General features: G+C 35.6%; 6 protein-coding genes across 6 annotated transcripts; 3 read left to right on the forward strand and 3 right to left on the reverse strand.

Annotated features, from left to right (window-relative positions):
• Positions 1-1,517: 1,517 nt before the first annotated feature.
• Positions 1,518-6,266, forward strand: LOC146135296 (charged multivesicular body protein 2a-like). Its single transcript, XM_083395230.1, has 4 exons — positions 1,518-1,783; positions 2,301-2,456; positions 3,341-3,495; positions 3,912-6,266. Exons 1-4 carry the CDS (start codon positions 1,520-1,522, stop codon positions 4,111-4,113), a joined length of 777 nt encoding a protein of 258 aa, XP_083251356.1. The 5' UTR covers positions 1,518-1,519; the 3' UTR covers positions 4,114-6,266.
• Positions 4,969-6,267, reverse strand: LOC146135297 (tRNA (adenine(37)-N6)-methyltransferase-like). The gene is made up of 2 exons (XM_083395229.1): positions 5,661-6,267; positions 4,969-5,600 (listed from the first exon to the last, which is right to left on the reverse strand). The coding sequence occupies exons 1-2, from the start codon at positions 6,195-6,197 to the stop codon at positions 5,226-5,228; spliced, it is 912 nt and encodes a 303-aa protein (XP_083251355.1). The 5' UTR covers positions 6,198-6,267; the 3' UTR covers positions 4,969-5,225.
• Positions 6,268-9,345: 3,078 nt separating this feature from the next.
• On the forward strand, positions 9,346-18,881 carry LOC146135298 (sodium-coupled monocarboxylate transporter 1-like). Its single transcript, XM_083395736.1, has 11 exons — positions 9,346-9,553; positions 10,140-10,279; positions 10,593-10,710; positions 11,442-11,664; positions 13,273-13,413; positions 14,838-15,056; positions 15,637-15,739; positions 17,118-17,279; positions 17,757-17,925; positions 18,170-18,307; positions 18,586-18,881. The coding sequence occupies exons 1-11, from the start codon at positions 9,346-9,348 to the stop codon at positions 18,879-18,881; spliced, it is 1,917 nt and encodes a 638-aa protein (XP_083251862.1).
• A 6,377-nt stretch (positions 18,882-25,258) lies between these two features.
• Positions 25,259-34,413, reverse strand: LOC146135299 (uncharacterized). Its single transcript, XM_083395375.1, has 10 exons — positions 33,371-34,413; positions 32,705-32,814; positions 31,553-31,654; positions 30,520-30,664; positions 29,696-29,778; positions 28,753-28,922; positions 28,270-28,356; positions 27,427-27,626; positions 26,772-26,923; positions 25,259-25,476 (listed from the first exon to the last, which is right to left on the reverse strand). Exons 1-10 carry the CDS (start codon positions 33,456-33,458, stop codon positions 25,336-25,338), a joined length of 1,278 nt encoding a protein of 425 aa, XP_083251501.1. The 5' UTR covers positions 33,459-34,413; the 3' UTR covers positions 25,259-25,335.
• Positions 34,414-39,375: 4,962 nt separating this feature from the next.
• On the forward strand, positions 39,376-45,268 carry LOC146135300 (clotting factor B-like). Its single transcript, XM_083395737.1, has 8 exons — positions 39,376-39,508; positions 39,955-40,016; positions 40,463-40,617; positions 41,578-41,694; positions 42,145-42,368; positions 42,433-42,611; positions 43,023-43,176; positions 43,336-45,268. The coding sequence occupies exons 1-8, from the start codon at positions 39,376-39,378 to the stop codon at positions 43,356-43,358; spliced, it is 1,047 nt and encodes a 348-aa protein (XP_083251863.1). The 3' UTR covers positions 43,359-45,268.
• Positions 45,269-55,777: 10,509 nt separating this feature from the next.
• Positions 55,778-57,187, reverse strand: LOC146135301 (uncharacterized). The gene is made up of 2 exons (XM_083395738.1): positions 56,734-57,187; positions 55,778-56,270 (listed from the first exon to the last, which is right to left on the reverse strand). The coding sequence occupies exons 1-2, from the start codon at positions 57,185-57,187 to the stop codon at positions 56,107-56,109; spliced, it is 618 nt and encodes a 205-aa protein (XP_083251864.1). The 3' UTR covers positions 55,778-56,106.
• Between the last annotated feature and the right edge of the window lie 14,545 nt (positions 57,188-71,732).

Consider the following 71,732-nt stretch of genomic DNA (forward strand, 5'->3'; position numbering starts at 1 on the left):
TCGAAACGTCCAAAATGATACCTACTTCTGTATGGGCTTTGAGAGGAGTCATAGTAATTTACTTTTGGGGGTTAGGTAACGTTTTGTATAGGACTGAATCTGACCTTTTAGGTCATATTCCGACGGGTTTAGTACTTATTTCGATTTAGAAGGTAGGCCTAGTCTACTGCGATTACTATATTAGGCATTAATCCTATTTTGGTCTTATTCCGAACAATGCTTTATTCCGACGTTGACGTTGTTTTTATTTCGATCTTATGGCTGAAGTTCAAAAACAGTGTTTTTGCATTGTAAGCAGACGATGTTTTACTCCAAAGACGTCAGTAGGGTTTTTGGAATTGCTCTCAATTTCCTTGTTCTGCCCCTGTCCATAGACTGTTTTAATTTGTTTTAAAAGGTCGACTGAATAGATTACAAAGTTCTGAAGTACTGCAGTGGGTGAACCCTAGGTTAAGAACCAGTACACTAACTTAATTGCTTTCAAAGGGGTTGTTTTAACCACACCTCTGTATTCACTTCACTTGTGATTCATCGTCCTTTTGTCACATGAGAGTCAAGCCAGTGACGTCACGTCACGTGAAACCTGCTGGAGCGTCACGGTCTTTGGTATGACGTCATGAGTATATTTGAAGGAATGAAAACAAACTTTACTCAGGGCGTTTGTGCTTGTTGTAGTTCGCTAATATACCCATTTTTTACTAACATAAATCAGGAACGGTTGTATTTCTTCGAGAAAATGGTATTTATTTGGTGATATTGATTTTACTTAAACATTTGATAGACAGTTGTTTGGTAGATTGTAAGATATTTGATTAGTTCTCTATTTGTTGGCGGCATTTTAAGAACACTTACCTGGATTTATTTCCTGCGTTCAAATATTTCCCGAATAGTTTAACGTGGTTTTTAAGAAAAAATTGATTATGATAATTTATGAAATGTTGTTTCCCACCATTTTTTGTATATTTTCATTTGCCAGTGTTCATAACCTAAATATGTGTTGTGTTCTGCAGTTATTTGGTAAAGGACAATTTATATATATGCCCTCTTGACGGTGGTCTACAATCCTACCACTTTTTTATAGTATCAAAACGAGTTGCCAACATTGACATTGCAAGAAATAAATCTGGAAAAATAAATATAATAATAATACTTAACCAAACCCAAATGCTAACTCGCACCTGAAACAAAATAATGTTAGAAATATAAATCAAGTGTTGTGTCAAGCTGTAATTAAATTATTCGTGAATAATTCTTTTAAGCCAAATTATTAGCTTCAATTTAAACAGTGCTTTTTTTACCATGGGGAGCAAGTCGAGGTACAACCATAGTAACGTTGCGTGTTGCATTCTGTTCACAAAGTAGCCTGTGGTGAGGTTTAGACTTACAACCTCGGTCATAACAGGTCTGTCACTTTACCAACTAAGCTACATAGGCTCGGAGGGGAGCAAGTCGAGAATCAACCATATTACCGTTCCTTGCTCCACCTGTTAGTGCCAACATTTTTTATATACATATTTAAATGTACGTAGTAATTTTTTTAATTTGGTTGTGTATCTCGTATTTTCAGAAATTGTATTTAGATTTACAATATATAAGCCAAAGGTCAGATTTAACTATGGAATGGCTGTTTGGCAAAAAGAAGACCCCCCAGCAAATGTTAAGAGAAAATCAGAGAATGTTAAATAAAACAATGCGCGAACTGGACCGGGAAAGAATCAAAATGGAACAACAGGAAAAAAAAGTAGTTGCCGATATTAAAAAAATGGCCAAGGATGGACAAATGGTAAATGTTTCTGCAGCTAACAACATATTTTTCTTTTTATGGAATATTTTTTATAGCAAACTATCAATAATTATTATCAAAATTTTACTGATTCTTGTTTGTTTTACCACGTTAATTTTGCTAGTACATGAGTAAAAATCTGTATTAACACTTTTCTATATCCTACAGTAAATATTACTTTATACATGTATGTATGATGCAATTTCTAGTGTGTATAGCATAAGTTTTTGACAAATTGTTTGGCTTTTTTTAATATAAAGAGTAGCCATAGCTCATACAAAATTTGTTATGGCTTTTTTGCTTCATACTAAGTGTTATGTGCCTATTTGCTTGGTCCGGTAATATATTTTGGCAACGCTTTACCATTTTGCATTTACTGTCTGCCGTTTACCAAGCCAAAAATCCAGAGCGTCATACCAATTGGAGGTCAAAATTTATATTTTTCCGAAACTTGTCTTTGAACTGCAGATAGCTTCACTCAAGTATTCCAGTTTTTCACAATGACCTCTTTTTTCAGGATGCTGTAAAAATTATGGCCAAAGACCTGGTTCGCACAAAGCGTTATGTCAAGAAATTTATCGTAATGAAAGCCAATATCCAGGCTGTGTCACTGAAAATAACAACACTTAAGAGTCAAGATGCGATGATGAATGCCATGAAGGGTGTTACAAAGGTTAGTGTCATGGTCTGAATTTTGTGCTTTTAAATAAAATATATACCAGTAAAATTACCTCTGCTATCAACTATTGCTGAAATGTTTGAAAGGCAGAAAATTATGTCGATTTTATTTCATGTTATGGCTGTTTTCAAAGCATTTCTGTTTAAAAATCTAAATAGTAAAATATGCTTTCTTTGAAAGGTGTGGCTAAAACATTGTGTACATTTTACAGTATATTATAGTTTTATTTCATGCAATTAAATAAAATATGTTATCTCTTGGTAAAAACATAAAAAACTGGTTATCGTTATAAATCAAAAAAGTGAAATAGCTCTGGAGTAAGTGGAAAAACGAGACCGAATGCTGAAAAGATAACACTTTTATTAAAGGTCAAGTCATTTGACTCAATGACTTAAGTCCAACTCAAGTATTTTTACCAAAACGACTTTTTAAAAGTGAAGTCATTAAAAAAAATAGTGATCTTTTAAAGTCAACTTAGTTGAAGTTTTATCTTTATATTGCAGTTTTTATCATGTCCCCTTTTTTAGGTACTAGATTTCCACTAAAAAATTACTAACACTTTAAAACTCTAATTTTCTATATGTTTTAGTTGCTGGGTACGAGATAGCTTTCTGCTTTGAATCATTATGGTTGCACAATTTATGTCAATAATAATACATTTTTTATTAAACATTATATGGTTTATAATTTACTGTTCCATAAGAAAACAATTTGAAATGGAGACTTTTCTTGAATACTAACTGCAAACTTTACATAAAAAAGGCATCCATTTTTAGAATTAACCATTGAAGTCGGTCATCTGCACAATGTTGTTGAACAGTTTCATTGAACCAAGCAATAACATGTGCATTACTATTTTTTCATGGTTGTTTTTTCAGGCAATGAAGACCATGAACAAACAGATGAAGCTCCCCCAGATGCAGAAGATCATGCAGGACTTTGAGCGGCAGACCGAGATGCTGGACATGAAGTCCGAGATGATGGAAGATGCAATTGACGATGCAATGGAGGGGGAAGACGATGAAGAAGAAAGGTGAAAAGATGCCCAATGGGCTAAATTAGATGATAACTCCCAAATGAGTAGCCAATGTGTTAAATGCGTTTTGGTTATGGTTTACAAATTTTTAGCTTAAACTATTAAACAAAGGCCCAGGAGCGTGGACCCAAATGTATGAACCACTTTCACTTGTCTAAACCATCTATATAAAACTTATATTATTTGATAAAGATTCTGAATGACAAATAAACATGATATAAATTGTTGTACTGTAACTAAAATTCATATATTTGTTAATCAGCTGCCGTTATCACTTAAAAGCAAAACTTGATGCAACATTTGCTTAATTGGATTGTATAAATTAATTAAATGTTAAAAATATTATTGCGCTCTAAGATGCAACTTTCTAAGAGTTTAGTTAATTTTTTAAATATGCATATTTTTATCCACAGTGATGCCATTGTGAGACAAGTGTTCGACGAACTTGGCCTACAGCTAACCGAAGAACTTGGGGGATTACCAAACCAATCAGGACCACTAGGGGGTGCAACCAAGGCCAAAAATACCCCCACAGCTTTGGGGGCCGATGGAGGAGTTTGCGACAGCGCCGATGCTGATTTGGAAGCCCGTCTCAACAACTTACGAAGAGACTGATTCTTTTCACTGTCGATTTTATTTTAATGCACTTTTAAAAAGTTTGGGTTTTACCCGACTTCCAGCGTAAAAAGTCACTCTCTTAAATAGAATTTTATAAAAGCTGGTATCATGGACCCCTTCTTCCAATGCCTGATTGTTTTCAGCTGGGATACACTAGCTTTATCTAAGCTAATCACATGGTAATGGTCTGCATATTCAATTTACCATAAAAATATGTATCTATTATAAAACCTTGGTTCAAATGTGCTTATAGTCATTTTAACTTGTATATGGAGGGAGGGACACATTGGCATTTTTTAAATAAATTAAGCTAATCGTGAGGCAATGCGTTCCATGTATGCCACAGTTTACTGTAATCATATATACAGCATAAAACTCTTGTTCAAATGCTATTATAGGCATTTAAACTTGTATATGGAGTTACTGTAGCTAAAGGACTTCAAAATGTAAAGTAAGCTTGTATCGGCAATCTGAGCATTTCAAGCTGATTAGCCCCTTAAAGTCCCCAGTATAGGCACTATGGATTTGTTTGATGCATTAGAATGGCCAACCTACTATGCACAATTCATAGATGGATTAAACATACATCATAATTATAATTAAGCTAGCTTTGAAGTGCCGTGGCTTTGCTGTCTCAACCTTTAATGAACTTTTGTTTTTTATGCACAAAACTTAAAAATATCTTTGCATGAGCCTATTGTAAATATTTATTTCAACATTCATGATGTTTGGCAAAGTTAACTAGCCTTCAAGAAATCTTTGTTGGTAACACATTTCTAAAGTAAAATTGTATAAAAGCTTTTGTCCCTTTTAGGTACTACATTTCCACTATAAAAGAATGACAAACACTTTTTTAAGTTGCTGGGTACAAAATGTTTTTCTGCTTTGAATCAATATGATCGCACAATTTATGTCAATAATAAAACATTTTTTATTAAACATAATATGGTTTAAATATGCTGTTGCCACAAGGTACAATTAAATTGGTAATACATTTTTGCCGGAAGAACAATTGTACCATTGACAATATGGTTTATTATTTACTGTTCCTCAAGAAAACAAATTGAAATAGAGATTTTTCCTAAATACTAACTTTACATAAAAAGGCATCATTTTTCAGCATTAACCATTGAAGTCGGTACAACTCTTATAACTTCTGCACAATGTGGTTTAACAGTTTCATCAAACCAAGCAGTAACATGTGCATTATCAACCGTGAAATAGTACAATCGATCCGAACATTTCTGTCGGCGATAACTTGAGCGGGGATCTGCTTGTAGAATGTCAGTTATAACTTTTTGTAGTTCTGTCGGTTTTACATGATCCAAATGCCAATCTTCTTCAGTTTTGTTTTCATCTGTGCAAAATAGGTCTATTTGTTTTAAAGCTCTTTCTGTGAACATAATTTGGAGTGATTTTATTGAAGGTTTGGTAACCCAACCTGCAACTGAAATACCAGAGCTGGCTGCAGTTTTTAAAATATCCTGAGCAGATATTTTGTTTTCTTCTTTGGAAACACAGTTTTTATTACTTGCGCTTTCAACATCAAAGGTTTCTTTTAATCTTGACTCACAGTTAAAAGTTGAACAAGTTTTTGGTATATCATAAGTAGGAATAAAGGGCTTAATGTCTAGCACAGGAGTTCCATTGACAATATCAAGACCAGAAAGTTGCACCGTATCACCACATACATTTTCCAACTTAGCCAAAGTCAAACCAATTGGGTTTGGTCTGTGCGGTGTTCTGGTTGCAAACAACCCAGTTTTTTCACCGTCCATTCTCGGCGGTTTTACTTTTGCTTTTACTCCCTTGTTTTGATTTAAATGGAAAATAAATATGATCCAAACGTGTGAGAATTGCGACAGACCCAACAAGCTGTGGTCGGGGTTCGTGAAAACCGACTTGGAGATTTTTAATTCTCCTTTGGAAGCACTGGCCACTGTTGGCTGCCTTGGAGTTCCATTTTTACTCATAAAACAAGAACTAATATGGCCAATTGGTTGAAAACTATGGTCTTTCATTTCCTCTTTGGTTTTATTTATTTCCATTTTTTTAAATTGTATTTCTTTTTTAATTAACATAAATCACCATTTAAGATCTTAATTAAACTAGCTTAAACACATGTTTTCTTCTACATATCCCATTGGCAACGTAAAGTACTGCAAAATATGTATACAATTAAACCAAATGTACCTATTTAAATAGTAAATTGACCTAAGCTAACCGTTTGTTAGTTTGAGATACATTTAACCTTATAAAAAGATGCTGCAAAGAAAGAAAAAAATAATATATAGGGAATATTCCTATAAAATAAACCTGCCTAAAAGTGTAAGAAACACTTAAACACTTTTATTTGGGTTAAGTACATAGATGGGTTTTAGGTCTGAACATTAAAATATTTCAAGTAAATAAGAACGTGGAAATTGCTCTTAAAATAAAAGTTCTATTTTTGTCTAATGACAGTTTTCTCGGTTCATGTTAGTTCTCATAAACAATTTGACAACGATTTAATATTTTTGATGGCATTGGTTGGTTAATATTTAGTCACTAAATCGTATTTTAGAAGAGTTTATATATATTTTTATTTACCTAAATCTATTACGGGAATTACCCCTATATAAGATCAAATAAAAATCGCATTGTTTTGATTTGAGATCCACATAGAATGCAAACATACATGGTATTTACATAGTTTGAATAAAAAAACAGCTGACAATACTGCCATGAATATAAAAGTATTATAGTGTGTTTATTTTCATTTTCGCTGGGCTGAAAGAAAGATTATTTTGTTGTTGAAACACGTATTGACTTCTGGATCCGCCGCTACACCCTCTTACTAGTGTTTTGTGTTTGTTAGAAATGTTGGCTCATAATTACTGTGCAGTGCGTGTAATTGTATCTTATATTTGGGCCAACATCCCCAAAACAAAAAAAAAAATTGCTAAATTTCATATCGAACACCGAAACCCTGGAAGTGAAAACTATTTTTTATTAATCCTTTCTCCTGTTAGTACGGTAGTACGGTACCAAGTAATAGGCTAAATGCAGAGTTTTTTAAACTGGGTGTATGTAAAGAATTTTTTTGGGGTCCATGAAGGAAAAATTGTATTCTTCGTGTATTATCTGAAAAATCAATAGAATGTTACAAAACAAATAGTTTTAAAAAAAGCTTTGGCGTCTTCTTCCTAAATGTATTTATAATAGGCCCAAAAAATTTCAGTTTCACGTTTTTGTGATGAAGAACAGCAGCTGTTTCTCAAGTCTATTTGGTTTATGTCGTCCATTCATGACGCCCTATCTAAAAAATCCATGCCGACTCTGGTCAGGGACACCGGAGCGATTTCAGGGCAACTGGGGCGACTTTTTTGGTAAGGGCAACATAGACCGCAGGCGAGCGTAGCGAGGCGAAATATTGGGTGGTCCGAGGGTACTCCCCCGGAACAATTTTTGCGGCCACGCCCTCTAGATTGACTTAAAATGGTACAAAAAATGTTTTAACAAATGTCAACCATGTCATTTTACGAATTTTTTTTGCTTTATGATTTCCGTCGCATAATATTTAACGTTGTGAAAGGAATATATCATTTTTCAGGAAAAGGGCACTTTCCCCCCTTCCTTGCCCCCCTTGGCAAGGTGAAGGAGGGGCGCTTGCCGCCACCCGCGCCCCCCCCTCTCCGGCGTCCCTGACTCTGGTCCACGAAAAGTCATATATTTTTAGGGATTCGCGTTAAAAAAAAAAAGGAACCTTTTCTTGAATAAAAATATCACAACTTTCATAGAATAATTAATTAACAGTAATTCACTATTTATAGGTATTTTCATATTAATTTTTTGGGGCCCTTTTGGACTTTAAACCGGATATATTTTCAAGGCTTTTCCAATCATAACTCCACACCCCTGTCCAACTATGACTGTGCACCGAAGACAATAAGCTTGGCTGCATTAGCCTATGCCAATATCCCATTTACCCAGATACAATGCCTATCGAGGCATGGTGTTTGATTAATAAGTCACATAACAAGCATCTTTCCAAACTTTACAGCAGAGTTTTGTGTACAAAGCAGTGGGCGGTAAAGCTAACGAGCTTGCGATTCGTTCAGCCGTTTAGGGCAGTGGTTTACTTATTTTAACTGTGTTTTTGCAATGTAGTTAAAAAAGTCATCTCAGGCATGCGACGCACCGTAAGATAGAAATTCCCTCATTTTTTATTGGTTAAAGTATTTATTTGTTTATTAGCAAACTTTTATCAGTTGGCAAACTGAGTGTGTAAACTATAAAGATCTCCTACACCTAAGACAATGATTTTTTACTAGAGACTGATGATGCCTTATTTTGTGCCGAAATATATTTCTCTTTAAATGACTAGAACTTATAAATGACTTTTGACCAAGACAGGAAAGTCTAAAGAATTAAATCAGTTGCTGCTTTTTTTTGTAATATGCTTGCAAAGGGCTATGTCATTAGAATATTAACACCTTAATGTGTTTGTTTCTAACAATTAAGTTTAGACACATAATGTAACAATCCTTGTGACGATCTTGGAAAATCAAAACGGCGCGCAGTTTAAGAATCTCTAACTTAGGCAAGCAGGTGTAAGTTAAACGCAATAAAAGTAAAAGTCAAATGTCGATATAGGCTAGATCAGTGCTATTCAACCTTTTTTGGTTTGGTAAACCCTTAAATGTGTTGTGACGAACTCATGCACCCTGTTTACTTAAAATGTAAACAGAGGTGAAAAGCGATATGAAAAATCATTAGGAATATTAATATCAGCATGTCCATTAAACCGAGCGGAGCTGCTAAAGTTTTACGCACTGTGGATGAAAGTTCGATAATGGCTGCAGATTGGTTGCGAGTAGGCCAACTATTGCATGTCATAAAGCAGCATTCATACAAACTTGAGAAGTCAAATATTAATGGTTCATTAAATGTTTGCGATGCACCCTTGTATACCTTTTCGTACTTGTGCACCCCATGCATATTTTGGTGCACCCTAGGGTGCACCGTGCACACCGGTTGAAGAGCACTGGGCTAGATAATACCAGCATTTTATTTTGTTATTTGTTTGTCTTTGTTTCAAGAGTTTCATCCGTTGTACAACAATTTTAGACTAAGACTTTTAAAAGTTAATTTGTTGTTCTTTATGTTTATCAGTGTTCAGTTTAAAGTGACACCAAAAGCTAGTGGTTTTTATAAGTTTCTTTCGCTCGAGTAAAGACTAAATCAAAAATGGAGGAAATCCAGCGATCTTTTGGCGTTTGGGACTACGTTGTGTTCGGAGGACTATTCTTTGTTTCCGCTGCCATTGGGATTTTTTTTGCTTTTAAATCTCGCAACAAATCTGCGAGCAGTGATGAGTATTTGATGGGTGGAAGGCAGATGCACGCCGTGCCAGTCGCTTTCTCTCTCACTGCTGGCTTCCTATCAGCTATCACAAGTACGCATGCTTAGTAAATAAGGCAATGTAGCATCCACCTTTATTTCAATAAAGCCTACCTTGTTTTATGTTTCGTTGTTACAAAGGGGCGCGAAATTTTTTTGTGATTTAAATGTTTGAAAGCACCTCGCTTTTTTACCTGTGTTGTATAATGACTTTGGTGAACGACTTGACTGAAGTTACTGGTTTAAAACACTTGATATGACTTTAGTCTTGACGTGACTTAAATCACTTAGAGTTTTAGACGAATGACTTGACTCGGACTTTAAGTCATTTGCGCAAAACAAACCAAGGTCCTTTAATAAATACTTGGGTTATTTATAGCAATTATTAAATGTAAAAAATGTTTTATTGACACTTGTTTTGGTTTTTATTGTTTAATAAGGGCTATACTGATTTGAATGGAAAGCACCATTTTTTTTAATATTTAACTTTTATTGAAAGCTGTGGCTTTTAGTTTTGGGAGTAACCTTGGACTCCAATTATGTTGCAAATTACTTTACTGGCACTTAGTTTGTTTTAAAATATCTTGCTTACAACCCTGGATTTTATTGTTGTTTGTTAAATGAAGCTACTTTCCTTCCAGTAATCGGAACCCCATCTGAGTTCTACATCTACGGCACAATGTTCGCCTGGTATTTTCTTGCTTACTTCATAACGTCGATTGTCTCTGCCGAGATTTACATTCCGCTGTTTTACAGACACGGTATCACCAGCACATACGAGGTAACGTGTTCGTGTGTGTTTGCGCTAGGACTGTGGAGTAGGTTAACAACTCGAATCTTACTACGACCAAGAAAATATAGTTGAGTACCGAGTCTACCTAGTCAATATCCCTGTACAACACAGGGATTTAAGTGCACTCAAGCCAATATCTTGACTTAAATCACTTATTTTTTTTCTAAATTCCGTTAGCCAAAATGACTTGACTTAAGTCTGTTGAACAAATAACTTGAATTTAAGTCACGTTGTCAAATGACCTAGGTTGAAATTAAATATTTTTATTAAACTTATAAGTCCAATTTGAACTACTTTTTAGTACTTGGAGATTCGCTTCAGCAGATGGGTTCGAATCCTTGCCGCGCTGATCTACATTGGACAGCAAGTCATTTACATTGGGATCGTTATTTACGCTCCCGCCTTGGCTCTAAACGAAGGTGACTATACGTTTAAATAGGGTTCAGTATTGTTTTAAAGCAGGTGGTTGCAACCTTTTAAACCGACGGGCCAGAAATGTGGATTTGCTGATTAGACCGCGAACTAAACGCATTTCCTATTGATAAGAAAACATAACCTGAGATGCTTGCTTAACTACATCATTCACACACCTAGTCAAGAGGATCTCTCATAGTAAAACGCATAACGTTTATCATTATACTCTTTCGAAAATATGCCGTGCGTTGGGTCTTTCCAAAATTTGTGAAAAAAAGATTGCTTCCATAAATTGGTGTCATAACATGTAACCTTATGAATACCACACAGTTCATTTATTTTGTGAAAATTTTAGGCTGGGAAGGTGTTACTTTCAATAAAAAAGCGATGTAATCGATTCGGGCAAAGCACCAAACGCCTTGATATTGCGATGGAACGTAGTACGCATTCTGGCTAAAAGTTTTCTTAAGTAGATTGGCGGAAAATTTGTGTATTTACTTACTTAAAATAGGATAATTTTGGGATAATGCATCGCTACATTGCTAGACATTCTAGAAACATATTCATATTTGCGCGTAGCGCATTTTTTTGAGGGGGGGGGGGGGGACAAAAAAAGTAGGCAAAAAATACAGTCATGGCCACGTGTGCCCCGCTATTTTAATTTATTTTAAGCTTGTGTTGGCAATTTTTAATTGGCTTCGGAATCAAACCGGAGTTGCTTTAAATTTGTTTGTAGTTACCGGGCTCGATTTGTGGACTTCTGTTGCCGTGACTGGAGTTGTGTGCACGTTCTACACTGCACTGGGTGGTTTGAAGGCGGTCATATGGACTGATGTCTTCCAGTGCATAGTGATGGCCGTCGGGTTCGTGGCTGTGATCATACAAGGCTGCATAAAGATGGGAGGGATGAGTAATGTGTGGGCAATCGCTGAACAACGCGGAAGGATTGACTTTGTTCAGTAAGTTTTGGGAATTTGTAAGCTATGGACGGGTCTGTAATACAGAATAATAAAATGAATGAATACCGAAACCACAAACGTCGAGTAAATCGACACCATCTTAATAACGATAATAACTAATGGTGATTAAAGTTTGCAAAGTTACGTCTCCATTAAGATGTTGTCGATTTTTTCGATCTTTTTGGCTTGATTATTCATTTTCAATAACATTTGGAAAATCAAAAAAGATTTTGGCCGAATATCTTTGCTGATCAGCCCTTAAAATTTTGATTAGACACGCCACCGTAGCAGCTTTGTGTTTATTTTGGTCAATGTCTTGACTTAACTCACCTAAGTCAATGTTTTCAGACACAAGACTTGACGTAAGTCGTTTGAAAAAAATGACGTGACTTGATTCCAGTCATTTTAAACAAATATTAGCGTGTTATAAGAACCTTCAATAAATTTTTAGTGTTGGGAGAGAGTTTCTTACCCACAAAACTACATTTTTTAAAATTTACGATAATTGTTTAGTTTTTACATATATTCATTTTTATCCGTTAGTCTGTCGATGGTTTCCTGGATAATCCATTTTTCGCAATTAAATAGTTTACCAAATTGTGGCAATGATAGACTGGGAAACCGGGATTCGCTCACTATTGGTTGAGATTTGCTTGGATGCATTGTTGTTGGTAAATAGTCTGTTGCATTGCAGCAAATAGCTCCAAGTGTTTGTTCGGCAAACATCATTTTTTAACTTTATTCACATATTCGAGTGTATCTATGGGTTTGGGTCGTGGAAACAAAGCAAGTCCAAACAAAGCAATGGTCACTGGAATGAGGTTTAAAGTTTAACTCAGAGGTGGTGAAATTTAGGAAACTCTGACCTTTTACAAAGGTTATGCTTATTGTTAGTTGATGGAGGCATATTGGCTTGTCCGATACTTGACGTTTTACTCCGATATCGCTAACCGATACTTCAAGCAAAAATATTGCGATCTGATACCAAATAATGTCAATACTATCCACAAACAAGTCAAATAAATTACATTAAAACAATCAAAGGTATATGATTAGGTTGTTGGGCCAAAATTTGCTTTTATGTAAAGAAGTTTTCTTTAGTTGTTAACCTATTATTATTTGGTAAATTTACTGTTGAAGGTAACAATTTCTGCGTTGGGCTCAAACCATGATTGAAAATTCTATATTAATTTGATTTTGAATCGGCAGCGCTACAACTCTAGTATCGGACGAGTACCGATAACAGCCTAGTAATAGAAGAGTACCTTTACCACTCTAGTATCGGACAAGTATCGAAACTACTCAAGTATCGAACGAGTACCGATACCACTCTACTATCCGACGAGTACCGATACCACTCTAGTATCAAATGAGTACCGATACCACTCTAGTATCGGACGACTGGCGATACCATTCTATTATCGTACGAGTACCTTTACCACTCTAGTATCGGACGAGTATCGAAACTACTCAAGTATCGGACGAGTACCTTTACCACTCCAGTATCGGACGAGTACCGATACAATTCTAGTATCGGACGACTAGCGATACCATTCTAGTACCGGACGAGTACCGATACCACTCTTAACATTTCAATATTTTCCTCAGTTTTGAGGGGGATCCCCGATATCGACACACCTTCTGGTCGATAACAACTGGTGGAACTATGTTGTGGGTTGGAATTTATTGCACCACGCAGACAGTTGTACAACGATACCTCTGCTGCAAATCAGAGAACCACGCCAGGGTGTAAGTTGTGTTGTGTTGGTGCTTTATCGTGTTAACCATAATTTAAATAGATGACTCAACCCAAGTTATGAAGTAGATCGTATTTTTTTGTCATGATAGTAATGCTAAAGCTCGTAAAAAAGAAGTTACCATTTTTTGTTTTTTTGTATACGTTGTTAATAATAGTTATTTATTCAATTTCAACATCATTTTAAAAATGAAAGAATTATTCGAAAAGTACATAAAAATGTTACCTAATTCTAAGTGAGCTTCAATGTTCCTACTACGTCTTAATTGAACCCACATTCATTATGGGGTTGTAATGTATTTCAATCTAAAAATCGTAAATACCTCTCTTTTCGCAATATTTAATATAGCCAACCCATAAATAGTGAGCGTGTAAAAGTTTAATAGTGTTGTTATGATGTTAGTTGAGTTTGTTTGATGTTATGTAATATATTTAGCAGGATTTTAAACATTTTAGGTTGGAGCGCCAGGTTTAATGACCCCGACTTTCGCATTTCACGGCCTTGAACTTCAATTGTAAAAGTTTAATGACAATTCCTTGCTATTAATGTCTTGTTTGATTTTGCACAATAGTTGCTCATAAACGGCTCTCGTTAAATTTATATATATGGTATTCGGATTAGGCAAAGTCCATTCTCGTTTTGTGTTGTTAGTTAGCAGTGTTCGTTGAGGCGAAGTTCTGAACAATGCTCACCAACGAACGTTTAACGATTGACAATTTTGCATAATGGGGTTGCTAGGCCATGTTCTTGTCAAAAGACTATAAGTGCGGTACTCGCTGATAATTGCTGGACAAATTAATTGTGTGATTAACATGTTTTATTTATAGGGGTCGCAAAACTTTTTTTTACCGCGGACCCCTAAAATTTTCTTTTAGCTCGCATGGAGCACTGTAGGCAAAAAAAAATCCACAATGACGTCATAAATTGACGTCACAGTACAAATAAACTTCTTTAATTTTCTGATGTTGGTCCAAAAATGGAAAAGTAAAATGAAGTATAAATACATTCAGTGCAAACCTGTTTAGTTTTTAATTAAATTGATTTCTTTAATAAATTGATTACTGCTTAAATATACACTTATGTTTCAATTAGACCTTCATGGACCCCCTAAAACTAATTCACGGACCCCAAGGGATCCATGGACCCCGGTTTAAGAAACCCTGTTGAAAAGCCTTTTAATATTCAGACGGTTGTAAAACTGTGCGTCATTATTTTAATGACTTTTCAAACAACCACTAATTAAACTTTAAAATGGAAGTAAAGTAGACTAGAGGTTTGGGAAAGTCTCTCAACTATACTGCGCTTAACCAAACGTCCAACACTTCTATTGAGCAATCATTTGATATTTTGTTGGGATTGGCATCTGGGTTAAATTTTCTCATCATAGCGGCCAAATGTCTTAATTTTTCTCCTTAGGGCGGTATACCTGAACGCTGTAGGGATGACCGCCATTATGGTGCTGGCAGGCCTGTCTGGTCTCATAATGTTCGCCTATTACGCCGACTGCGACCCTTTCTCTGCGGGCTGGGTGTCAGCCACCGACCAACTCATGCCATACTTCGTCATGGACATCCTCTACTCCACGCCCGGGCTGCCTGGAGTCTATTTATGCAGCGCCTTTAGTGGAACTCTGAGGTGGGTCAACTCAAGGTCAGATCGACCGTTAATACAACCTCAGAATATATCAAAAAAATGACCTTTGGTAATAGAAAGAACCCAAGACCCTAAACCCTTATTTTTTAAGTCCATTAGAAAAAATAGGACTTCAACAAATGTAGGGGTTGTGAGTTAGAATTTTACTAAACACCAGTTGTTTTGATTTTCCTTTTTCTAACCGGCGTAACCGCCTTTGCAAAAGGTCATGTGTTCCTTTTAGTTGTCTAAAAGTTAAATAAAACTTCCTAATGTTGGTTGAGCCTGGTTTTAGCGTCAGTCAATTCACACCTAACGCGTTGGCATTGCTAACGGCAAATTTCAAGGCAAAATATTTCAATTTTTCGCATCCGTTAACGGAAAACGCGTTTAGTGTGAACCAACCTTTCTTTTGTTTTCAAAGCATAGAACGGGGTTTAAATATTCCCTATTCCTCTTTGTTTTATACTTACATAAAGGTCAAATAATTCAAATTGTATTATTAAAACATTTTCCGTGTACAATTTTTACTATACGACCTTGTGGTTTTTGCTGAATACGTAGTTTTTTACACCACTTACAGCACAGTTTCATCCGGTATAAACGCAATGGCCGCTGTAACCTTGGAAGATTTTATCAAACCCAACAAGAAGATTTCGCAGCGTGCTTCAGTTTGGATTTCAAAGGTTTGTGTATAAAAACATAAACTATAGCTGGAGAATTATTTTGAATTAATATGTATTTAACTGTACTGATGCTTCGTTGAGCACCAAAATTTTTGTTGTGTTAAAACAGTGGTTCTCAAACTATTTTGAGCGCGACCCAAATCTGAGTTTTATGAGCATCTCACGACCCAAGCCTCAGACATCAAAAAATGTACTTCTTCTGATATGCATGAAATAAAAAAAAACACGACAACCAGATATAGTAACCTACACAGTTCTATGAAACAATGATTGATTTATTTTAGTGTGATTGGTGAAACTGAATTTTTTCCTTTATAATATCAGCGTGGCTTGTTGTGGTGACTAGAACTTTCTTAGCAGCTACTGTAGTTGGTTATGGTTATATACTGTAGCTGGCTGCCATCAAAACGTTCATAAAACCACTTATGATGCAATAATCCAGGTTACAGATTTGAAGCCACGTGAAAAGCTTATCATGCAATAATTCAGCTATGATTGAATTGAAAATATTTAAAAAATGAAATGAAAACGTTTGCGCAGAATTGAATCACCATAAGGCGACCCATTTTTTGACGCTGCGCGACCCATACTTTGAGAACCACTGTGGTAAGGCCACTTCCACCAAGTGTATTATTGGTACGTCATCGTGGGTCGTGAGTTCGACAGTAATCTCAGGTTTCCACGTGCCTTGCATTTAAGTGCTTTTGTTTGGCATTGAAATAACAAGTGTTCACTTCATTTAGATTCGGGTTTTGCTTTTGCCGCCTGCTGCCTGGGCATCGAGGTCGCAGGTTCGAATCTAACACAGACTAGTTTAATTTAAACATTACTTACAGAGCTGCTGTTCAGCTGTATAATATATTATAAATGTAACTTTTTCGGTTGTTTTCTTTGGTTTGCCTGGCTTTTACAGTTGCGTGTTCAAATATCACTCCAGGCCAACGTTTAAAGCCAGTCCTTTCTTGCTGTTTACCTACATAATATATGGGTGTTCAATTTAGCTAGATTCTGTTTATGTTCTTTCGCGCCTGCTGTCTTGGTATGATGGTCTTAAGTTCGAATCTCACCCAGACCACTTTGAAAGCTTACGTGTATAATGTAGAATGTTTAGGTGTATTATATACAGTTGGCTCGAATCTCACCGAAGACTATAGTTTTTAAGTCAAGACTTCTCACCACCAGACCAACTTCTAAAGCCAATCCTTTCTTTTTTTTCAGCTGTGAAAGTACTATAAATATGATTTCAGGTTCTTGTTGTGTTCTTTATTTGCATTGGTATAGCGGTCATTCAAATCTCGACAAGACTAATATATAAATCAGACTTTAAATGCAAAAACACTGTTCAGCTGCACACTATACAAATGTTCACTTTATTCAGATTCTGGTCGTGTTCTTCGGCGCTTGCTGCCTTGGTATGGCGGTCGTGGGTTCGAATCTCGGCGGGATCCTCAATGCAGCGCTCAGCATCAACAGTATGATCGCTGGTCCGATGGTTGCGCTCTTCACAATGGGTTGGGCATTCCCCTGGTGCAACGCTTGGGTAGGTTACGCTAAACAATTTATTTTTCTGCTTTTCCGAAGTAAGTCATACAAAGATATATACGTCAAAATTCAAGGTCGCTTTAGAACCAAGTTCGATGCTTTACCATTTCCCCAAAAAAACTTTTTTATACTCTGTTTATTGCAGCTGATTCGTTTTGTAAAATAAAAAAAAATACTTTATTCTCAAAGTTTTGATGGGTTGTGTGTTTAAGAAAAATTGTTATTTGGCTAAATATCCGTTGTTTGTAAATCCACAGTTATATTTGAATTTTAGGAAACCAGACATTTTAATTGGAATGGTATTTCCATCAAATTCGTACCGTAACCCTGTAATCCCTGTAAACAATTTGTAATTACTCTTAAAATACTTAACTCTAAAACAACTTAAACAGTGTTTTTTAACCGGTCTTGTTTCCCCTGGTCGAAGTTTACTAAACCGACAACAAACGCTTACGTACTGTAATTCCATTCTCAGGGAGCTGGTACTGGCGTGACGAGCGGTTTGGCTGTAGCTGTTTGGTGTTACATCGGCAGCACCATCTACCCTCCCCTTGACCAGTTTGTTGGAAAACTTCCTCTGAGCACAGAGCAATGCATATTTGCCAATTCAACGTCAACCACAGCGCCTTCTACCCTGACGACAGGTTGACGTTTGGCTGAATGTCCGGTTTGAATCACAGCAGTGTTTTATTTCTCAGCTTTTCTAAATGGGAATTACTGTGACTCAAGTCATTTGTGATTAGAATTACTGTGACTCAAGTCATTTGTGAAATTAACTTGTTTACAACATTGGGTTGTGTTATTTCAACCAGCGTAAGGTTTGGTGTAAATTAACTCCAAACAAAGCAATGTTTCTGTTTATAAAACGTATTAAATTTTATTTTGCAGACCTCGTTTTTAGCACAACTGCAGCCATACCTAACAGACCTCCAATTGCTGAATTCTATTCCATTTCTTATTTATATTATGGCGTCATAGGCTTCATTGTTGCCATTGTTGTGGGGCATATTGTCTCGTTTTTAACTGGTAAGACAATGTGAGGATTTGACACTGAAATTGTGGCATTTATTTTTAAACCATTCGGTTAACTCAAGGCAAATTTTGTATCTTTTACAATTTAGGTATTTTTGGTTTTAATGATAAGATTGATTTGAACTTTTTTTCCGCAGATAACCAAATTTTTATTAGGGTTACTATTTACTGCTCATTAGAACTTTTAGTTTTACTTTTTGATCAAAAACGTGCATAAGAAATCCCTGTGATGTTTTTCTTTACTGAATGTTTTTAATCATATTCCGCGACAGGTTACCAGCACCCGAGCAAACTTCCACGTGGTGTCACCATTCCCTTCTTCGACCACGTGGTTTTCAAATGGATTCCCGCCAAAACCCGGCGCTTCCTTTGGTGCGGAGTCCCTTACGACAAATACGAGAACGAGGTTCAACTGGGAGATGAAGAGAAGAAGGGAGAGTTTGAGCTGGAGAAGTCCCCTAGCGTGAAATCATCCACTGACGGAAAAAGCAACTTGGCTTACCAAGTTGATGAGGATGACACTTGGTCAACAAAAAGTCTTGAAAAGTTCGAAGTTACTGCTTTGTAGACCGAATCTTTTTATTCAAATTTCAAATAGATTTATTGTAGTTGTGATATTATTTTAATATTAGCATTGCATTTTATTACGTATGGTTGTTCAATGCAGAGGTTCCCAACCTTTTTTACACCGTAGCCTCCTTTGAATATTTCAAGAAATAAATGGCCCCCTATTTTTTTCAACCTTATGAAAAAACTAAGAAACGTCATTTAAAAAAAAAGGTTTATACAGTAAGCGGTAGATAAGATGGATAAAATGAATACAACATACAATAAAAATGATTAATTAGTTGCCAAAATATTCAGTAAATGTGATGGTTGCGCTTGTTCCCTGACAACGTCTTAATTGCTGGTTTAAGATACCTTTCGTCATACCTGTTTGTTTTTTGGCAATAAAATATTACATGGCTTTCTTGAAAAAGGCTTATGGCCCCCTAGGGGGCCATGGCCCACAGGTTGGGAACCCCTGGTTTAATGTAAAACTGCACAGATGAAACAATGGTAAGAAAATAATTTATGAAATATAAGTAGGCTTAGTGTGTTTGTTAGTCTTCTTGTCCGTTTCTTTTTTTCTTCTTCTCCTTGTGCTTGTCGAAGTCGAAGACCTCCTTGATGATCTTCCAATCCTTGATCCTCCTCCATGTTTGGTTAGACGGATCACTTCGCCATCCTAGTTTTGGAAGAGGACAAATTATTTTGAAGGACACTTATGCAAATTAGGGCGAATGAAATGCTTATCAGGGAAACTATATGAAGTTAGGGATGCTTTACAGATGCCGCCACGCACGTGCCCTCAGGTTATCAGAAGTGTGCGAAAGTGTTCTGAGTGACCCTCAACTGAACCGGAAAATTTGTAAAGTGAAACGGAAGTATTAAACAGTGTCTTTGGACTAAAAAATGGTTTTAAAAAGTAAACAGAAGTAAGGGCAGAAGTGTGCTGAGGTGACTTCAGGCAAACCCAAAAGCAAAAAAAAATTGTGAAAACTTTTTAAAAGTAACGAAAAGTGTGGATTAGTAGAGTGTGCCAATCTATAAATGAGTTAGTATAGAGTGGTTCATGCCTCCATTGGTGACAGTTTTGTCCTTGGCGTTCAAAGGGGTTTCACCATTTCGGTTGGTTTCCCGGGTTTTCTATTGAAGCTTGTAGTGTTTTATTATTGACATATTGGTTTGTTGTCCATCAAACCATTTTACGACAATCTTTAAATTGTCGACTAATGAAGAATCACGTGCCAAATCAATCCAGAATACAACTACGTGAATCACGATTCTAGCCAACCATAACAAAACTATCTCTGTCACGCTCTCAAAATTTACGATGAGCGCATTTAATGGGCATTAAAAAAATAATAAAAGGAGCAGGCCACAAAGCGCACCATATTCTAGAATTCAGCAGTCAAAAACAAAGTTCTGCGTTTGAGTTAGGTTTAACAGTTAGAGAGATGAACGAGCTTCATAACGATTGTTTAGGTTTAGGATATAATTGCAAAACTAACAAACACGACTGGGATAAATGAGTAGGCGACGCAAATAAGTGGAGGAAGGGGAAAAAAATACATATGAGCAGTGCGAGATGCTAGACGGTAAACCACCTTTTAATAAGTTGGACATATGTGAAGCAAAGTGGCTAAAGGTAGTCAACGCAACCATTAACATCCAAAAAATGGTTCTACCGCGAATAAGATAAACCGCTATCTTATCGCTACCCATTCGAGCCGCATTTTACCGTCTAGCATCTCGCACTGCTCATATGTATTTTTTTCCCCTTCCTCCACTTATTTGCGTCGCCTACTCATTTATCCCAGTCGTGTTGCCTGCGAGGCTGTAGTGCTTTTCATTGCGTTTTTAGTCTATTATAATGTTTTAATATTTTATCGTTTACTTTTATTGGTTTGTTGATGGCTGCGCTCTGATTTTATTTATTTGTACTCTTACAGGAACTGATGATGCCACTTTGGCGAAATATATTTTCCTTTAAACAAAACGTCTGATCCTGTTTTTACTCATGTTTTTAACTATGAGTTTTACTTGTTAATATACGCGTCAGCGGAGAAGTGATCGACTGGCTTAAACCTGCCGCCGATGGTTTTCGATTCTATAAAGATACACCCTATTGTATATTCTAGAATTCAGCAGTCAAAAACACAGTTCTGCGTTTGAGTTAGGTTTAATAGTTAGAGAGATGAACGAGCTTCGTAACGATTGTTTAGGTTTAGGATATAATTGCAAAACTAACAATTTTGCTTAGTCGGTTTGTTTGTTTTTGTTTCGTTTTTTTGTTAGCAGGACAGCAGCACCGAAGAGGTAGGGAGCAACTTTGTGCTCATATAAAACCTCCGATTGTGCTCCAGAATTTTAATCATTTAAGGCAGGAGCGGGCAACTTCTCCAGTCAAAGGGCATGATATGGGAATATGAAGTACTTGGCGGGATGAATTGTAGATCGATATATTAATTGTACTGTCATAGACTAGAGGCGTAGCGAGGATATTTTGCGCCCGGGGGCAAACTATAAGATTGGCGACCCTTCCTCCGTGTTTGATCACATTTTCTACTACATTAACATAACATACCTTATTATATGGGAAAAACAATTAAAATTTTAATAGAACATTGTATTTAAAGAAGAAGCAACCTCATTTGGGCATCTGTAAGCCTAATTTTGCCCCCCCCCCGTGCTGTGCCTTGGGACATATGTACCCCACCGCACCCCTAGCTTTGCTCTGCCATAGCCTAGGCCTATATTTTGTTTCATAATGGCGACTTATGTTGCACTCTTCAAACACTGCAACACTTTCATTGCACAGCAAACATACTGCTTTCTTGCCGACTTGAGTATAAATACTTGGTCATCCAATCCTTGTTAAATTTGCAACTTTACGTTTCTCGGCAAAATCCCAGGAAAAATATTAATTGTGAATTCTAAATCAAATTTGGGAACACACAATAAAACCTAAAAAGCAAGAACATTTAAAGCAGAAAAATCAATATTACTTTATACCAGTGGTTCTCAACCTTTTTTGCTTACGGACCGGTAAAATTTCAAAACAAATTTCGCGGACCGGTGGACCTTCAAAACTCAAAATCTACCCAAAATGTAATTACGAAAAAAGTATGCAACTTAAAAGCATAAATGGAAACTTTAATTGAATGAGCAATTTGCTACTGTATTTTTGATATTATATGTGTTGTACGTGGTTCTATTAAAGTTTTCCACATAAAACTGGTCTTAAAGTTTAAGACTTGAATGAGTTTGTTCTCCTAAACAATTAGGCACAAAACTTGCAGCATTGTGACGAACAATAAAGTCAAAAGTAGACCATTAACTCTTTGTTGCGTAACAATGTTGCGGATTACGTAACTGGCGAAGTTCTAAATTGACATTTTGAAATTGAGATTTAAAATTGTAATATATTTGGCGGACCGGCAGGAAAGTTGACGCGGACCGGCGGTTGAGAACCACTGCCTTATACTATTAACCCCAACGATCAAATAAAGCCAAATACGCAGTAATACCCGCGACAAAATAAGAACTTAATCGTCTAACTAAGACATAAATCTGTCGGAATAAGTATTTAATTCTTCAGAATAAGGCTTAAATGGCCAAAATAACGCCTGGAACTGTCGTGAGAGGCTATGGGACGATCGGTGGCCATGGATATGGCATCGGCCCTTTTCGGTGTCAAATTTTGAGCGCCTTTTTTTGAAGAGCGCCGTTGTGGCGCCGCTGCTTTGACCCCTGAATGGGTGGGGTTAGAAATTGGTTAGGATAGAAATTATTAGGAAATTAGTAATGTACTTAGGGGTGGGGTTTGGGGTTACGTAAAGTGTTTTATAAGCTTGATTTTGGTCATTAAGGTCTTATTTCGACGGGTTTATGACGATTTAGACGGTATTACGACTATTAGGTATTAATCGTATTTTGGTCTTATTCCGAACTGTGTGCTATTCCGACGTTGATGTTATTTCGATCTTATGGCTGGAGTAGAACGTAAAAATAACTAGCACTCACTATTATTTGACGTAGTAAGCAAGTAGTGGGGGAAGCAGACTGCTGGGCCACATTATCATGTATGACCGGAAACTGTCTGCGGGCCGCTCAAAATCCCATCGCGGGCCTATGGTGCCCGCCCCTGATTTAAGGGTAGGCTACGCAGAAACAGAAAAAAAATTTTACACAGAAAAATACATATACCTGCTATTATACAACTTTCGAATCCAGGACGTCTTAATTACGGACCGTGGACTTTATAATGGCAATGAGAGAGACACATTTATAAAGAAATCGATAAACAGGATTCAAAAAATAATTTCTCGCACACAAGCTGCCAACAGAACGACTAAACTACTTGTGCTTTCCATTCATGTTGTATTAAATTATTATAGAATATATCAGCGCACAGACTGGACCTGAGAAAACTTCGGTATATTGACATTTGCTAAAACTAATTGAATTGCACTTCTCACGTCTCTAGTCAATAGACAACTCATAGACGAGCTAAATGTCTTTGCATTCTACCTTTGCAGCGACAAAGCTGCAGCAAACACAAAACAACTAGCTCTTGTCGATTGCTATTGGCAAGTATTTGTGGAGTCACAGATGTTTAGTTGTAAGGTTTATGTCATTAGCGGTAGGGGAAAAAAATAAATGGAAATAGGTTTTGCTGAAAGGTGAGGGTATGCGCCATTAATAAAACGACCCTTGGAAAACTCTTTTGGAAACCCTTTGGAAAAGAAATCATTTTTTATTGTGTGAAAAATTTCCCAGTTTTATCAAACTTAACTAAACGGAATAATACAAGAAGAACATGTCCTGGGCTTTTTAAAATTTAGAGCAGACTTACACTATCACTATATTGTAAAAAAATAAATTGGTCGATAAAGACAGTCTTTGGTGAGCTACCTATATTGCCCAAGATCGCGAACAGAATAAGTTGAATAAATGTTTGAACTTACAAACTAGATCATATTTAAACCACATCCAAAAAGTCAATCAACGCTAACAGATTTAAAGCAAAAACTTTGTACGGGAATATTCAAGAGCACAAAGTGATTTAGCGCTATCCTGCGGATTATTAATTTATCGTGCTAATCATAAATACATATTTCTGGAGACAGTTAGTAACCATACGTGAAAGTACCTAAAACACATAAAAGGAACTGACGCTTCACTAGAGGAAACTTATACGAAAATGTAAACATGGTGAATCAATTAATCGGTATGTTCCATTTTGAACTAGGCGAAATAAAAGAATTTTCGGGCGGTTAACAAAACAAAAAAAATTAAGAAAATATGTTTAAAACAAACTTTCAATCCAAATAACCAAGACGACATTAAAAAATATTTTTGAATACCTTTATTTGAACAAGGTTGATTCTAAACAGATACATTAATATAAGATTGAGCAAATCGCAGTGTTTAGTATATAAAATATATATAGCTTAATGTAAATTTATGCGCTGTATGATCTAAAACAATATGAACAACGCACAGTGTAATACAGTTAGTTCAAAGCAAACGACACATAACACATCATTTTTATGTACAAATGAATAGTGTTCTCATATTCGAAATGGTAATGCATCGATGGTCCATTGGAGAAATACTATTGACTATTGAGGTTACCTTTAAACCAGGGATGTCCAACCCTGATGTTCACGTGCGGCTCACTACTTATTCTTACTTTCAGTAGCCTTTATTCAAAAATATTGTTTGGACTATTAAAAAAAAACGTGTAGAACGCGCAGTTTTTGATAAAGGCCTAATCTCATATTTTTTCTGAGACTATAATTGAGTTTAATGCCGCATTTTAACAGCCATTGAACGCTTGTGCAGCTATCATTGTTAAGCAAGATGTGTGTTTTTCAAAGGTGTCGTACCATGGCATGATACGGCATGTAAATTCAATTTGTCGCGCTTTCTGACATTCACTTGCATATTTGCGCACAAGTTCACTCTCAAAGAATGGATGTTTATAAGTTGAGTTACTTATGACGCCACCCCTTTAATTTAATGGGTTTTGCGGCCCATCGAAATTTCTAAAGTGGCAATTTGCGGCCAATTTTCATAAAAGGTTGGACATCCCTGCTTTAAACAATACATGCAGTGTATCTACTATGCTCTGTGGTGATATTAGTTAACAATTATAGTCATTTTTAGAGGGGTGCACTTTTACACCGATATGTATAAAAATTAGAAGCAAGCAATGACTTAAAACAAGGATCTTGAAAGGAATTTTTTATTTTCTCCCCGATGCTATATATAGATAACAGCCTTTTTTATTGGTCGTTTTATGTAATTTCTATAATCATTGTAAACATCTTTGTATAACAACTGAAATTTAAGTTACCTAAACAGCTGTGTTTAATAAATGTAAATGTTATACATAAGTTTGTATTAATAGCAATGTTTTTGTATTTTTGCCTATCTGGCAATTTATGGCGCCATTAAAATTCCTCAGGCCTTTATTTTCCGAGTAGAAGTCTGGAAATTGGCGCAAAGAAAATGGCCGTTTTTCCATCTGGCAAGGTCTCGGCCTCCTTCACAATTCCCTGTGTTCGCCACTTCTGTTGCGCGTGACAAACAATGGATCCCCCTTCGATTGTCTGTTTAAAATATACTTTTTATTGTGGTGGTATCAATGGCGAAATAAGCGCTTGGCGAATATGGATTTCTTTTCGATACTGTAAAAGGTCGTATCTTTATGGATTCAAAACCATTGGCAGCGGGTTGTTTGCTGCTGGATCACTGTTCCACAGACGCGAATATTAATGAAAACCTGATTAAAACCAAGGAACACATATTTCGCCTATACTGGCAGCGTAGGAAAGTAATAATAAAATTCATAAAAACTAATACATCAGTTAAAAACATAAGAAAGCAGTATAGATTGATTAAAAGTTATATACTGCTTTCATATATGTTTTTTACTTTACTATAGGAGCTGACGCTGCCAGCGTAGGCGAAATAAATCCTTTAGCAAAATGTTTGTTCCTGGTTTTACTCAGGTTTTTAAACTGTGAGCTTTATTTGTTTGCTCCGATACTGATTTCTAAGATTCGATTTCTTATTTTATTAAATATTTTTGATGAACGTGTTTTTGATTTAGAAAGTAGTGGAAAATAAACAAATTAATCTAATATACTATAATATTGCCACGTTGTGGTTTAAATAAGCCGCAACCGTCTGAAACGCCGTTTCGTTAAAACAATATGTTATTTTTTAGGCTTCTCATTTGTTTTGTGGCCAATTTAATTATTTTGTTTCCAATCGCTATGTCGCAATCTCCTGGAGTGTATTTAGACAAACATTTTAGTTGCGTATTTACCACGAGATTAAACGATAAGCAATGACATCATTGCTGACACGAAATAACATTGAAAAAACATGGATTACAAGTTAAGTTCTATTGTTCGTTTAAATAGCGCAAGATAATTGAAAATCATAACCACTGTAAGCTTGTGACGCTTCGGTGCGACAATGCCTTTTCGGCCTCTGTAGTCTATAGCAGGGTTTCCCAATTTTTTTTGGACCACGGACCACTTCTTGTAAATCTTTTATTTTGCGGACCGCAATACAATTGAAGTTAGGTTACTGAACTTAACAACAAATTTAATAGCAGTATAATTTCACAATTAAATTATCCTTTACCTTCACTTAGTTTCCCAACAAGTAAGATTTACGATCTGGATAGCAAAAGCTTTCGAAATCATTAAGTTGTGAATAACTGCGGCAAATATCTTTGAAAAGGGTACGTACTGTACGATGTGTGACTTTTGTAATTTCTTGTCATATCACCACGGACCACCTGTGCAGTCGTCGTGGTCCACAGTTTGGGAAACCCTGGTCTATAGCCTGTACATTAAACTCTATACATTCGTGTCTACCGGAGATAATTTACCTTTGGCATTACAACTCTTTGCTCGATTATGCCACACTGAATTTCCTGTGTTGGTTTGTAATCGAGGCTTCGAGTAAGCTTCGCCATCTCCGCTTGACTGATCATGGTTAGCGCCACAGCGCCCTTCAGCGGCAAGGGCGGTCCTGTTTGATCTATGAGAGGAAAGTCAATTATTCGCTGAACAGACGCACCGCGGCATCACAAACAAACGCATTTAATAAGATTTTAAAACATTGCTATACTAAAATTTGTTTGAACAATACATGTGTACAAGGTAATTTTTTATTCTGATTTTAAAATTGTTTTAAAAGCAACATTTTAGAACTGACGAAATAGCATTATTTTCGTTCTCCAAACATTTAAAGTAAAAATTTCAGTAATTATGAATCAATCGTGCGAATCTAGAATTTTGACGCGCTATTTATTGCTTTCTTAACGTTTATTACATGCTGAAAATGTTCACAATTTAAATCTTCGTAACCGTAAGCCGAACATCACAAACTGAAACAAAATCCAAACAAAGTCAATAATTTCAAAGTGTTTCAAAGGAACTATATTTATCAAAACTGAAAGCTTCTCAAATTTGTGCCGTTCATTTCGACTTGTAGCCCTTGAAGAAGAGAACCAGATACGAAATTATAAAACGCAAATTTACCAGATATGTTCCACGCCACAACAAAGCACCGTCCTTCGATGACCTTGTTCGTTTGGTCAATGGGTGACGCAGTTGAGCCACTGGACGCCTTGCTGCCGGCTTCCAGACAAGCTGGTTTCACGTATGGCGTTGACACAAATTTGTCCTTTAGAACTAGAACCGCAAGTCCCGAATCACCAGCTTCGCTTACGTTTGCTATCCTAAATCAAAGAATAATATTTTAGTCGTCCTATTAAGCTTCTACGCCGTTTTTCAGGTAATGGAAATAACTAAAAGGGCAAGATGGTTATCGGCATTATTTGTTAAACCGTTCGAAATTACATGCAGCATGCTCGAAGTGTCTTTCAAAATTTTTTTCTAGTTTAGAAAAGTATTTTACCCGGACGCGTCTTTGATTTTCAATAACATTTTATGTACAAAAACTTAAAGATTTAATTTACTCTCCTTAAAAATGATTAATAACGTTTAGGCTTAAATCAGTGTTAAAATTAAGCTGCAACGGCGTCAAGGTAAAAAAAAAAGATACAGATAATACACACTGTACCAAAAATACTTTATTTTTTAACAGGCTATGCATTCGTTTTTTATCAGGCCATTCCACCATATTCTTGCTTGTATTTACACTACGATTTCACTTGCATGTTTGTGCATTATATCGTATTCTCGAGTTTTCTAAGGTTACCTGTTTTAGAAACTCAGTATGACGTAACTTTGTGACGTCATCTTTAAACATTTTCGTGCTTTTCTGTAAGCATATTTCTTATCGTTCCACTAAGAAAATTATTTACTTTTTCTCCTGACTCAAACACAATATACAATATGCAGTTTTCATTCTATTCTTACCGATAAATCTTTTTCACTTTAAGCATTTGCTCTGATGTTTCCTCCGTGTTCGCAACTTGTTTGCCAACGTAAACCACGGCCTTGTAACTGCATAGAAAGAAAATTAAACATAATCTAAAATCTCAAAGTTTTCGTAAACTAAACTATTATGAGTTGGTACACACGATATACGTGAATTACTGTTATCCTAAAAACAACAGCATTGTTTGTTTATTAAAGTCCAATCAGCCTTAAATTAAGTTGTAATTTTGAATTAGGCCAAGCTTGTAAGCTAAACTTTATTTTCCACTTGTTTTCTGTCCTTTAGTTTGTTCGGAAACTCCTAGTATATTGACTTTGTTAGTTAAATTTTTTATGTTTCGATGCCCCATGTTTATTACATTTCATAAGATTAGTAATTAAGATTATGCTTTACCTTAACAAGAAAAACTATCGACAGCTTAGTTGCTAGACTAGAGTATTAAGAAAGCAAAACAAAATTACCTTTTCAAATACCTTACGCATCCCCAGGACGTTAGAATTTTGGTTGACGATATGATAATACCCTGGCAACACATGTCGTAACTCCTTTTGACCGTCAGTTGGTCTTCTGTAATAATGGCAACCGAAGGCCAATATCCCTCGTTTTGACTCCAAATGACCGATTCGGAAGTCTGAAAAAATGTGTTTTTTCGACATTCTTACCTTGTTGAAGCAGAAAACGTGAATTTATCAGCGATAAAATGAATCATAAAGTAGGTTTTTAAAACATTTTTAAGGTTTAACTCATTCTGCAAACCTAAATCATTTGTTACAATCCTAATAATGTTTTGCTAAAACAGTCTGGTAAATCCACCCCAATTTTTTTTTCTCGAAAGTTAGTTTTAATTAAGCATCCATTTAGAGTGCAGGCCAGCTTTTATCAGCTTTTGTTCTTTTAGGATGCACATGTAGAGCGCTTCAAAAAGAAAAGCGAGCGCGCATTTTTTCGGACATACCAGTATTTATCTCGAATTGCTCGCAGTTTTTGTTAAATGGGCTTCATATTTCCATATGTTGAAAGTACTGGGGACCAATGAGCTGAGCCAAAAGGGAAAGTAAAACGTATTTGTTTGGTATTTTAAAATATTTTTTCTTTCGCCATCGACGTGCCTGGTACCCTTCCATGGCGCACCGGTTGGGAAGTGATTCTCAAAACTGTGGCACATCAAAAAGTTTATGCTATATTGTTCATAAATATTATGCTACAAGGTTTATGTATTTGTATTACTTCGAAAAAATACTGTTTTACATGGTTTGAAAAAAAGCCACTTTGTATAAATTCGTCTATTTGTAGTTTTTTGCATAGTTTTTACTTTAATTAAAATGCTTTTAACACGTTTAATATGTTCTTTATAGACGGCAACTATACCAGAACAAAATACGTAGATAGAAACCATACAATAACCTGAAACACTTTGGAATCTGGTGGAGGTCCGGTACAATCTTTTACTTTCGTTTTTTTCTTAGCTTTTTCGTTGTGCAAGTTTTCTGCAAAAACTAATCATTTAATTTCATATTATACAGTAATGGTCTTTACAGAGTATCAGCACCATGTTATTGAAAATTATATAGCAAGTTTCGTATTAAAGAAAGCCGGAATCATGACCACTGAAAACTACGGTTGGACTGAACTTAACCCACAGCTTTTCTTATACTAAGAAAATATGAACACCAGGCTACACCTTTAAGTAACATAGGCTATACTAAAATCTAGTTTTGTTTTTAAATGAGTCCAGAGCAACACGCGTCCGCTTGTAAATGATCGACATCAGCACGGCAAAATAAACGGTAGCGTGTTGCATGTCGCGTACTGTGCTTAATAAATTTGGATACGCTACAGTATTAAAAAAACTAAACTAAAATAATTCGAATTGCTTACAGAAATTAAAGCACGAAATAAATACATCCAAGTATGTGTCCCCATCCTAGGATAAGATTCTACTCCTAAATAATCATTGTTGCGATATTTTAGCATTATAGTTGTTGCGAACATATGTATTTTAAAATAAAAAAGGAGTTGCCCAAAATGCAGTCGTTCTAAGTAGGTAAGAGTTAAAGGTAGTTTGGACCAGACTTGGACAACTAGATAATTCTAGTTAAAAAATTTTAGATTTAGATAAAATAAAAGTAATAATTTTAATTTGAATCAAATTTAAGTCCAAGTCAAAATGGGCATAGCCTATATCGTTTATTTTATAATCGCTTGAAAATGAACAATTTTTAAGTCACCTATGGCGTCGGATGTCCACAGGAACTTGAAGTCCATTAAAGACTTGGCTTTAGTGGCAAAATACACAAGAACGATCGAGCTGCCGGTTCCGCTTACTTTTGTATGAAGCTGCTGGTTGTTTCCACACAACTTCGTTGGGAAGATCTGTCGACCAATGAACACGATTTTTTGTTTTCGCTATTTTTGTCAGATACGTTGCTGTTGGAATAATTTCGGCAGGTGCTTATAAAGTAACACTTAAACATATGTGGGTCACATAGTTTGGTGCAACTATATAATGCATGTTTACAATAAATAAATGTAAGAAGGCCTGTTCAACATTCTGCGTTAGATTTTTTAGATTTTAAATAGCATGAAAATGTTAACTTGTTTTACTACATGACAGCTTTGCTTATCTATTTCTTGCTCGTCGATTGTAATTTTCTAATTCAAACATGTTTTTATGGTTATATTAACGACGGCATGTGCACCGCGAAAAATGTTGTTTAGTACAGTCCTTGATTTATTTTCAGTTGCCATGCCCCCCCTTCCCCCCCCCCCAAAAAAAAACGTTCATAAATATTTTACTTTTAATATTTTTTGTAGCATTTATAAGCAGTACCACAACAGTCGTTCACAGGCATGCCACACATTCAATTACCATTTACTGCAACGTCACAAACGATGTAGTCATTGCTAAATTTGCTACACTTATGAATGTAGTTTTATCATTTTTTTAGTCAATTTCTTTTTGCGTTTTAAATATTTTTTGAATATTGCGTTAAAACTTCAGTTGCTGCTCGAAACGGTTTGCTAGCATATTTATTTGGCGTTGTTAATGGTATCGTTGATTAACGGTGTAAGAAATCAAAGCAGAAATACTTGTACGACAAAATTAACAGTTATACTTTTAGCTTCGACATCAAGACAAAACTGTATTTGTAAAAAAATTAAAACCGTGTAAGGTTAAATGACAGTGCTTATTTCTAGGCCTCGTTACAATTATTTTGTTTCGAACAGCTTTAGAAAGATCTAGGCTTGAGCAGAACTAACCTTTCTGTCAAACGTACTGTCTCCATCAAAAATCTCCACATATGCTTCACGACACCCGTCCGATTCTGGTAGATCGAATTTGTCGAACGAAAAGGAGATTTTCTGTCAAATATAAGAGTAATTAGAGCAGCAATAACCAAAGTATGTGTTGTTGTACACCAATGTGCCACAAGGATTTTGAAGTGAGCCGCTAAGTTAAAAAAAAATATCCTACTTGCACAACTATAAGTGTTGCAAACAAGTCACTTTGAAATGACCTAAGTCCCAGTCAAGTCATTTGCTAAATAACTGAAGTCCAGTCACAGTCCAAATCAAGTCCCAGTCAAGTCATTTTTTAAATAACTGAAGTCCAGTCACAGTCCAAATCAAGTCCCAGTCAAGTCATTTTTTAAATAACTGAAGTCCAGTCACAGTCCAAATCAAGTTCCAGTCAAGTCATTTTTTAAATAACTGAAGTCCAGTCACAGTCCAAATCAAGTTCCAGTCAAGTCATTTTTAAAGCAAGCCATCTCCAAGTCAAATCACTAATATAAAAATAAAACGACAAAATACCGAAATTGGCAAACCCGCCAATTTTGAGCAATTATAAAAATACCATGCAAACAACATGTAGCATTTCAATTGTTGAAGTACAAAACTTGCTCAATTTTATTAAATGATGTTAATGAAAACACTTTTTTGACTTATTGACTTAGGTCCAACTTAAGTCTTTTGTCTAAAAGACTTAGTTAAGTAGAGCTATTTTACCAGAACGTCTTAAGTCAAGTCTAATCATTTAAAAAGAGTGACTTAAGTGCACTTAATAAAAAGTTTGAAAGTCTTTACAACACTGACTACAAACATGCGAGACTTCAATGCGCACCATCCATTGGATTAGATTACTGATAAAATTATATATGTGTATTTACTTCTTTGGCGTGTAGCTAGGGCGATTGTTAATTTTAATTATATTTTTTTGTAAAAAAAGTGTGACTCGATTAATTTACGTTAAGTCAAAAATAGCATTTCGTTCAACGACATTTATTTAACTAAGGATCAAAAGAGATATACCACACGCAAATAAAGAAAATGCTGTCTTATTGATCTATTCTAATTTCTACAAAGTTAAAAAATCAACTTGACAAATATATTAGATACTAGCGTAATACAAACCGTGTTGACAGGGGTCGAAATTAACCATTGGTGCTTAGATCCCAACCACAAGTTTATTGGAGGCTGAATAATAATTCCACTTGGGCCGGTTTCATTGATTTTCGTAACCTCTGCAACAACATAAAAATAACAAGATCTTTTAACACCTTTAACAGATTAGTTTTGATGTATACTTGTCGCTCGTCTAGATATGTCTTTAAAGTTTATCTTTTCACTTTAAAGCTTATAAATCGAAAATATGTACTACCTTCATCTTTTGATTAGTACTAACTTTCATCATTTGGATTATAAATTTCTCCTACCCTAAAAAATATTCCTTTTCAATATCTTATTTTCCTTGTTTTTTATGTCTCAAATGGCATTTACTTGTAATCTTTACATTTTTTAATATAACATGTATTTCGTAAATATTTAAGGTTAACTGACTCGATTACCATTTTAGGTTTTTCACGTTGACCTTTTCGAAACTTAAATATAATATGACTCAAAAGTTGTCTTTCTATAGTCTAACACAGCGATACCGTTTAAACTTTATTATTTTTAGTGTATTCATTATACTCTGTTGCGCGAAGGAAGGGCGTTAGGAACCGAGTTGGTTGGTTGGTTTTTAATCACGCTCCCAACAAACCAGCATAGATTTATTTACAATTTTTGTAAAGTACCTACCCATTGCATTTGTTTGCTCAGTTACGTAATTGAAGCTATAGACAAAAACAGCAAGGCTAAGCAGAATAATAACTTTATAGACAGTCATTCTAGTAGTTGAACGGCGGAAGGCTGCATTCAGTTACTCTACCCGTTCGTCATGAAACTAATCCAAAGCCTTTTTCAGGTAACGCAAGTATGTTGCGCAATTACGCCCAGAGCGCGACCGCTGCGTTCATTCTCCTTATAAGTTTTGTTCCGCTCAATGAAATCATTAACTACTTTTGGCGTCCGCACAAAACTGCAGATGTAGTTTCCTTTACGTTATGTATTAATCTATAATAATTCTCATAGAATCACGGAGATTGATTGGGCTTCAGACAGCTAAGCTTAGAAGGTGCATAATTACGCACATGCATGCGTATGACGATTTTGAACTTATCGTTTTCGGAATACGCATCACATTCGAAGAATTTTTTTATCAACATAATTACGTAAACGAGACAACAGACATGGTCAATAAAAAAACAAAACAGAATTCAACCATTTCAACCGACCAAGTTTTTTCAACTGAAACAATAATAAACCAACAGAACAGATCAAAAACCCTCCATCGGCTAAACAATAAAACCACGAATACGTCGTTAACTTCATGAGTTTAATTTTATAGTTGTTCTTGTCAGTATTTGGTTTAGTATATGCATCTTAGTTTTTTTATCACTTTTAAAAAATTGTGATAGTTGCTGCCTTAATTCAGGCCATTTAAATTTAATTTCAACATCGGATGTTGAATATTCCTTCACTTTTAAACTACACGTGAAATGAAATATATACGGTGGGAAGTCAAGTAAACATTACGCTGTTATGCGTAGTTCAACTATTGTTATACTTATACCAAAACGGTTAAACGTGACATCAAACGACTTTCATCAAAGTCTTCGAACGTCCGTAATCCTTTGCATCAAAATAACCTTGTGATGTTCAAAAATAACCTATTATGTTCAAAGTTGAACTCACGTAAAGAGTAAACAAGTCAGAATTATATTTTGTGGGAAACAATACAAAAATTACGTAATAAGAATATTAAAGCCCATACAGAAGTAGGTATCATTTTGGACATTTCGAATAACTCTTTATTCATTTTCAACATCGAAAATGAATAAAGATGATGTTGAAAATGAATAAAGAGTTATTCGAAACGTCCAAAATGATACCTACTTCTGTATGGGCTTTGATATTCGTATTACGTCTTACTACAACCTCCAACCATTATGCTCCAAAATACAAAAATTAAAATGTCTTACTACCTACGATTTATTCTTATATTAAGGGTGAACATTTCGAAGCCAATGATTACTTTATTACATTATCTCTTTAGTTTCACCATCTAGTGAAGAACGACAATGTTTAGAATGTATGCATGGAAAATATCAAGTTATTTGCGTTGCGCAAGAAGCATTGGAAAGTTGCAAAATGGACATTCTTGGAGCCACTTGTGGCCTGCTGATATAACAACTGATAAACCTAGTGCCTTTCTCTGTGTTCAAAACAATTCCAGTTCTTAGTATCCTGTAAACGAATAAACGCAATAGTTCTTATCACAGCATTGCAATATACACCGTTCTGCTTTTCTTTGCAGTTGCGCAACTAGTCCTTTCAGCGAAACATCACCTTTTCACAAATGCCTATTTCAACAGCGAAACACGAAACGACTGACGCTAACATTATCTTTACCTTTTGTGATTGCTCGATTTTTGTTTAGACACGAACGATGGTGACCCACCGACTTTGCTAGGTCCCGGCCATTTGTCGGCCTTTTGTATTCTATCTTTTCTGAACAGGGTCCCTCTAACAAATCGTAGTTCCAATTAAACAATAAAATTAAAGGACCCGGTCACACAATCAATCTTTTAACGTTTGAATTGGGTGGGAAGTGTACTAAAATCATTGCTGGCCGCATACGTTTTCCTAGTGTATTCGTATCACCTATATTAAAGCAACGCCAATCTTTTCATACAATGTTACATTTTACCATCTCTTTGAAACGACGCTATCACATATTTGATCTTACAATGAAGGCCGGTGTGAAACTATAATCATTCTGTCAAACATGATGTTTTCGAAAAATAATTTATTTAAGCTTTCCGGCAGATCGAAGTTGGCAGCACCCAAAACATTTCCTTTGAGTTAGCAAATTAGAAAGTTAGGAGATATAATGCACTAAACACCGACTCTTTTTGAACCAGGATAGGTTAAGGTTTATCATCTTATTTGTAAATATCTTGTGTGTTTTAATTTGGTTTTAATTTATTTGGCATTCGTTCCAAATAAGTTTGTTCACTGACTGCATTTTTTCAGCAAAGTAACGTATTTCGCAAATTATACCTTCGTTTAAACTGCCCGAAATACGTACTACGGTATTTGTAGGGCGGCAAGTCAAGTGAACAGTTTGTCGTTGTGTGCAGTTTCACGATTGGTTTATTAATAAATACAACGCCTCATAAAACTTTAACTAAACCCTTCAAACTAGCCCCACCAATGCCTTAATACGCTTGAAATTATTTTAATCAGAAGAACCTTGTTGTTTGAAAAAAATAAAACATTTTAGAAGTTTGATTGCATATAGTCGCTACAGTAAGCCCGTCGTGCATTCGTTAAACGAAAACAAAGTATATTTTACGGCAAATAATAGAAATCCAAAAAAATTGATTTCTTACGATTTTTTAAGTTTTTTTACGGTGAACATTTCGAATAGGCAATGATTACTTTGTTTCATAGTCTCTTTCGTTTTTCAACCAGGTAGAACCAAGGGAGATGTTTGCGATATGTACTTTAAAGGTTTTAAATTATTTCCGTTACGCAAGAGGCATTGTAAAGAAACGGATCCCCTTGGAGCTACAGGTGCCAGCCGCAAAACAACATACAAGGTTTCTTTTTTCAGATCACAATAAAAGTCACTTTCTTCACGGTTGCGCAATTGGTTCATGCTATTTGATCGAAATATTACCCTATCACAAAAGCGTATTACAAAAGCGTAACCCGAAACGGCTGACGCTTTCGCTGGCCTTTATCTTTACACTTCTGTACACATGTATTTTTTGTTTTGGCACGAACAAAGAGGACCCCACCGACTTTGCTAGGTCCCTGCTTATTTTTCGACCCTTTGTGTGGGACCTTTTGGTAAACAAGACCCTTTATAAATTTAAAGCGTGAATTTGGTAATTAGTACAGTACAGTGTGAATGAAATGGTGATAAATAATCACAACATTAAGCGAAGTCTATTTCTTTGGGTAACGAGAATCAACTATAGTAAAGTTAACAAATGCAGAAGCAATAAAATTCGAAAAATAGCTGTAAACAAGTTTTTTGTGTTTCTGCGACATATAGTTTGTCAATACCAGTGCCGCCATTTTGCCAACTTATTTAAAATGGAGTCCGTTATTTCAAAAGTCACGATGATTTAAGACTTAACTTAAGTTATTTAGACAAAATATTTTTTATTTACAAAAGTGACGTATGTACTATATGAGTAGGACTATCAACCCAAAGGACGACAATTGTCAAAAAATCATCAGGTTTAAACGGATATCGGTTTCGAAATGAAGGAAATGACAAACTTCAAGTGTTAAGCGTTTTGTTTCTTGTTTGACGTGTTTTTGACATCCAATATGATTAATTTTCGTCAGGATTAATTTAAATTTCGCTACCTTTAGAGTTTTGATTAGTCCAATTGTTAATTTTTAGATTATGAAATAATAGATGGTTAAACATCGTTCTTTATGATTAAACATTTTATGCCTTGCGGTATGTTTAGTGTTTTCTGCTTGTTGGTTTTACACATATAACTGCTAACAATTTTGGCCAGTCGCTCTCATATAAAACAATTGCTTATAGTGCAGTATCACTTGTCAAAAGGGTTTTTGTGGGGCAGTGAACTTAAAACCCTTGCGAATGAAGTCATTGGCTTTTCCATGGTTTTAATGGGATAGCATGCGTTTTTTAATTACCTAATTATATAGGCCGTATGCTAAGACAATTGCTCATTTCTTACTTCACGGTGTTGGTTGAAAATGATTTTTAGCACATATCCTTTATTCTACAGGTAGCTAATGTTTCACAGTTTTTGAGTGTCAATTTAAGCTGTAACATACATGTTGTATTTAACCTCTTCGATAAAATGAAAAATACTACGTTGATCTTGGTTTTTATTTTGGCGTTTTCTCGTTGGAGCCGAGGTCTGGATTCATCAGTCGACCTGGGAAACGCGTTAAAAAATAATCCGAAAGATAATTATGTTATTTAGTTTGTTAGAGTTATTACAAACGGGGGAATATTAAAAATCTAAATTAAATAGAGACACATATATACTGTACTGTGTACACGTTATTTATTTTTGTTAAATTTATTACAAAAGGAGGAATATTAAAAATCTAAACTTAATAGAGACACATACTGTACAGTGTACACGGTATTTATTTTTGTTAGAGTTATTACAAACGGGGGAATATTAAAAATCTAAATTAAATAGAGACACATATATACTGCACTGTGTACACTCTTGGTGAAGTGCTTATTTTGCATTATTTTGGTTTTAATGAGATCAAAGCTTCCAAAAGTCAATTATCTAAAAAGACCCTTTAGCTTTGAACAGCAACACTGACTATATTTAGAAAGTGTATCAGCATTTCAGCCTCACGGTTGGGTAGCATTTTTCCGGATCGCAACATCGCCGTAAAGGCTTGCGGCAGAAACGGATATGCATTCCGTGAGGATTTTGGTGAAATTACAGCGACAACAGTGTTAGGAATGGGTCTAAGATGTTTCTGGAACATCACCGCTTCACACGACACGGTATAACGATAAAAATACAAAACAATACGCTATGTTTAAGAAAAAGTTTAATCTCGAAAATGAAAGGTTGGCTTCTCAAACGAAATGAAGGCGTTTCTTTCGCTTCGCGCGAATCGATAGCATTTTTGTAATGTAGCTTTTGTATTAAAAGTAACATCTCTCTAGCCTTAAACTTCAACAAAATAAACGAACTGTTTAATGTTAAAGTAATTTCTTTGTAAAGTCAAGCTTTAATGTAACTTATAGTGATGTCATATGTGCATGTGCAAACAAAATATTTCATATTTTAAAAGACTAAATAAAAATGAAATGAATTCGAATTATACTTCAAATTGTGACTAATCACTTATATGCTACAAAAATTAAAAGAACTTAAAAAAGTTCTAGTTTAAGTTTTGCATTCAAATAAGCGTTCACGACGATCACAAAATCATAGATACGCTAAAAGTGGAAGTGTCTGCGCAAAACACAAAACGTCGCACCAAAATCAATATCGACAGTGTTTAATTATTTTGTCACGTCGAATCGTTACCAACTTGACTTATCAGTTATCTTGTTAAGCTTGAATGTCGCTGTTATTAACGATTTTACATGGTAAAACTTACACTGGGTCATAACATCGACTGCAACTACGTTTTCCGACCCGGGTAGAAAAGTTGCGATTTCATGCTTTAATATAACTAGGTGTTGACGATCACATTCTCTGAATTCAACATCCCATATGACAAGTATTGCTCTTCGGGCTACGTTGAAGTATTCGACGGAAACAAATTTTCTAGAAAGGTATCTGATAACGACAAACTACCTGTTTATAAATAAATATATCCTCGACTAATAATTAAAAATGACAATTGTTTTAAGTTTAAGGGCAATTATTTGTAATCAAAACCAGTCATGTTATAGCATATAAAGTATTTTGTCCGACTCTCATTGCGACAGAAATGTAATAGGTACGTGTCAATAGTTATATTGTCAATACGATTATAGTATTTAGGGTTTTGTAACACATCGAGTGACATTTATTTTTAAGAATTCGTAGTTTTACAATCATCAAAACTCATTTATGAGCGCTGGTTGAGATAAAAACAGTCAAACACAAGCTAGCATCTTTGCTTTTTTGTGGTTTTCTTGGTTCCAAACATTATATGAGTGCTAAAGTATTTATTTACTTGAGATGGAAGATCGCAAGCTTTGCGGCCAACTGCAGACCACAACGTTCGTGACGTCATCCAACAATGCTCTGGTGACGTACTACGCAGGCCCAGAGGCGCATCGCGGTTACTTTAGCCTAGAGTGGGCCAGCAAAAGTGGGTGGAACAAGTATTTTAAAGCTTGTTTTGAATTTATCAAACCAAGCACTTTATAACGTACATACATATACGCGTACAACAACTACGATTTTGTCCTTCTGAAGTATAGTCTTTTGATCAACAATAACGGCTTACGTATCATAGTACAACTAGAGCCTTAAATAGGCCAAATGAATCAGTCGACCAATTAGGGATTTTCCTGCAAAATGCTCTAGCCTAAAAATCTAACCAGACGCTTTTTTAACTTCCAACAATAATTCCAACTCAGATTTATCTATTTTAACTAACAATTAATCATTTCTTATAATATCTTCTGGCGATATTACAGTAGATCACGTTCACTGACATTTTTTTAATCTCGCTCATAATTTATTATCTTATGTAAAATATGCTTCAACAACTATAATGAAAAAATGTTTTGACTTGAACGTTTTTGTTTCCAGAAATGCAGAACACTAATTGGAAAAAGTGCGGATTGGCATCCGCAAAACCAGCTTTTAGCCAGGTATAACGGCTTATTTGCTGTGTTAAGTATTATTCCGGTAAGCTTTCATTGTCAGCAATATTGCTCACAAAAGCAATCGGTTGCTAGCAATTCTATTACTAAACTGAATCGCTGCCATTCTCACTGTATGGGTGTAACAAGGCTATGCAAGTCGAAAGGCTATTTTAACTTTTTACTATTTGGCAAATCTTATCGTTGTCTTTTGTTAGGCCTGCAACAAATCTTTATTTGTATTTTCGTAACATAACTTTATTTTGCGTCATTTTACCCTTTATGTTAGGTTGAGGATTGTCCATTCAAGTCAACGTAAATAAAGAGCTAGTTTAAACCCTTTTGTTTTTTAACGTGTTACATGCAGCAAACTGTGTTCATATATGCTATTAGTCGTAATAAAAAGATGAATTTAAATAATTATTGCACGTTTTGATTCCCGACAATTTGCGCAGAAATCCGATTACGATCTAATGTATCCGGTAGCCTCAAACGAGGGTTCATGGCCCTGGCACGCCGGAGTGGTGGAAAAGGGAAAATACAAACTGCGTTGTCAGGGAACCATTGTTTCGAGCAAGTATGTCCTTACCGCGGCTCACCGCATGGAAACGTGAGTACACTAATGCAATGAATTTTCTTGTTTAAGGGTTAATTACTGGTTAGAAACACAGAATTTCGTGCAAACTTTTGAGCAAGTGCAACTGTGCCTCCGACCGTTCTTTAAAGAGAGGGAGCATTTAGACCTTGCCTTAAAGAGAGGGAGAAACTGCCCCTGAGCCACGAATTGAGGGCGCATGATAAATTTTGTAATAGTGAATTAGGGCACTAAATCGGTACAAGCCTGTTGTCTTACACCATCACATTGGGGGGTAAGTCAGCTGTTGGTCTAAATGTTGGTTTGCCTTAGGCACTCTTGTTATGTCAACAAGTTACACCAGGCCATATGCCACCAAAAACTGTAAATACAAAATGTTTTCGCGTTTCGCGCAAATTTCCATTCTCGTTTATTACGTTTAAAATTGTCCGTTTAAAGGACATCTATTCTTCCCAAAGGCGCTTTGCTTATCATTCCATGTTTTAGTGTGTGACTTAACAATTTATGTAGTGCAATTTCCGTTAAATTGGACTATAACATATTTTTAACTATATGCGAATCATATTTACCTATTTGGGTATGGCATCACCTATTAGCATATTTCCTTTGCTAGAGAACAGCGGTTGTTTTTAAAAATTATGTTTAGAAAGTCACGGTACAGTGTATAACTTTGCGACCTCAACCCTGAAAATTTCATGACCCTCACACCCCCTCATATTTATGCTAAAGAGTAGGGTGTTTGTCAAGTTATGCATATTTTCGCATTCTTTATCACAAACGAAAGCAAACTAAAATTGTCAAAGAATCTTCAGCAAAGTAGTTATCGTGGCTAGAGACAAAGGTATAGAGAGCATAATGTAGTACAATATTTAAACACAAAAACACCATTTAAAAACAAACGTTTGTATACACAGGAAGCCTATTTTTATTAAAAAGTAGTTTATTTTTATTTTGACCAAATCATTTTTTGCGCAGATATTATGAATCGAAAATTCAAGTATTCGTCGGAAAACATTTGAAAGATGTGTGGGAACCTACTGAACAAAGGTTTGATATCGCTGAAGCACATTTAACGCCGGGTCGTCGCATGCTGTGAGTTATATTCGTTCGGATTTAATCCTCGTTTAATTTCACTTAATTCTTTGGTCTGAGGTTATAGTTAAATAAATTACACAAATACAAAAACACCGTTCGAGGTATCCTTTCTACAAAATGATCCTATTACACGGCCAGTTAGTACGCCATATAGGTAAATAATATAATATTATCAATTATAGGTAAATAATATAATATTATCAAATCTAATAAAATAGCGTTCACTTAAGTGCATATCTAAAAAAAATTCCCTAACTACAAAAAGTTCCGCGGCACACTTGAGGATCTTGCGAGGCACACAATTATACAATTTTACAACGTAAAGCTTTTGCTATCGTACATAGAACAAACGTTTATTGAAATGAAATTAACTATACGAACAGTCTACATTTACTTATGCTGCGTGAGCATGGAAGGGAGTAAACAATTTTGATCACGGTTTCAAAAATCCATGTCGAATCGTTTCGTTCACAGGGAACTGGGATATCATTATGGAAAAACCTTCACAGAACCTCTTGTTTTTCGCGAGGACGACATTTCGGTTGTCGAGTTGAAAGGGGAAATAACCTTCACACCCTACGTCAGACCTATTTGCATGCCGTCACTTCCGCCTTCTGCCGGACAGTTCGTTATGGTGGTTGGGTGGAATCTAGCAATCGTTGAAGACGCGGGTAATATGTAATGCAAGGTATACATGTTATGATCCTAATTTTTTTATTGTTTTTAACTTCCTAGAAACTCTATTGCTAAACGACACGTCTGATGATAAACTGAAGGAACTCCGTGAGGAAATGTGCGACCAGAATCTCTGCGATTCTTTGTTGTTCGTGCGGGGTTTTGTCGCTAACAAAGATCATGGCGTTGTTTGTACAATTGGGTCTCGAGCTAGAAAGACGAAGGCAGGTCCTGGGAAGGTAAGTTGCTTTAATTCCGAAAGAGTTTCCCAGATTTTCTTGGAGAGCGTATAACATTTCAGCACGTCAAATAAACTCAATGCCTCATGATAGCAAAACAACTTTCAGCCGTAGCAAAACATCGCCTTTAAATTGGTTCAAATAAAACGTTTTAACCGACAATTTTGAAACAACGTTTTTCAAATTGTGTACAACCGATAGACCGAAATAGTCAAACTAAGTCATGCAGCGCTAATTCTAAACTCAATATTGCATATGGAAATGTCGGTTTAGAACTAGATTTTGTATAGTTACAAACTCGAGATATCTGTTAACTTGGTGCTTTACAATCGGTCCATTCACATCACTAAAATATACAGTACAAAGATTAATTTAGGTTCTTAAATAAACTTGCATTCCTTCATTTAACAGGGTGATTCTGGCAGCGGCTTGTTTCAATATAACGATCTTAGTACCCAATGGGAAATTGCAGCCGTATATAATGGTCCACTTTTGTTAAACAAAATGGATAAAATTAACAACGAATGGAATAGTGTTTACCATCATTTGTCGTGGATACAAAAAGGTAAATCTATTAGTGTTGATGTTTCGTTGGCCTCCAACATAACTGATGTCTAGAATTAATTAAGTCAATCGTAATTTTTGTACAGCATGATGATAACATAATAACAACTAAACGAAATGGTGAACAATTAACTGAAAACGCAGTTTCTTGTTGTTTTAGTGACCAAGAACACCGTCAACTGAATAAGACAGACAATTGTGGTTCAACATATGACACCTGAAACTTCAGAACGTGTTTCATAAATATTTAATAGTAAATAATTTTCTTAAAAAAACACCACAAGCGGCATCAATATATTGAAAAACACCGATGTAATTTGTGTACTTTCCGTTCGGTTCTTTTGATTTCTCGCTATTTAACTGTCACATAAATTTATTTTTAGGACTTTGGCGGAACATTTTTGTCACAATTTATCGCAAACTTTTTATTACGAGTTTGCAAATTTAACATCGGTCCTAACTCGTTAGTATATTACAGTGTTTGCTTTAATAGTAGCTTAGCGGTGTGTAAGGTCGCAAACTACTCTAAATTAGCGATTCACGCAAAACTGCTTTGTAAGCTTCTTCTTTTCTATGGTTCAAAGCGCACAAGAGTCGATTTTCGTCGTGAACGTAATCTTTTTACATCAAGGAGGTTGTTGTTTTTATATGAATGCTATCAGTGGCCCAATCGCGAATAATTCGTTTGGCAGTGACAGAGTGTATCACTGTATCGCGAAGCTGGTGCAACTGCCTACCCACATTTGTATTGTATATAAGAACAGGTTACCCACATTGGTATCTATCATTTTAGCCTTCTAAATGCATTGATATTTATTAGTTTAAGAGCCTACCAACACTGTATATATGTCGTTACTTATTGATAATTCATATATTACTTCTTTACACCAAACACAAATGGGTAAGATGACCCCACCCCACTAAATGCGCATTTGAATAATTGTGACCCACCTTGCAGCACTTGCAGCCCTACACATATTTGAAGAGCGCCATATGCCATAGGAAAGCTCAAACTTCAGAAAAGCTTCAAAACTATTTCGCAATTCCAGAACACATCGGTTAAGAAAAAAACCTTTTGTTAGAAAAGTCTCATTTTTACTCGAAACCCGATGTGAAAAACTGTTAACCCGCTTGGAACATAATGATTCAATTGTCTAACACTAGTTTAAACTTTACATATATCAAAGTGTGTATTGGTTTAAATATTTTAAAGCAGGGATGATTATTATCAATGTATTTTAGACGTACATTTTCACTGACCCAATTCTCGTTACATTTAAAGTATTTCTCTGTTAAATAAATGATTTGCTGTACATTATTTTCGCCCTAGTTCTTCGCCTTCTCGTTTGGCTGGAGTTTGGTTTTGACTCTCGTAGATTTCATTATTTGGTGTAGCCTAATAATACTAAAATACATAAACCATTTAGCTATAGATGTTGTTCATGTTAGAACAGGGATTCTTAAACTGGGGTTCACGGACCCCCAAGGGCTTAAACTGGGGTTCACGGACCCCAACTAGTTTAAGGTGGTCCATGAAGACTTAATTAAAGAACTAGTGTATACTTAAGAAGTGGTTACTTTTCAAAGAAAACACTTTACTTAAAAATTAAACGGTTTTTGCACTGAATGTAGTTAGACTCTATTTAATTTTCACATTTTTTGGACCGAAATAACAGAGTTATGAAATTTATTTGTATTGTGACTTCAATTTGTGACATAATTTTGGAGCATGTCTTGCCTACCGGGGTCCATGCAAAGCAAAAAACAAATTTTAGGGGTCCGCGGTAAAAAAGTTTAAGAACCCCTGTGTTAGAACTACCACCAGACGGCGACCTTAAAACGGTAATGCGAACGTGACAATGTCTTGAAAATTAAAATAAACCTAGGATGTAAACGTCGTATTGGCAAATTCGATCAAAAATGCCCTGCTAAAAGTAAAAGTTCATATATCTGCCGAATAGTATAAAATTAAAAACAGTAGTACCACTTAACATTTTAACCAGTAATAAATAAGACCGATAATGATTTTTTAAATATAACTTAGAAACTTAACTTATTATAGTTTTAAGATGGTTGTGTGCACACGACAATTACATAGATTGGTCAAATAACTAAGTCGAGACAATACATATTTAAATTGCCATGGTTATTCCACTGATGTGTAAATGAATAAATAACCTCAGATCGGTTTGTTTGATCGTAACTTTGCCTTATGTTGCGCAATGCTTCGCCTGATTGTTGCGTGGGCTATTGTAAATTTTTATTCGTTTAAAGAATGAAACAAACCAAGACAACAATAAGGCAACTGTATGCTTGGCCACTAAATAACATAAAATAAATTCGATTAACAAAAATTTTATCTTTACGAGGGTTTGACAAAACGGACGATTTTGAAAATAATGCAGCTACGAAGGCTTATCCAAGTTTAAAAATGGAAAAAGTTTTCCAAATTTCCGAAAAAAATTTAAATTTAAAATACATTTAAAAGTTATATGCTATAATCGCTATATATCCGTTTGAATGGTTTAAAATAAAGCAACGCTTCTTAACCGGTGCGCCGCGGGCAAAAGGAAAAATATCATTTAATATAAAAAAAACAAACATATATTTATTGCTTTAATTTACTTATTAGTTCCTTTGATCAAGTTGCTCGTACGGCGAGACTCAAGCCAAGCGCTACATTGTATTTGTTTTAAACCGTCCAGTCGATTTTATACTTACTGATCGGTAAAGCACCTTTTAAAGCTGTAACATATACAGGTATAAGTTGTTTGGTAAGAGGGTAAAATAAAGTCAAAACGACCAAATGGCAGCCTTCGATTTTAATGAATTTTTGATTTTGTAGTTTCAGCTTGTAATACCAATTGCGCGTAACATATATGGTACTATTTAATAATGGCCTAGGTTAGCGGTTTTCAACCAGTGGGCCATGGCTCACTGGTGGGCCATAAGAACATTTAAGGTGGGCCAAGTGGATAGCAGTCTCAGAAACAAAAGTGTAGTAGGAAATAACAATTTTTGCCATATGCATTAAAAGCCCAAACTCTACATGGGAAACTATTTTTTATTGCTGCCTAAGATTAAGCACAACATTAAAAAAAGTTGTCAATTTTCTAGAAAATGTTAAGGATTAAAACACTTCTGAAGAGTTCAAAAATAGTTAAAACATAAGGTGGCAAGAAAGACGAGCTGATAAAATCGTTCTTTATATGTTGAAATCTAATTGTAGGCAGTAATTTAGGAAATGTAACTTCTAATATCGACTGTTGAAAAGAAATAATATAACATTTTCCGAGAAAAAGGTTCGCGGCAGTCTAACATTGTACTTTACGAAATTGTGGCAGGAAAAACACTCAACATAATTGTTTCTAATATGTTTGTCAAAAATCAAAACGGAAAATGAATTTTCTAATGTTGCCGAAAGCGTTAAGTACAACAATAAAAAGCGTTGATGATTTTATTAAAAATTGTAAGGATTCGAAAAAAATTGAATCGTTTAAAAACGTTCCGAGAAAATCATAAAGTTAAAAAAAATAGTTGTTTACACCAATGGTGGGGTGCGTTGGCGAAGTGATTAGCGCCACTGACCAGCAATCCTCAGATCCGGGGGCTCAACTCCCGGCTGAGCACTTTACTTACGCGCGGTGCTTGTGGGCTGAGCACCTGAAAACCGTAGCCCGAAGATCAAGCAGAGAGCGCAAGCCGCCATCAAGTTAATAATCTCTGCAACAGCGCGTCTACGAGCTGAGCTGGCGGCCGTGGAAGGAGAAGAACATCTCTCACTACTTTACAGACTAGTATACATGCTAGTGCAATGTATGGTGATGCGTGCATTGTATTGTGATGTATATGTAACGCGCACTCGAATATGTATGTACCAAGGGTTGATATTTATTTTTGACAGTTGGCCGCATGAGAAACAGAAAATGTCTCGGCGAACCGTGTCAAAAAAGGGATTTCGAAAACACATACAACCCGTGATTCCGTTTAAAAGAATCTCTAAACAACAATAGGTGAGGATGCCTTACGAGAGTCGTGTGTTCAGTAAAATATTGTAAAATCTGAAAAAATGTATATAAAACTTGCTTTCCAAGGTTAGCATGAACAAATCTTACTAAACTAATATGCTACCCAATAAAATGCATTCAAAGATTAGAGTTTAGTTATTATTAAAGGTTCTACCCATTTTAACACAAATGTCTATACCAGGGGTGTTGAAATGATTTCTGCCATGATCCACCACAGCCAAACCTGACAACATGATGATCTACCAAATACGAATAGTAAACATAATGGACACGCTTTAATTTTTATGGTGCTTTACTTATGTAAACGCGATAAGTTTTATAGTTAATCTTGTTTAGTGTTTGTCAACCTTCGTAAGTTATGGCGAACGTGGCGAGCGAAGCGAGCGCGATTTTTTTTAGGTACACCGGCATTTCTTTCAAATTTCTTGCAAGTTTTTATTACATTGCCTAAAATACAAAATGTTAAAAATATATGTCCAATATTTTTGAATGCGTTTTCCATTAACGGTAAAGAAGCGCTGATCTAGTTCAAAAGACAGCATCAAAACGTAAACAAGCCGGACGTACAAAGATGATTCGCGCAAAGCGGGAACATTTTTTGCACTTACGTAGTTAAAATAGTCAAAAAGTATTTGAAATTGACTCGTATCTAGTTTGTCAAATAGGCGGCGGGCCGAATGAATTACATTGGCGGGGCGCATCCGGCCCGCGGGTCGTAGGTTGCCGACCACTGTTTTAACTTTAGGTCTTACAATAGCATCGAATTGGGGCTCTGTCGCTGACTGATATCCTCAATAGCTCACAAAGATTAGCATTTGGGAGTCTCGTTCTATGCTTGATTTTTTTGCAAAATTCATTAACACTGACAATTGGTATTCACATGAAAACACTGTAAAAACTTTATTTTTTTAAGACTATTAGAAGATCCGCACAAAACGCTGAAAAGATCCGGAACTGGATCGCGATCCGCCATTTGAACATGACCGGTCTGTACTAAATTATACTATTAAAATTATTTTACTCCGTCAAAAATGTATTTTTGTTTAGATTTAAAGTTTACTAGTTATAATAGGAAAACGCTTGTCGAACGAAAATTACGAAAAACTACGCTTTAAAATACGAGATGTTAGTTAAACATTAGTTGTTAGATCTCAAGGCTCACGGACATTTGTCATTTTGTTTGATCGTAATACTGTTTGCCTTGAAATCGTAATAATTATCTGATTTACCATAATTGACTTATTTGATATGGCCATTATGCTTATACCTGTTACGGACATACACCAACCATCTACTCGTTTAAATTATTTGAGATTGCTTTATAGCACCATCCTGCGACTGAAATATTTTGTACTATATACTTTGAAATATGACAGCAGTAAAATTGTGGCACGTTTTGATGTGGTCAATTTTGCTAGCATCGTTTTAACGTTTTTTTTGTACTCGCATTAGGCAAAGTTTAAACAATGAATGATTTAATTTCTGACTTATACGATTTGGAAATAATAATATGACCGATTTTAATTTAAAATTCAGTTTAAGAAATAAACGATATTCGGTCGCTTTACGTTAAAAATAAAATCAATGTGTTTTGAATTAAAAACAATCAAAAAATGAAAACAGTTAGACTGCGTATTAGAAACTATTAAACATATATCAGTTATAATAAATGAGGTTGTGTTGTGAAGCTGCATAAGTATTTTTTTTGGTTTGATTGTATTTGTATAAAACGTTTTATAATTTATTTCGTTACGTTTTTTCTTAGCAAGAAAATATTTCACAAGCAAAAGTAGATTTTTTTGGTTTGTTAACATTTTATGATTTTCCCCAATTTCAAGGAATTGATTATCGACAGCTTTCAGACTGATACATCTGTAAAAACAAAAAAACAAAAAAAAACGAATGAAAACCAAAAAAATAGATTGCAGTTATACTTCTATTTTGGTTGTCAAAAGGCGCTTTTAAGAAGATAATGAACTTCATTTCCGATCCTGACGTAGAACCGGAGACTGTTGGAACAGCAAATGAGGAACTGCAATACTCAGGTAAGGATGATGCTTTTTCTATATAACACAATCGGACAAGTTGCGATAATATGCACTTTGACAGGGTTTTGTAAGATTTGACTTTGGTAAACGCGAAGAAATTTTAAGGTGCCGCAACTTGCACTTTTTGTTGATTCTATGCCATAGTTAAATAGGCTTTATGGTGCGATAACGCTTGCGAAATTAGAGAGACTATTTCGGTCCTTCGACGGATGAGGACAAAGGAAGTCTCCCTGTGGATCCTCTTATGCTCAACCCCCCTTTAGAGAGAAAAAATTGCGACCTGAAGCTGGTCTGGCGGAGGTTTAAACTTTCAATAGACTTAAACAGGCACAGATCTAGGATTTATTGGGAGGGGCATGGCCTTTTGTTCAGAGATAACATCATAAGGTTACGTCATAAAGTTAAGTAAATACGTGACGTCACAACGTTATATCTTAACGTGACGTCACAACGTTATATCTTAACGTGACATCATAAAGTAATCCAAAAACACTACACAAATTCAAGTTTCAGGTTTAGATAGGTGTTACTTTTAATACAAAAACTACATTACAGTACTATCAATTAGCTCAAAAATGGCAAAAACGTTTTTATGGTTTAATTTTGGATGGTGGAGCGATGAAAGGCGGAAAGCCTATGGGCAAATACAAAGTTTTAAAAACGGATTAAGACATACTGGAAAGGTAATTGAGATTTGCGCAAAGCGCGAAACTTAGGCAAAAAGGTTTATTTGCCCCTTGACCCAACCGGTTTTGAAAAATGTAAATATGAAGGTACATTATTGTTTCAGCAAAATCGATGTTTTTGGAACACGCAATAAAACTTATAAACAACAATATCTAGCAGGTGTATCAGTAATGTCATATAGTATTAAGTCGAAAGACATAATACAACTGATTACGCAATAATACCATCACTTAAAAAAATTCCGACAAATATTTAGTAATTCAAAGTTTGTTTTATTTCCCAACTGTGCCATATTCCAACGTTGATGTTACTCTACATTTTAATTATTCTAATGTTTATCAAATTGCTTTAGTCCGATTTTATTTTGGTTTCCAATCTAAATTGTTGATTCGATAAAGCGTACGATAAAATTGCATGGTTCGACTATTTGCGTTCGACATACAAAATACATGCAATACCCTATTATACGTGTGTACACGAGCCTTTATTCCATTAAGCTAAAACTTTACCCTCTTAAATTCTATTGTCAAGGCCGTACATCCGCTGCTACCGTTGGTGTTCCTGAAGGTGGTGACGCTTTTCCTTCCCCAGTCAGAGCGGTCACGCCCACCGCCCCGCCCCTCTCGCTAGTCGATCAAGGTCAACAACTTCCAGGCTACCCGCACCCGCCCCCTAGCTACGAAAAGGCAACGGGGCAAGCCAGGCGATGACACTTATGGCGGCCATCCTGGTGGCATTTTGTTACTTTGTAACCGCTGGTGAATTTCAATTGACGCTCGATGGGCATGATCAAGTTAGGTCCAGCATTTAGAAACTCGCGTTTTGTTATTCGCGCTTTTCGTATCGTGAAAACAAGTGTTTTAAATAAAATATGAGATGTTCGTGTGTTGTTAGGCCTCTTTCTTTTGGTTCGAACATTATCATCTGAGGACAGCAGTATGTTCGGTTTAAAGGGCTACTCTATAGCAGTGTTTAGAGTCGGACAGACTCGGAATTCGAGTAGTCTTACTTCAGCGTGCGGGAGTGCTGCGGCTAGTTGGGAACCGATAAGGCGCCAAACTGTTAATCGTAAACGTAAACCAGCAAGGGAGAGACATTTTTTCCCACTTGTTGTGGGTTGATGAGTTATATAACACATCGAGGAGTTTGTTGGCCATAGGAGTCGGATGTAGGGTTAGGGTCCCAATGGAGTTGGTTGATTTGGAGTCGGACTCTGGATTCGGATTTGAGTTGTTTCAAACCGATTCCTCAGCCTTGTGTTTAACTATAAAAAAGCGGTTATTTTTATTTTTTTAGATATAACGTTCTATAGAATATCGGTGCTATATAACTAGTTATCATGGATTGTCTTGAAATTGCCATCATTGGAACCTTTGTGGTTCTGTTATTTTTTGTTGGCGTAGTTGTGGTCGCTATGAGTCCGTTTCACCTGATTTATTGGCTGTCGAAAAATGGTTTTCTAATGCTGTGGGCTTACCTGACTGACCTCAAGAAAGACTAAAAAGCTATAGCTTTCAGCTTGGAAGACTATGCGAACAAGTAATCAACTCGGAGAGGTAATAGAACTATTTGTTTTACGGAAGACGGAATAGATATACATACTTTTATATTTTTAAGGTGCCTCCCAGTTTCAATGCGCGTCAAACGGACAACTAACCAGCGCTACAAAAAATGAACCATCCACGGAATTTCTACACAGGCTTTCAATAGAACAACTTCATTTCAAGCGTACAGCCAACCTATTCGCCAATTCGCTTTAACGACAACTTTTATATTTAGTGACTATAATATTGGTACTTGTGCTATTATTGTAACACTGCTGTGGCTTCGTACTTTTTCACCTTTTTTATACCACTGCTACTTTTTCTGTATTGTTGTTTACGCGTAAAAACTGCATTCAACTGAAAAGGTTAGGGCTTTGAATAGTCCGTATAAGGCTTTTCAAAAACACGCTTTTCGCTACAAGCAGTGGCGAAAGTAAACCAGGTCGGTCAGAAGCGGGTTACAGTGAATATTATTTGCAGGAACGCCGTACAGTAAAAAAATGTTTTTTTTGTTTTTTTTATTATAGGGCACTAACTATTCAAGAGCTATTCAACCGGGTGTATTATACACCCCAGAGTGTACAACAGGGTGTATGTATCCATAAGTACATTGCATTGCGTGGACTGTGGTGTTCATGTTCTTAAGTAAACGTAAAAGTGCGTACTGTTCCAAATAAGGGAAAAAGCACTGAACTAGGCCATCCCGCCAACGTCGTCAAGGTATTTAAGCTAAGATTTCAGTTGCTTATTGGTGCATTACATTGCCAGCTATGCAGCGCCGTGGGGTAATATTAGCGAATATTACATGTACATGCTGCGACATTTATTGTTTTAATGTATTTTAGCACTTGGATCATTGTGAAAGTTACTCAGAATCGGGTAACACACCTAGTCGAACCCTTTCATTCTCCCCCCGAATAACGAAGACAGTAAGGTAATGTGCGAAGGCCTATCGTATCAAGCACGTAGAAACTGGTCCCGGCTCTTAACATGAAGCAAGAATAGCAAAAAATAAGGCGGTGAAATTAAATACATGTTATTACTGTTAAGCACTTTTGTGGTAAAAACTGTGAGCCACTGAAGAGTGATTGCAAACGTTAACATATAGTTTAGTTGAAACAAAAACTTGACAGTTTATACAGTGACATTAACCAATATGTATGGATTATGTCTATGTACCTAATATTTGGTCGGGACCTGCAAAAGACAACAACAGTAAAAAGTTACTATTTATACGTCTGCACTGTAAATTAGCTTGAAATTGAAAAAAATCTATATGCTCATTCGAAACAACAGCCATTTGTAACCATGTGTTGTTAACAAGTTGCAATGTGTACGCGTCACTGGTGTTTTATTACTATTTCTAACACTGGGCGTCATGCTGGCCGTTACAGTTACATTTTACCTTATATTCTGGCTGTCGTTTGCAATCTGTAGATGAAAGGAAACATCCAGTGGCCTACTTCGTTTTTATTTCGAAAACGATCACCCAATTGTCGAGTGCAATATGTCAAACTAATCTGATACAAAGTGACGTAATTCATGTGATAAAATAGTAAAATTGAGTTGAGTTTTTAGGCTGTAAAAACAAAGATTTTCTAAAGGTAAAGTATTTTTCAATGCTAATACACTTTTTTTCTGAAATTTTTTTCAAAGTATAAACTCGCAAACCATGGTTAAAATGCAGACAATCAGTGTCGAATGAGTGTTGCCACTGTACTCCTATACTTAGCCTACTGGCTTACGTAAATGACTTGGCTTAATAGAAACAATTGTTCGCAAAAATGCAAATATAAAATGTTAATATCAAAACAGGCACAGCTTTATATACTTTGCGGAGAACTCGAATACAAAAGTACAGTGAAAATTTCGCGAAATCACGCTAACAAAACAAAAAGTTAAAATAGTTGCCAATGCAATGTTCGATTTGCTTCAGCAAGAATCATAGCCAAAAATGTTAAAAAAATAAACTCCATTGGGCAACTGTTGTGTCAACTTGTTTTTTCCTGCATATTTACGTGATATTTCTTTGGTTATGAGCTACTTGGATCATTGTAGTGGAGCATAGCATCACCTGAAAAGAACTTAATTACACATATAGGAAATTACAAACCAGAAACAGTAAATCCGAAAATAAATAATAGCTTTTTAAATAACTCGCAGATCGGTGGATTCTTTTTTAGAATATAAGTTAATTTTGTCTAAAACTCAAATGTTTGTCAAAACACTTTTCTGAATTCATGCTCTGCTGTAGGGGTTTTTTAACCAATGTTTGACGCTTTTTAAAATGGCGAATGAACAAAAGTACTTACCGTATTCCGAAAAGCTTTAATAGTACATAAGATTTGAAAAGTATCTCCATAACTTCTTTATTGCTCTTTTAGACAGCCAAAAGGTGAGGTGAAATGGAGCTGACATGGTTAGTATCAAACCGAAGAAAAACATAAAAAAGCCCATGGCTCCCATACAAGCAACATCTGCAGCCGTTGCCATTTTTATTCCAAAGCTGGAAGAACAAAATTTATATAAACCACTATTTTCTGGGAAACCTAGAGGAACGGAAAGCAACCCAATGGACAATGCCGGTTTTCGATAATCGGAATCTTTTATATTCCACGAGTGTATACTTTATGATATTAATAGCTTGAAACAACAAAACTATATGATTAAAATTGTAACAAAATGCTATATTAAAAGGTTATTGTAGATCTGTGCTACTTGCAGGTGTTTTTTAATCACTCATGGCGTACGCTATAAAAGCTATAGTTAAGCAGGCAAAGCGAAAATTGTTCTATAATTATATTTGTCTCTGTCGCTATCAATTTTCCCTAAAATGGGCTATACTATAATTGAGAATATCGCTTACGATTTCCCTAAACTAACTACTATAAAGTTGCTTGTTGTTTTGCTCTTGCTTTCTCTTATTCTTGTCGGAAATGCGACGGACAAAAAAACAGCCGATCAGTATCATTTCTCAACACTAAAATCTGAATACGTTTGCCTTCAAAGCCGGATACAAAGGTACCTCGTCTCCACAGAAACGCAAAACCAAGCAACAGTACTCTTTGCGTTTCGTTACCATAGTCACAGCGTACCGTTGCCCAATCAGAAGCCCTCGTCTATTTGCCGGAAAAGCTCGCCGTTAACTGCCTTCGAGCATTTGTCAAACTAGATATTTGGATGGAATGTTCGTCGGCGAAAAGGGCTGATTGCGTGATAAATTGTCTGTTTAAATTCTTTAAAATAACTTGCCCAAAACGTACTTTAAACAATGTTAAAGTTATCGAATAGTTATTTGTCTTTATGAAAATATTAAAGAAAATAATTAATAAACCGATTGCATTGTAGTGGTCTAGTTATTGTTGAAACCCGTTAACCAGAAATATTTATATTAATCGATTTTGGCATTGTTAAGGGAGATATGAAGGCACAATCACGTCCCGTGTTTATATGTGTGAAACCGTACACGACGCAAACATTGGCCTCGGGACTACGCCTTGTCTTTGCTATTCAGGTATGAAAGCCCTCTAATCAAAAGCAGTTGCTAAGGCAACTTTTATGTGTCTTACGAACTTTAGAAGGCGCATTGTTCTTGGTTGATGTTTCCCACTTTGAGTCGGTTGATCCACGCTTTTCTATGCTGTTCCAAGAGCAATTTAAGAGCAAAGCGTTAAATAGGTTAGGACTGTTTTGTTTTTGCTTGTGCTATGCAAAATATACTCTTCTAAATTGTTTTGAATATACTACGATAATATGGAACTTTTATGCAATACCAATTATGAAATAGCGGTACAGTCATCTTAAATACCACTGCTTCCACTTATGTTGTGCTATTACACACATCAATATCATTCATAAAATATTAGGCCTACCATATGTCCTCTTTTAGAACGCTCAAAAATGCTCAAATTTCCTCTTTTTTAGCATTTCAAGTTAGTTGCTTATCTTTTCAACAATTTAATAAATTTGTTGTTTCTGTGTCTGTTTTTGTTACTTTTGCTTTATTTTGTTTTTGTAACTTTAGCCTGCAAACTACCAAGGAAATGTAAAACATCATCAAACTCAAACGTAACAATTCTACTTTGGTTTCACTTGCCGGCAAAAAAATGTCCTCTTTTTGGATGCTGAAAATATGGTGACCCTATAAAATATGCTAAATAAAGTTTTGAACATTAGAAATAGCTTTGACGTATTTCACTTTGATTATAATTTTCTATTAAAAACGTTAGCACAGAAAAAAAGATATATGTTTAAAGAACTTTATAAAATACAATATATATTTTTAAGGGCACAAATAGATAAAAAAAGTATACAGAAAACGGCTCTACAGAGACAGAGATTAAACAAAATGTGCAATAAAAAGAGTATGTACATCACTTAAAAAATGCAAAGTAGAAATCAGTAGAAATTGTATAAAGAAAACATTATGTGCTTTAATGTTTCGTTAGTATGCAAAGATTTTCCTTTTGAATTTAGGTACACAGTAAGCTAACCGAATAGAAGTATCAGAATGTAAAGCAAAATAATATTTTACGTGGCCAAACGTTGTCGTACATAGCTAAAAAGTTGAAAAGTATGAAATATATAGAGTTTTTTTAAGGTGAGGGTTCAGTTTTTACCAACACTAGATTTCAATAGCCGTTATCGCTGCTGATGTTCGAGCGGAACTCATTTGAACTGTTGTTTTCTTAACCACTGAAACCTCAACTTTTGTCTCAATAGACTTGTGCTGGTAGCTGGCCACGGCTGTTGAGTATCCGGGTAACTCTACACTGTGATCGACGCCCACTGGTTAAAGTAAAACAATAAAGTTACAGAATAACTAGGCTATATTTTGTTAAAACTGAAATACACCAGCCATGAAAGCGCGATGGGGGGTTTCCATAAGTTGTGATCCATATCGGCTAAATAAAGTAGGCCTGTTGGGTCAGCAGACATAGCACAAAAGTATATAATTCGTTTATTAACAGCATCAACCTTTTTCCCTTGACGACTCCGCATTGCTACTTTGGTAAGATAGAAACACATTTTTTTAGCGCAACAGTGACACAACCTCATCGTTACCCAGTGTTGTAATGAATTAGGTTAATGACTTGACTTGACTTAAGTCTTTTGGAAAAATGACTTGTTTAGAAATGAAGTGTTTTTTATTTTACAAAACTGATTGTTTTTAAAAATTAAGACAAATGACTTAATTAGGACTTGAGTCATTTTAAAATAACTTGTGCAGGTTACAACACTGTGACCTTACCGATTTCCATGTCGCTTTCATCGTCAGAACTAGACTCTTCGGATTGTTCACTGGAACTTGTTTCTTCAGGTTCTTCTTCAGGTTCTTCTTCAGAACTCGATTCTTTCACTGGACTAACGGCCATTCTTGCTTCGATTGCTCGTATTTGAATCTCTCGGCGTCGCCTCGCCATCTCTTCCTGTGATGCTCGGTTTTGCGCCAATTGCATGTCCAACTTGGCGCGCTCTTCTTCCGGTGATGGCTGCTGTGGAGTCGAGTTGTTTGTGACGCTATCCCGAACGTAAAAATCAATTTCGGGTTCGCAGTAGAACTTTTTTAGCCGTTTGAGGACGGCCAGGGACAGCAAGTAAGACAGGTGCAAGAGACTTGATGCCACCAGTAAGACACCGAGTATAAAAAGTAACAGGAACACGCCAACTGCGCGCACGAAATACCCGGACTTTGATACTAGCATATTAACCACCTGTTGAGTGCGACAAAAACAACTGTATTTCAAACTTTACCCACGCGCAAATATATTATTCTAGCGTACGCAATTGTTAAATGCCTACGATTTTTCCCCAATTTTATCAATGTGTAATCAAGTGTTCATTGCTGATAAAGTGTTATCACACCTCATGACGAATTTCTTGCAAAAGTGTACTCTGTTGTATTTATCGGCAGTGTTGGTGTGTCAAATCTAATTTGAACTTCTAAAATACCAGAAGTACTGGTAAGTATAATCAGTGTTGAGATGACTCAAGTCAAACTTGACTTAACCTAAGTCTTTTGGGAAAATCACTTGACTTGACTTGAATCAAGTCTATCTTTCCACATAAAATAATTTGTTTGCTAAATGTTGCGTTTATTTCATTTTTTACTTGAGACTTGCTATGACTTAACTGGGACTGAACTTATCCAACCAATGACTTGACTGGGACTTGACTTGTTATTTATTCAAAAAGACTTGACTTGGACTTAAGTTATTTTACGAATGACTTGACTGGGACTTAAGTCATTTCAAAATGACTTGTTTACAACACTGACAACTATAACAGCAACCTCGTGGTTGCGAAATTATAATTACTGCTAGGAAATGTAAATATATCTGAGGTTACCAAAATTGTAACAAGCAAAACACAAGTACTAATTTGTAATTGTTGCATACTGTTTTTTCTGCTAAAAGAATTTATTATTCTCTTCCAACAAATAAACGATACTTCGATTAGAATTTGGTGTTCTAAGTTCATATGGACTTTTCTAAATAACAGCCTTGTGCCCCAGTCTGTAACATAAATCTTGATCTCCTCAAGCGGAGAAGGTAAGGTGTTATAGTTGATTTCTATTTCCATTTCACTTGCTATTATTAATCTACCACAAGGTGACCTGATATCTAGGTTCTAATAGCTGTTGGCCTGCTAAGGGTACGTCTTGATAAGCCGATGATTTGTCTGTCGATTATTTATGTCCACACCACGCAGTTACAGCAAAAAAACAAAACAAAAACAAAAAAACGGACGGTGTAAAAGCATTCAAATGAATGCCAATTTCGACTATTTTTGGCTGTTCATAACTTTGAAAGAAAAATAAGTTCAATGTATTTTTTAAAATGAAATTGGCAAATACAATGAGCCTGAATCGCTATGTGTTCAACAAACACCTTTTTAGTTTGTATTGTTCAGCTATTTTTAGCATTTCATTCGTGATTTGGGATTGAAATTGCATGCTGCAGGCACTGTTGGGATTTTGGTTCTTTTATTCATTCTAGGAATCTTAATAGGCATTTCTTTATTCATTCCATAATTTGTTCAACCAATCGTGGAGCCATCAAGCTAAAAAAAAATATTGCTAGTACAAGTATAGTACCGTGAAACTTCGACAAAGAGTTTAGGGGGAAATAAAAAGTGTATTGTATGATTTTACCTTAGTAAGAGAACTCTTTAACGACGCACCCTTAACCGTTTGCAAATATATTATTTATAATTTAAATCGCTGAACAACTCTATTATATTAATAGATAGCAGTTCACACAACAGACCGTTTAAAAAATTCGTTTGGCGCCTGTAGTATGTAACTACAAATTCTAATTCAAGTATAAACACCATGTTGTATCCAACACAGTCCTAAAATTCGTATTGTTGAATAAAAGGTAGATTGGCAACACTAGTTGTCAGCAGAGGCACTCGTCTAATACAAGCAAATTATGGGTAATGGATGCAATATAGGACATCCCTAAATAAAAACATATGATTAATAACAAAACAAAATCTGTTGTCTGGCATTGCTGGTATAAATACAAGATGGAACATAATCATACTAATAACAAATTTCTAATGTGACACAAAAGTTCTGCTAATGTGACAACCTTCTGCTATTGTTACACAAAAGTGTTCACAATGTTTAAACTTACCATATGATCGCCAAATAGCATGTTGGTTTTGAGACTGAGCAGATCCTGCATTTTGGTTTGGGAGTGAAATTTTTCAGACAGCACTTTACCGAAGCTAGTAAATATTGGAAGCAATAAAACCGGAATCTGTTTAGGTTTTGCTTAAAGAAATGAATGACAATGGTAAAGAAAATCACTGTTTTCAATAAAAGTCCTGTAAAAGTTCATCCTGACTTGATAATAATATTTTCAAATATGAGGGAGAGGCTCTGACTGACATCGAGAAATTCAAATTTCTTTAAAAATTAAATTTATAAGGTTAGCAGAGCTTTAGGCCAATGGAAAAAAGTATTTCTAAATTTGAATTTAACCGTTTCGCATTAGGTTTGGCAAATGTTTAAGTTAAAATCGCAAGAGTTTCCTCGCAAACGTACTTCGTAGTAACATTGCAGGTGTGTTTGTGTAACCGTGTCGCTTCACATGTGGATATTTTAGCTTGAAAGTTGCAGAAGCAAAAATACTTGAACAATCTTTGTACGAAATAAAATAAGCAAGCGAGTTGCATCGTGTTGGAAGCAAGCCTTAGGTGTTACATCAACGACATACGATAGTACCTGATAGAAGGTTAATTCAGTACTCCAGTTGCAAATCTTCGAGATGCGTTCATTTAGATTAGAAGCTTATCAGTTTAAACACGTTGAGTGTGATTTATTAACACATCTTGTTTCGCACAGGGCTTACAACAATTTAGTTCATTAACAGCACTCCAACCAATTAAATTCACATTTCAATAAAAATCACAGGATTTATTATAGTTCCAGGATTATGTTTGTGTGATAACTTCGTTAAAGGGGCAAGTAATATGTTCAAAGAACTTATAGTTCCAGGATTATGTTATTCATACTGTGTTTGCTTACTGGTTGCTCTATTTTGTCCTAATACGGTTTTCATTATTTAATGGTGAAAATAACGGCCCAAATAGACGTTAAAAGCGACATGCTTTATTTTCAAACGTTTCGGCAAAGTTCACTGATGATGGCATTAGAATTTGCCGAAACGTTTGAAAATAAAGCATGTCGCTTTTAACGTCTATTTGGGCTATTTTCACTATTAAACTTATGAACAGATCCGTATATGGTTTTCATTATATATATTATATATTTGGTGTATCACGGTTTCCTTTGTAAAATGAACCAGTGCTGTCTATAGCGTGGTAGTAATTCGATTTTTAAGGTAACATTTGTGAATTATTTCCCACTTACACGTATATCCCTTATAGCTACACAACTGTTAAATTTCCGAGAACAATCTACTTCTGAGATGTAAGCCACCAGCAATGTTGGTGTACACATTACTGTTTAGTCTTTCCCGATTGTGGAGGCCTATAGAAATCGTTAATTCCACAATAAACGTCCCCAACACTATTGTACAATACGATGGCATTATATTTCGATTAAAATTATTCGTTTTAGTGTATTGATAAACGTCCCGGTACAGTTGAAGAAAATCGACTTCCGACAAGGTATAGAACCAAGTACTGCATGTCGATTTGTTGTTATAATCGACATTTCCCCGCTGGCAAAAAAAACTTTATTTTCCAATCGAGAGGATCAAAGGTTTATTTTAAGTGAGCTATAATTACTCTATGTACATATGTAATATCGTTAGCACAGAGAAAAAACGTAAATTTTGTTTTTTTACCTAATTAGAATGTCAGTGTTTTAAAAGCGTTTATTAAAGATAAATAATTAGGTTTGTAATTTTGTGACCTACTAATTATTTCAATTTTCTTTGGGATTTACAGGCAATTTCGGCATTGAAAAACCCTGTTTCCGTAATTTAACCAGAACGCCACTTCAGATAAAGATCTATTCTCTTGAAGTTTATTTGCCAACTAAAGGTCTACTAGGAATGAATAACACTATCGGTGGTATTCAGTTTCACCTAGCTTGGTTAACAGGCTTCACTCACTGATAAAGGCAAGGTTTTGTGTCACAGAAAGCAGCGTTTACAGGTGTTGGTTTGTACGACAGCGAAAATAAGACGAGGAAGCAATTAAAATGAAATGTGTGTAACTCAAAATTAAAATGAAAGAGTATGGTAATTCCAGCCCAATATACATAGGCCTATAGCAGTGATTAGTTCAATTGGGGAAAAATGATAAAATTGATTACGTAAATCTCCATTAATGAGCATTGCTACAATTATTCCATTGAAATTCGTTAAATTTGAAAACTCTGAGAACAAAATTGAAAGTTCACTTCAAAACTAAAGTTGTCAAAAACTATAAACCTGTATCAAAAAGTAACCGAGCTATTTCTTGCCAAATTCGTATTGTTTGATTTTAGGTATTTTAGCATTTAAGTTACCGTATTAATAATATGGGAAAGAAGGCACATGCTGCAGGCACCATTGGAATTTTCGTGTTGTTGATCATACTAGGAATCTTTATAGGCGTTTCGTTCCCGTTTCACAAGTTGTTCAACTTTTCAAAGCGAGGAGCTATTCAACTCAAGGAGTATTATTCCAAGCATAATTAAAACTGGAAACCTTCTACAAACAGACACTATATACGGTATAATTTAAAGCTGTATTATTTCATTGTAACTTAGTAAGCGATTTGTTCTTAGGATGCAACCTTAACCGTTAGCCTATATACTTACTTTATATTGTTATGTAAATCGGTTATCTGTAGTATGTAACAACAAATTATAACTAGCGATAAACAGCAGTTTTTACTCAAAACATTCCAAAACTTAGCCAATAACTAGACCAAAGTAGAGCATTTTTAATTGTAATGTCTTGTTTAATTCTTTTTAAGGAGACTTTTTTTAGGACTCCGTGCTTTAAACTTCAACCAAACAACAGCAGTACGCTGCACGTCAATCACAGCCATGGCATTGTCAAATTTTCCCGTCGAGTTTGAACAGTCGTCATCCAACACATCTTTGCGGAACCGCTTTTAAACAAAGATTTGAAACAATGTTTTACGAGATTTCCCTATCAATTAAATTCTTCGTCGTTCAATATGTTTCTGGTGACAAAATCTTTCTATAGTTTATCTTCCTATATTTTGCGTATGATTTAGCTACTAGTTTGCTTTTCGGTTTGTAACATGTGCTTTAAAGTGGCAACGCATACATAACCAATATGCACTGACAACGATGCGAGGGTGTTTGTGTTGCTATGACTATGTGTATTTTGCACTTCACACTAGGATCGGACAGGGCCCTCAATATTTTAGCAACGATTGTCGTTACAACACGAAAGGATTAGTTAAGTGGAATTCTGAACCTGGCCGTCGTGATTTGTGCGATCTAACTAAAAATTGCGGATAGGAACTTTTGAAAATAACTAAAAATGAATAATGCCGTGTTAGATATACATCACTTTGCTGGCAGACGTGGAGTGTACATAACAGCTTTAGAACAGCACAAATATAATCAGAGTTGTTCGATGTTATCGTTTATATTAAGTGGTATAGTTAAAATTAGAGTTACATATACCTGAAACGACAAATTGGCAAAACAAACAGCAAAACAAAAGAATGTAGGTAAACTTTTGAAGAGTCAAGGCTGAGTTCTCGTTTTCTAACTCCTTTATTCTTTCGATCTGAGAATAGCTGTAATTAAATTCGGACGGTCATTAAACTTTTTGCCCTAAATTATGACCATCGGTGTAGGAACACAACAAGTATTTTAAATTTGAATCATGTAACGCAGGTTGTCTATTCAAACAGTATTTTTGTTATTGTTTTCAATGTGTCTACCAAAGGGAACAAAAAAGTATATAATAACGCAACATGGGAAAGAAGAATGTTACATATGGTGCATAATTTTTTAGCTGTTTTTTTTTCCCCGTTTCAATCGTTCTATATTTTCTGTATCATTGCACCCACTGTTCGTGGAAGGAAATTGACGATAACGTGTTTTATTTTTTTTGCTATCCTATTTTTTCCATCACGCTAGTCGGTTGTTCTATATTTGCTCTATCCGTATATATCATCAGTGTGCAAAGAAATCGACTGAGGCGACTGCATTTTACATAACGAAGTGGGATCGCAACAGATGAAAGTCCGTATCCTCTCAGGTGGTCTCAAAGGAGGTTTGATCGAGGCGAGTCAAATAGTGTTGTGCTACAGGTAGCAGAGCCCGCTGATACTGGAAACGTGTTTAAAGAGACTCGTTGTAACCTCGCTTACAACGACCGCAACGTACACTTGCCAGGGTACATCACGCCTCCGCCGTCATACGAATGTCTAGCGATGGAAGAGTGCCAATAGCAAACCGGGTTACCAAAAAGAATCTTCATGGCTCCCTGATAGTGCCTTAAGTATTTTGTTCAGAAAATTGAAACCGGTACAAAATTGCAATTTCGAAACAAACTATGGTTCCGCGGAACGAAATTGGGAACAATACTAGGAGCACCATGCAAATTCCTATATCAGACATCTTCTTCCAAACGGATGGCGAATCGTCCTAGATTACGTTTCGCTTGTCCATTCAATGTGCTCAAATCAATGGGTTTCAACGAACGATTTATCGATAACTAAGATATTCTCGACGTGCTCGATACTGCTACAGAGCATTAGCAAAGGATACTGCGTTCAATATGCTTTGTAAAGGTTCCTATTTATTGGTTAATCTTTTTGCTGAACCTGTTGAAACACCTTCCCAGGAAGGAGCACTGCCATCAATTGTGCTATTACGAGCAATGCGGCATAACTAGCGGTGAAGTGATTCGAACAACACAACTATAGGTGACCTAACCTAGTGGAAACAAAGCGACAAACGATGAACATTAGATTTATTTGAATTAAGGAACTGACGGTGACACTTGGCGTAATATATTTGCCTTCTAAACAAAGCGTCTGAACTTGTTTTTACTCATGTTTTTAACTATGAGTTTTCCTTGTTAACATAAACATTGGTGTGTGGCTTGAAAATTGGGGAATTCAGTGATTGGTCTACGTTTTGCCGAATCTTATACAGCAATATAAATTATACCAATGTGAAAACTCTACTATATACGGTAATTATATCAAGGCAAATGGCGGTAATTGAACCGCAGCCCTAAGGAGCTAGAAAATGAGCTAGAAAAACATAACAGTCGAATAAGTGACTTTTTTAGTTCAATTCACCTGATGCAATGAACAGTTGACAATATCCTGTATAAAATTGTTTAAAACTGGCGAGATGCCGTATTAAGTTGGTTTTGGATGTGACTTTTCGATACGCACTTATCATATGTATCACTCACATTAACTGAAGATGATACAACTCTGATTATAGAAACGTTTTTTAAGATGTCTATTTACTCGAACTAATTGGATTTGAAATTCAGTTTCAGGCTACATTACTGATCAGTGCATAATGTACCCAATGGAGATTTACTTGTTTCATTTCGCTGTACCTTCACATGTGTTTCTTGTCCTTTCCCTATCCACCTTTTGTTTGACCCCTTTGTTTTTAAATTTGTGATTCTCACCTTTGGGATTTTGGGGCTCATCAAAAGGTTTCATGAAAAATTGGCCCCACACTCACCAACGCTTTTCAATACTGCTACCTAAAGGGGTCAACTTTATTGTTTGGAAGTTTTTTATTGTTTTGACACAGTTTAAGGTCAACACTTTACATTTGATACACCCTTAAGATACAATTGAGTGTAGCTATATACTGCTGTGCATATCGGTCTGTAAACATAAGGTGAAGTGTCCACATGCATCTTAGCAACGATGCGACTGCGTCAGTGTTGTTATGCAGCTGTTTGCTTTACACTTCACACTGTGAACTTATAGTCTGCCGCGGAAGCAAAACTACTTAACCAACTCTGTCCTATTTGCCAAAGCAGGCGAGTTGCTTTGTCGTCATGAAGTTTTACAGCAAAGATGAACGAGTATATAGTCAAATGTTGCCGAGGTACTCGCTTAGATCAGTGGTTACCAAACAGGGTGCTCCAATATAGTGTAAAATTTTGCAGTAGTCTAGTAATAATTAATAGTCGTTAAAGCACCTGAGGCCAATAGTGGTTATGACGCTATCATTGGGGTGCACTCAATTGCACAGCGTCACATTATATTTTTCGGAAATTGTGGAGATAATTGTTGCCCTCTATTTTCCATGGATTATTTTGAAATATTGTTGTTTATATGTATCTTTGTACTGTGTACCGTTTGATAAAAGCTCTACTGCTATCAAAATTACACCCCAATCTAAGTTTAAAGTCAATTTTCACTTCAAGTTTTAGACTTAGGATAAAACACACAAATATGACTTAATTTAACCCGTAGTTTTTAGTTCAAGGTAATTAACGAAAACTCAATTTCCCAAGCATCATAGTCAGACACTGCTTTTACTAGATGGCAGCACAGGTACTTCGGAGCAAAAACAGTGCACAGTATCCTTATTAGAATAAAATACGAAATTTAAAACATCGTTAAATATATGTATGTGATTAAAAAAAAATTAAAGTTCGTTGCATAGCTTTGCTGATGTAAACACAAAATGGAAAATAATATTACTTAATTTATTTTACTGGCAATTGGATCAATATATCCACAGTTTATTCACCAGTCAGTGTTTTTTATTTATTTTTAGGACACTGTTTCCTAATAACTCGGTTAATGAGTCAAACCTTAGGTTTATTATCAAGTAACATGTTTAATGAGGATGGCCTATGTTATTCATGCTGTGTTAGCTTACTGCTTTTTGTATTTTATCCAATTACTGTTTTCGTGCTTATTATATATTTGCTGTATCACTGTTTTCGTTGTTCATGGGATGAAATTGACGAGGACCGGTTTTACTGGATTGTTTTGATATTTTTTCCTATCACGTTGATTCCAATGATTATATATTTCCTGTATCACTGCTTTCGTTGTACGTGGGGAAAAATCAACCAAAGCGTGCTTATCATTTTAGCTGGTTTGTTTTTTCCCATCACCTTGGTAGTAATGATTCTATATTTCCTATATCACTCCTTGTGTTGTTCATGGGGGAAAATGAACAGAGACGTTCTTTACTTTCTTGCTATCGTATTTTTTCCCATCACTTTTCTCTACATATGTTTTTCTACGTTGTACACAGAATGTAAAATAGATGAATGTTGTGGACTTAAAGACGTGGAAATCGCTCCAAATGAACGTCCGCATCCTCTCTCGTTGTCACCTCAGCGTAATTTAAATCGTGACCAGTTAAATGACTTTGTTGTTCAGATAGCACAAGCGGAACGAATTGACGCTCGAAACTTGTTTGAAGAGCTTAGTTTTAACCTCGCTCACAACGAACACGGCGTACATTTTCCGGTCTATATTGATCCTCCGCCATCCTACGAAGAATTGCTAGCGATGGAATACGGCCCATGACAAACCGGGCAATCGTATATTGTCATATATGGAAAACTAATACTGCCTTAAAGGAATTTAACAACATGTTCTTCCGAACAATAATGTTACGCAGCTGGCTCCAGAACAGTTTGCAAACAAAAATTACATTGTGGTAGATCTATTGCTAGATATCTATCTGAATCAAAGCGTCCGATTGCCTTTTTCGTATATTCTTCCTTTTAACATACTAGGAAAAGTGTATGGTTCATATCAACTACCATGTAAGTAAGTGGTTTAAATAATTTTATCCGATATTACGCTTAGATGCGATGTTTGCGAATGGAGTTGCTTTCGTGTTTAAACTACCAGAAAAACCGTGGCGGTACGAATTAAACAAAACAACATTCCAGAGATCTTTTAACTTAAAGTTGGTATTACCAAACGAAAGTGTTCCAGCAACGGATCACATTATTGGGGGTGCCAAGTTTCAACTATAGCTTTTCTAACAGGTTTAACTCAATAAAAGTAAGGTTTCAAACAGAAACAATGCTGATAACAGCGTTGGCTGAAGTTTTTCTTTTCGTCAGTGATTTAAATCAGGGGTCGGCAACCGTTTTGGCCCTGTGGACCGGTTTAAAACTATTTTTTTTTGCGGACCGGTCTTGAAAACAACGCATGTTCAGTAAAGGTAATGTATTATGACTATTTTTTCAATGAAACAATTAAAATGTGTAAGTTGTTTCGAAAACTTTCCAGCCTGGACATAATAATAATAAATAATTTTGCGATGCAACTCATATGGCCACAGCACACTGGTTTGTTTTCAACCTCACGGAGGCTCAATACTTTTTCTCATACCAATCAACCATGGAGTATGTTTAAACGAAAGGTTTGAATAGAAACTGAATAGAAACTGTTTTGAATAGAAAACTACATTCAATTGTTTTTAACTTACTTTTTAATTTTTTAGCATTTTACAAGTTCAAATTTATACCCTTCAACTGAGTTTTTCATGTGCGTAATAAGGCGTTCAAGTTGCATCTTTCCAATTTGTAGACTTTAAACCGTATTTTGATTTTTTGATTAATAAAATGGAAAAAACGACACATATTTTAGGCACTGTTGGCATTTTTGTATCGTTGCTCAAACTCGTGATCTTTAAAGGCGTTTCGTTTCCGTTTCACAAATTGTCCAAGTTGTCAAAACGAGGAGCCATTCAGCTAAATGTGTATTATTACAAACGCAACTAGAACTGGAAACCTTCTACAAACAGAAACTGTGTACGGATAATATAAAACTGTATATTGCTTTCTGTTTCCTTGATCAGCGATCGTTTAACGCCAGGCCCTTGTTTGGTTTATGTACCTCATATACATACACTCCAAACGCACACAATTCTATCTAATACGTTATATTTAAAACATACTACCACAAGAGCGATCGGGCAACTGCAGTGTGTAAAAACAAATTATAGCTTAATTATCATACTTTATCCAGACAGTTTTAAAATCAGTAAACAACTTCAACTAGTTGGATCACCGTTTAAATTATACTCTTTATTTCTTTTCACGGGAGCCAACCTCATGCTGTAATATTCAATTGAACAGCAAAATAACTCTACACGACAGCCAGGGTATTTCCCTATATTCTAATTGAGATTAAACATAATAAGCAAAACTCAACATCATTGATGCCGACCCGCTTTTGAAACAACGATTTGAAACAGTGTTTTTACAAACTTTTAAAATGAAATCTGTAAAATTAAAACAAAAAACCGGCATAAAAATTTCGTGTTGTCTAAAATCTAGAATCAGTTAGAAGCATATAAACAGATTTTAATAACAGAAACGTTTTAAAATTTGGCAAATCATTTAAGTTACAATGCAAGGACTGTAGGTATAGTGTTATACATTTTGATTTGTAACTGGAAATTAAAGCTCAACGGTTATAGGTCGTTTAAATGCGTCGTACCAACGATACGAGTGTGTTTGTGTTGCTATACCACTGTGTGCTTTGCACTTCACCTTGTTTAATCCGCAAATTAAAGAATAAAAAAAAAAAAACAATTCAGCCTGACAGACGAAAGCAGGCGGCTTGATTGTGGTATCAAGGAAGTTTTGGAGTTATTGCCAATGAATAGAATAGTACACGGTTAAAGTTTGGTTTGATACTTGGTCATCATAATTGTCGAGTCTATAGTCAAATGTCGTTGCTATACTTTTGTATATTGATCAAAGATTTTCAAACTGGGTGCATTTGCACTTCTTGTGCCGTGAGGGATTGTGAATTGTGCGGCGTAAAGCTTTTGCAATTTTGGAGAACAATCTATTAGTATTGCGAAGATGCGCGCAGGCAATTATACCTCCAAAAGAATCACAAATGCGCACTATCAAGCATAACTTATATTAGTATACTCTTAACCTAGCACCTTGCCAAGTACGTAGGGTTGTTGTGAGTTGAAATTGAGTGATTTAAAGTGTGCCGTAAGTCGGTCTTATTTGTTTAGTGGGCCGCTGTCTTAAAAACAGGTTTAAATTCTAAATGAGCTAAAACACTGAAACATGCACACACATATGTGTGTTTACAACTGAGATCTAGCCCTTCTGAAGCTGCTTTTTGACCAACGATTACGGCTTACATGTAATAGTACACTGAAAGCCATTGCAGACTTCACCGAATCTGTCGATCAATGATGCAAGCAGGGAAGACTAGAAAAAGGTCGTGAGTTCTCACTGCAGGCTAGTTGTTTTTCCAGTCTGCCCTGCTTGCATCATTGATCGACAGATTCGGTGAGCTAAATCAATGTCGAGGTCGTTTTATAGCAATCATTAATTCGCACAGGGCGTGCAACAATTTAATTATTTTAGCAGCAATACGTATACGAATATTATCGAATTAAATGCCGATAATGACCACTAGATGGCAGCACAGGTATTCGTATAATACTAGCGAATTATCGGTAATGGTTGCAATATTAGACATTCCTAGAAACAACTATGCCTAATACCAAAAAACAATTCTTCGCCTAGCATTGCTGATGTTAATACAAATGCAACATAATTATACTTAACTCTGTAATTATAAATTGTGGAAAAACTTAAAGTCGAATCGAAGTTGTGTGAAAAGCAGAGACATGTACTAGAAGCATAATAAAAAATCGCACAGAGCGCATTTTTTTTATTTACTTAATATAAATAGGCCAAAAAGTATAGTTTTTTGTGGAAGAATGGCCACATAGTCCGCCCTTGGTTTCTTATTTGCCAGAGCAGCGGTTGATGTCTAATTAATACCAATGTCTATTTTTATTTTATTTTAAGGATACCACTGTTTTAATTGCGCTTTTGTTGATGTGGAGAAACAGTTTAGGTTAAAGTAACGTAACATGTGCGATGAAGATGATGAATGTGGTCAATGCTGCCTATGTTTACTGTATTTTCTGTTCTTTCCCATTACGGTCGTTGTATTTACCCTGTCATTTCTTTATCACTGTTTCACTTGTTCATTGGATCAAATGAACCAAAGTGTGATTTTGTTTCTTATTATTGTATATTTCCCCATTGTGCTCGTTGTGTTAATCCTGTATTTTTTATGTCACCTTCTCACTTGTCAATTGGACAAAATGGAACAAAGCGTAGTTTATTTTTTTGTTGGTTTTTTTTTTCCCATTTCGATCGCCGTGTTTGTTTTGATTTTTCTGTTCCACTTCCTAACGTGTTCGTTGGACGAAATGAACAAAAGCGTGCTTTATTGTCTTGCTGTTTTATTTTTTCCCATCACTTTCGTAGTGATGATTCTATACTTTCTGTATCACTGTCTCACTTGTCCATTGGACGAAATCGACGAAAACGTGCTTTGCTTTCTTGCTGTCGTATTTTTTCCAATCACATTCGTAGTGATGATTCTATATTTCTTGTATAAATCCTTCGGTTGTTCATGGGAAAAAATAAGCAAAATCGTGCTTTACTTTCTTGCTTTAGTATTTTTCCCTATCACTCTATTATATTTGTGCATATCTGCTTTGTACAAAGAATATAAAACAGATAACTGTTGTGGACTTAAAAAAGTGCGAAATGTTTATCGTGGCCAGTCGAATGACGTTGTTGTTCAAGTAACAGAAGAGGAACGAATTAACGCTCGAAACTTGTTTGAAGAGTCTCGTTTCAACCCTGCTTTCAACGACCATTGCGTACAATTGCCTGGGTACATTACGCCTCCACCATCCTACGAAGAATTTCTAGCAATGGAATACGGCCAATAACAAACCGGGCAACCGTAAATTGTCACATATGTTCTCCCGAACGAATAACGTAAAGCAGTTTACTCCAGCGACAGTTTGTACATAAAGACAACATTGTGTTAAATTTATTTGTGGTCATCTATCTAAATCGAAGCGTACAGATTGCCGTTTTCGTATTTCGCGGCCTTTCATTAATGTTGCCGTGTTTGTGTTGCGCTATGCCTCTTTACAATGCGGAGATTAAAAAAAGATGTGTGTAAAACGCATTATTGGGGACAATGACGTGAGAGTACTGACATATTGATATAGATTTTACAAGCTTCTGTTATCCGGGTCTTAATACAACAAACAACCATACAAATGCATTTTATCAGGCGAGTTCGAAAAATATTTAGATGAGGCTGACACAACTGCAAGATGTAACCACAAAATGGTCGCACCTAGAAATACCAAGAATCCTGCCTTTTTGGCATAAACGTCCGTTCAGTGTTATTTAACAAAACTTTACATTTAAAACAAATAGCTCATTTTGTAATGAAAGAGCTGTTTTAAACAAAATAGATGCCAAATAGCAAAATGTGAATCACTGTTTCCGTAGGAAAGGCTCTGGCATTATTCAAGTATTTAAATTGAAAAAGTATCACCTACGAATGGGTTTATTCTAACAGAAACTCATTCAAATACCTGGTTAATAAGTGAAAGTGTTCCAGGTAGTTTTATTTTAATAAAGCATAATTTTTTTAAATATTTTTTGAGAAATTTATTACTTAATTTAATCGACCCTGAGCAGGATTCCAAATATAATAAATTGATATACTTCGGTTGGTGTTTTATATCTCTAGTATACAAGCAGAAGGTTGCGTCTTTGAAAATTTCAAAATAGTTTACCCTCTAATACACCAAGCTCCACAGCGTTACCAGCAACCAATTACAAAGAAAGTGAGGTATTCAATTTCAAGCGCGAGAGTCTTTTATAAACTAACAAAAAACACCCCTCCCATAAAGCACGAAAACATGAAAAAATACTTTGCTAAATTCCGACGGGTAGCATTGTAGTTAACAAGCCATCA

Source organism: Ascidiella aspersa, chromosome 8, assembly GCF_963924565.1.
Source record: "Ascidiella aspersa chromosome 8, kaAscAspe10.2, whole genome shotgun sequence".
Classification (NCBI taxonomy): domain Eukaryota; kingdom Metazoa; phylum Chordata; class Ascidiacea; order Phlebobranchia; family Ascidiidae; genus Ascidiella; species Ascidiella aspersa.

Excerpts from the sequence above, each read along its gene's own strand:
- LOC146135296 (XM_083395230.1), top strand. The coding sequence starts at position 1,520 with ATGTACGTAGTAATTTTTTTAATTTGGTTGTGTATCTCGTATTTTCAG. Across the intron at positions 2,457-3,340 it reads CCATGAAGGGTGTTACAAAG|GCAATGAAGACCATGAACAA; the intron begins GTTAGTGTCATG and ends TTGTTTTTTCAG. Across the intron at positions 3,496-3,911 it reads GAAGACGATGAAGAAGAAAG|TGATGCCATTGTGAGACAAG; the intron begins GTGAAAAGATGC and ends TTTTATCCACAG.
- LOC146135297 (XM_083395229.1), bottom strand. The coding sequence starts at position 6,197 with ATGTTAATTAAAAAAGAAATACAATTTAAAAAAATGGAAATAAATAAA. Across the intron at positions 5,601-5,660 it reads GATTAAAAGAAACCTTTGAT|GATATTTTAAAAACTGCAGC; the intron begins GTTGAAAGCGCA and ends ATATCTGCTCAG.
- LOC146135298 (XM_083395736.1), top strand. The coding sequence starts at position 9,346 with ATGGAGGAAATCCAGCGATCTTTTGGCGTTTGGGACTACGTTGTGTTC. Across the intron at positions 9,554-10,139 it reads CTTCCTATCAGCTATCACAA|TAATCGGAACCCCATCTGAG; the intron begins GTACGCATGCTT and ends CTTTCCTTCCAG. Across the intron at positions 17,926-18,169 it reads GCCTTCTACCCTGACGACAG|ACCTCGTTTTTAGCACAACT; the intron begins GTTGACGTTTGG and ends TTTATTTTGCAG.
- LOC146135299 (XM_083395375.1), bottom strand. The coding sequence starts at position 33,458 with ATGACTGTCTATAAAGTTATTATTCTGCTTAGCCTTGCTGTTTTTGTC. Across the intron at positions 32,815-33,370 it reads TGAGCAAACAAATGCAATGG|AGGTTACGAAAATCAATGAA; the intron begins GTAGGTACTTTA and ends ATGTTGTTGCAG. Across the intron at positions 28,923-29,695 it reads CAGATTCCAAAGTGTTTCAG|ACTTCCGAATCGGTCATTTG; the intron begins GTTATTGTATGG and ends ACATTTTTTCAG.
- LOC146135300 (XM_083395737.1), top strand. The coding sequence starts at position 39,376 with ATGGAAGATCGCAAGCTTTGCGGCCAACTGCAGACCACAACGTTCGTG. Across the intron at positions 39,509-39,954 it reads CCTAGAGTGGGCCAGCAAAA|AAATGCAGAACACTAATTGG; the intron begins GTGGGTGGAACA and ends TTTTGTTTCCAG. Across the intron at positions 43,177-43,335 it reads TTTGTCGTGGATACAAAAAG|TGACCAAGAACACCGTCAAC; the intron begins GTAAATCTATTA and ends TTGTTGTTTTAG.
- LOC146135301 (XM_083395738.1), bottom strand. The coding sequence starts at position 57,187 with ATGCTAGTATCAAAGTCCGGGTATTTCGTGCGCGCAGTTGGCGTGTTC. Across the intron at positions 56,271-56,733 it reads TGAAAGCGACATGGAAATCG|TGGGCGTCGATCACAGTGTA; the intron begins GTAAGGTCACAG and ends TACTTTAACCAG.